Source organism: Miscanthus floridulus, chromosome 10 (genome assembly GCF_019320115.1).
Source record: "Miscanthus floridulus cultivar M001 chromosome 10, ASM1932011v1, whole genome shotgun sequence".
NCBI classification, from domain to species: Eukaryota; Viridiplantae; Streptophyta; class Magnoliopsida; order Poales; family Poaceae; genus Miscanthus; species Miscanthus floridulus.
In genome coordinates, this window is record NC_089589.1 from 124,148,433 (window position 1) to 124,220,521 (window position 72,089).

General features: G+C 43.3%; 3 protein-coding genes and 1 long non-coding RNA gene across 11 annotated transcripts; 2 read left to right on the top strand and 2 right to left on the bottom strand.

The window, feature by feature from the left end:
• The first annotated feature begins 14,193 nt into the window (after window positions 1-14,193).
• LOC136485586 (glutaredoxin-C10-like) lies at window positions 14,194-14,844 on the top strand. The gene has a single exon (XM_066482431.1). The coding sequence runs from the start codon at window positions 14,283-14,285 to the stop codon at window positions 14,631-14,633; it is 351 nt and encodes a 116-aa protein (XP_066338528.1). The 5' UTR covers window positions 14,194-14,282; the 3' UTR covers window positions 14,634-14,844.
• Window positions 14,845-21,415: 6,571 nt separating this feature from the next.
• On the top strand, window positions 21,416-22,056 carry LOC136485589 (glutaredoxin-C10-like). The gene has a single exon (XM_066482432.1). The coding sequence runs from the start codon at window positions 21,501-21,503 to the stop codon at window positions 21,837-21,839; it is 339 nt and encodes a 112-aa protein (XP_066338529.1). The 5' UTR covers window positions 21,416-21,500; the 3' UTR covers window positions 21,840-22,056.
• Window positions 22,057-33,974: 11,918 nt separating this feature from the next.
• Window positions 33,975-36,669, bottom strand: LOC136485590 (uncharacterized). Of its 8 annotated transcripts, none has more exons than XM_066482434.1 (5): window positions 36,549-36,669; window positions 36,278-36,444; window positions 35,536-35,773; window positions 34,896-35,437; window positions 33,975-34,792 (listed from the first exon to the last, which is right to left on the bottom strand). In XM_066482434.1, the coding sequence occupies exons 4-5, from the start codon at window positions 35,274-35,276 to the stop codon at window positions 34,022-34,024; spliced, it is 1,152 nt and encodes a 383-aa protein (XP_066338531.1). In that variant the 5' UTR covers window positions 35,277-35,437; window positions 35,536-35,773; window positions 36,278-36,444; window positions 36,549-36,669; the 3' UTR covers window positions 33,975-34,021. The 8 variants fall into 8 exon arrangements, with proteins under 8 accessions (XP_066338531.1, XP_066338535.1, XP_066338532.1 ...); XM_066482438.1 differs by having other exon boundaries at window positions 35,536-35,666; window positions 36,278-36,457; window positions 36,549-36,660; XM_066482435.1 differs by having other exon boundaries at window positions 34,896-35,329; window positions 36,278-36,457; window positions 36,549-36,660.
• Window positions 36,670-57,286: 20,617 nt separating this feature from the next.
• On the bottom strand, window positions 57,287-58,244 carry LOC136485591 (uncharacterized). The gene is made up of 3 exons (XR_010766493.1): window positions 58,133-58,244; window positions 57,862-58,041; window positions 57,287-57,357 (listed from the first exon to the last, which is right to left on the bottom strand). It is a non-coding gene; the product is annotated as an uncharacterized lncRNA (long non-coding RNA).
• Between the last annotated feature and the right edge of the window lie 13,845 nt (window positions 58,245-72,089).

Genomic DNA, 72,089 nt, shown 5'->3' on the forward strand with positions numbered 1-72,089 from the left:
TAATAAGTCATATGTTGGCGAGGAAGTGGATGTGGCATGATCAAATAGGCCTTTTGAGAGAATCACTTGAGGCTCATCATTTGTCGATGAAGTTGAGCATTCCTCAAGTGGGTTTTCTAATGAGAGGTTGCTCTCTTCACATTTGGAGTTGCCATACATTTCCTTGAGCATGGTCCAAATGATATGAGCATCACCAAGTGGTTTACCATCTCCAAATATGACAGCATCAAGTACATCTTCACTCAAAGCACTAAATAAGACATTAGCAGCTTGAGCATTGAGTTGTAAGCATTTCACTTCCTCTCTAGATAGGTAGATCAAATCATCATGAGGAGGTGAAATGCTCACATCTACAATCTGCTCTATTTGAGGACCCATGGTCCTAAAAACATCAAGCACACTAGCAGACCAAGATGTATAATTTGAGCCATCTAAAAGTAAAAGTTCTAGAGATACCTCCTCACTTGTCGACATCGTTCTCTCAAGGCGGTTAAGCCTGAAATTGAGAGCCAGGCTCTGATACCAATTGAAAGGACCTTGATGTCGCCTAGGAGGCCTAGAGGGGGGGGTGAATAGGCCTGTAAAAATTCAACTCAAAACTCTATTAGAATAGAGGGCGGCACTGCCGCTCTTTAAAAATAAAGCAGACAGCGTTGATATTTCATAGATAGTAACGTGACCCTCTCAGCTGCTCAATCCTGTAAATTAAACTCAAAACTCTGTTAGAATAGAGGGCGGCACTGCCGCTCTTCAAAAATAAAGCAGATAGTGTTGAGATTTCATAGATAGTAACCTAACCCTCTCAACTACTCAATCCTGCAACGGAAAGACAAAATCCAGTTCAAAGACTGGATACCATAGAATTCTCACACAAGAGAGGATCAAGCTACGAAACCCTAACAACAGCTAGCAAAGAGTTGAACCAGCAAGAACACAAAGTGAAGCACGCGAGACACAAATTTTATCTCGTGGTTTAGCTCGCCACCAAGGCTTGCCTAAGTCCATGTTGTTGAGGCATCCACAAAAGGATTGGTTCGCCACCAAGGCTTGCCTTGCCCTCGTTCTCAAATCAAGAGAATGAACTCTTGAAGTGAGGGGTAATTTCTTAGCTGCAGGATGAGGTTACAAACCTCCCAAGGCTGCCATATGAGTTGGCAAGCATAAGGGCAACACCTAGCCGGCTAGGAGCAAGCTCCAAGAGTAACAAACCCTAGAACCACCAGCCAAACGTGAACCAAATGCTCTTAGACTTTGGGAATCAGTGGACCTTCTCACCAATCAAGTTTTGCTACCTTTTCTCTCAAGTATTGATGATTGGAATCAAGGATTTGCTTGAGGGATGAAGGAGCAACAATGGAGGAGAGAGAGGTGAGCTTTGGTCTATTCAGTTTTGAACTGAACCGTTGGAGAAGAAGGCTCTCAGTTGTGGGCCGGCCCAAATGGGACTTATACCTCTTGGGTCCCAACGGTCGTTTATGGGCGGCACTGCCGCCCTAGCCAAAATAGGTAGAATCTAGAGATTTTTGGCTGGCTGCTTTGGCTGCGTAAGAGGATATAGATATATAGTTTTGAGCATCTAGTTGCACAGTTGACCAACTGTACTAGAATCCCACTTTATAGTACGACTTTTCCTAAACTCAAATTCAAAGCATAAAAGAATGTAAATGCCTTTGAGCTGGTTGCCACTTCATTTTGCAATTGAAAACTTCTATTATCAAATATGTTTTCCTCATTCTCATTATACCTTGATTATGTGACTTGAACCATTTCCATACATATGAGTTCACCTTTATGGCTTCAAGTCACTTCCACTAATGATTTGATCCTCAACACAATATGACTCCTCATAGCTTGATTAGTACCTCGACTCAATGCAAGTACTCTCTTCTTCACCTTAGCCATGGTACCTCGATCGCCAAGCCCTCGCTTGCCCTTCACCTTCGCTTAGTACCTCGAAGCTCTTTCCTTGCTATCTTCACCCTATCAAGCCATACTCAAGTCACATTATATTAAGCATCCATTGAAAAACATTTCTTCAATATTTTGATCCTTGCTTGAATATTTTCTAGATATAAATGTTGAGATCAATGAAGCTTTAGTTTGTCTCACATAGAGACATACATGGATCAACATCAATATGGTCAAGCTAATTCATGATTCCTTATTCCCTTCTCATTTTGGCTTGACATTCCAACTGATCTTTCATATATTCATCCATGTAAGCAAACCAATGTAGAGACTGACTTATATCCACTATACATTGTCATTTACCAAGTATGTTTGCTTTCACATGATGCTATGATATCCCACAACATAGAAGCCATTTCATTGATTCCATTTGCATTGTTGTCTTTTGCTTGAACTAGATTGCTTCCAAAAACTTCCAATACAACAATACACAGTTTGGCATTCACTTTAACATAATGTGGCATATCATCAAGTTTGCCTACTAGTTGAACCTTGTATATACTTGTTAATACACAACCCACAAGTATATGCAATAGACTCAATTTCCTGTTCAACACTTAGCAAACTTATTAGACCTTTAATTGTGTTGTCATTCAATTTACCAAAACCCACAAAAGGGCTAGATGCACTTACAGAGAGTGGATGCATCTGTCCCGAATAGGTAAGCGGTACATGCATGGCATCAGCCAGTTTATCACTGATGCCAAAGCCCATGCTGGGAATGGGAATCCTATCTTCTGTCCATGCAAAGATTGCAAGAATCAAAGGAACTTTCATCAAATTGAGTCTATACGATCGCACTTGATTACCAGGGGGGTCATGCTAAACTATACAATATGGACTATGCATGGCGAGGTTGGTGTGAATGTTCTGCAGGAAAACGATGGTGATGTGGACATGCATGACGTAGCCATCCATGATGCTAACGAGGAACCCGGTGTCAACATGGAACCTATGGCCACAGTTAATAATGTGTTTAGGAACACGCTAGCTAACGAAACTGTGGATAACGATGGCATTTCTCAGCTGCTACGTAATATAGAGACCAGATGTCTTAGTGAAAGACAGCTGAGAAAGCTAGAGCAAATGAGACAAGATGGCAAAACACCATTGTATAGGAATTGTCCAATGAGCAAACTGGAAGCCGATATCATGCTGTTAGAGTTCAAATCGACAAACAGATTGAGCGATAAAGGCTTCGATCAGTTGTTAGGTATAATAAGGAAAATGCTTCTAGAAAAAATGAGTTGCCAGAAAATACATACTTGCATTGGCCAAGCAAATGATCTGCCCCATCGGCCTTGAGGTTGAAAAAATCCATGCGTGTTCCAATGATTGCATATTGTACTATGGAGAAAAATACAAACACTTGGACAAGTGCCCCAAGTGTGAAGCTCCATGGTACAATGAAGGGCCGTCAGATGAGGGTACCAAGACCAGAGGAGGTCCCATAAAGGTCGTTTGGTATTTCCCTATAGCTCCCCGGGTGCATAGGCTATTTGCATGTGCAAAGTCAGCCAAGCTGTTACGTTGGCATGGCGAAGAGCGTAAGAAAGATACAATGATGAGGCACCCTGCCAATGGGCATGACTGGAGGACTATCAATACTATGTTCTATAAGGACATTGGTGGAGAGGTAAGGCACCTTTGGTTTGCTTTGAGCACAGATGGGATGAATCCTTTCGACCAGGTTAGAAGCAATCATAGCACCTGACCAGTGACGCTCTGTATATACAACCTTCCACCTTAGGTCTGTATGAAGCGGTCGTACATCCAGATACCACTACTGATCCAAGGGCCAAGACAACCTGGGAATGACATCGATGTGTTTTTGAAACTAGTGATTGATGAACTAGTGGAGATGTTTGAAAAGGGTGTGTCGGCTGTTTGGGACGAGAACAAAAAGGAACATGTCACGATCAAGGGAGTACTTATCGCTACAATCACTGACCTGCCAGGTCAAGGTGCTTTGTCCGAAGAGAAGATAAAAGGCTATACTGGATGTGTCGAGTGCTTGGACGACACTAATGCGGTAAATCTATCAAATAACTCAAAGATAGTCTATATGGGACACCGTAAGTTTCTACCTAAGGATCACCCTTACCACAGAAATAGAAAAGATTTCAATGTACTATTGAGAAACACTTAGCTCTAAAATATCGAGACGGACCTATGATACTTTGAGAACTCAACAAACTAGAGGTTGTCCTTGGGAAGGGGGATAATGAAATAGCAGCGCCTGATGGGAGCATTTGGAAGAAAAAATCAGTTTTCTGGAAACTACCTTACTGGCAATTTCTGAGTGTACGCCACTGTCTTGATCCCATGCACATCACTAAAAACATGTGCGCTAACACTCTTAACACCTTGATGGACACCAGGGGGACATCGAAGGATTCACTAGCCACACGCCTAGACATGCAACACTTGGGAATCAGAAAGGAGTTGCATCCCGTGGAGCTAGAGAATGGCCAGTTCAAACTTTCGGTTGCGTCATGGACATTGAAGAAGGAAGAAAAGCGTGTGCTTATTTCTTTCTTCAATGCACTCAAAGTCCCGATGGGCTACTGTGCGAACCCGAAGAGGCTGGTGAACATGAGAGAACTCAAGTTCAACTATGGCCCTATGAAAGCCCATGACTATCATGTCATTATGACTCAGCTGCTCCCTATTGCCCTACGTGGTATCCTCCCCGTAAAGGTCCATGCCCCAATCATAAAGCTTTGCTCATTCTTCAACGCGATCTCAAAAAAGGTCCTTGATGTGTCCACGCTAGAGCAGCTGCAGCGGGACATAGCCAAAACTCTAGTTAGGCTTGAGATGCATTTCCCGCCAACTTACTTTGATATCTCATTGCATCTGCTCATTCATCTTGTTGACCAAATTAGAGCCCTTGGTCCAATGTACCTACATCAGATGTTCCCTTTCAAAAGATTGATGAAAGTTTTCAGGAGGTATTTTAGGAACAGATTCGGGCCAGAAGAGGGCATGGTTGAAGGATGGTCAATGGAGGAGGCCACTGAGTTCTTCACATATTATCTGGACATCACAAGGGTCGGAGTTCCAGAATCTCGTTACGAGGGAAGACTACATGGCAAAGGAACGATCGGGGAGAAATCTATTACAGTAGACGACCCTATTTCTTTCAAACAGGCACAGTTCACTGTTCTCCAGCAAACCGAGGGTGTGATAGCATATATTGACGAGCATAGGCAATCGCTGCAAACTCTATATCCAAGCAGGTCACAGGATTGGCTGGATAAAAAACATAAGGAGGAATTTGTCAACTGGTTGCGACGTCGCTTGCTTGGAATAAAGTTGGGTAATCAACTAGATGCCTTAGCCAAGGGACCTTCGAGTACATATCTTAATTACCAAGGGTATGAGATCAATGGATTCACATTTCACACACAAAAGCAAGATGGAAAGAGCACATACCAAAATTGTGGTGTTCGTTTTGATGCTCACGACGAAAATGGCAATGTGCAGGCGACATACTATGGTTTCATAGAGAAGATATGGGAGCTAGCCTACGGTCCGTTGAAGACAGCTCTTTTTCGCTGCCAGTGGGTCCAGCTCGAGGAAATTAACACTGACAGCGAAGGGTTCACTACCATTGATCTCACTAAGACCACATACAGAGATGACCCCTTCGTCCTTGCAAGAGATGTTATGCAAGGGACAACTAGACAAAAGGAAGGCTAAAAGTAGTCCTAGAAGGGAAAAGGAAGATTGTCGGTGTCGATGGAGTGACAGACGAAGAAGACTATAGAGGCTATCAGGAAATGCCTCCATTTGGGGCGAACGTACCCCTACCTATCCTTCAAGAGGGTGACGAACCTGCTTACGTACGGCTTGAACACAATGAGGCCCTCATTGTTGATGCACCTAAAGATAGTTAGATTATTGTTAACAATATAATCATTATTCAGACATTGTTCACCAACTATGTAATCTAATTTATATTTTGTGCGCTTCTCTAAAATTAAATATTTGACTATGTAATCAAATATTGAGATGATGTTCAGAAACACTATTATTTGATAATTATAGACCATTAATTAATTATTATGGAATTAAATAATCAAGACACAAATATTTGTATTATTTTACAATAAATTATATGTATTTACATGCACTAAATGGATAAAAGAAAAAACATAACCTAAACTAACATAATCCTTAATGCTAGCGTAGCGGTTAAGGCCCTATAATCTGGACCTCGAATTAATTAACTCCTATTCAGAGGATAAAATAAAAAAGAAAAGGTATCTTGATGTACTCCCTATCATAGCGCAGCGGTAAAAGACAGCTACTGTGAAGCCCGTGCCCTTGGTTTGAATCCTAGGTGCGGCAAACTTTTTTTATATTTTTACAGAATAAAATGAACCTCAACTTAAACTATAAAAATGATAACAAAATGTTTCCTAACATAAATCCTCCTTTAACGCAGCGGTTAAGCCACTAATCCCTCTTTCTCGCTCCCTCGGTTCGAAACCCAGGCGGGACAAAAAAATTATTTTTTTTATCTAGAGCCTGCGGCAGTGGCTCTGATTTAAAAAAAAAGCTATCGGTTTGTCCGGCCTATTACTGTCGGTTTTTTCTTAAAAACAACAGTGATACATGGAATCATTGCCGGTTCTAAAAACCGGCACTAATGACCCCTGTCACTATAGGTTTTTTAACAAAACCGACAGTGGTACGGCAGTGTCTCTGATTTTAAAAAAAGATCCAAAATAGTGCCAAACTTTTACACAGGCTCTAATGTGCCCTAGGGATAAGAATTTTGTGGAGGTCGATGAAAAAATCTATTGGGTCCAAGATGTAATTCACCCTCTTTTATCTCATTCAGCACAGAGAAAAATATATTAATAATAAAATGATCACAAAAACCTCAAATCTGGTTTGAGGCCTTAATTTGGGTATACATGCTTGCCAAAAAAATTCAAGCCATTTTGACATAGGCGGAGTATACATGCTTCACAGAGATACATGAGCCCTTTCATCGAACCATGACTATACACATAGGTTTTCAATGTTTCTGTGGTTCATACGCATTCCGATGTCGTATTGGTGTCAAACTTTTTCTTAGGCTTGCACGTGCCACGTGTGAAGAAAACACCTAGTTTGGGATTTTCCGGAGATGGTTTGCTACTTTCGGAGGTTTAATTAAATTTCAACGCGACAACACCAATTAATTATAGGTTGAACTGAGTCTACCCACGAAAAGATCCAGAATGGTGCCAACCCTTTACACAGGCTCTAATGTGCCCTATGGGTAAGAATTTTGTGGAGGTCGATGAAAAAATCTATTGGGTCCAAGATGTAATTCACCCTCTTTTATCTCATTCAGCACAGAGAAAAATATATTAATAAAAAAATGATCAAAAAAACCTCAAATCTTGTTTGGGGCCTTAATTTGGGTATACATGCTTGCCAAAAAAATTTCAAGCCATTTCCACATAGGCGGAGTATACATGCTTCATAGAGGTACATGAGCCCTTTCATCAAACCATGACTATACACATAGGTTATCAAGGTTTCTATGGTTCATACGCATTCCGGTGTCGTATTGGTGTCAAACGTTTTCTTAGGCCTGCACGTGCCACGTGTGAAGAAAACACTTAGTTTGGGATTTTTCGGAGATGGTTTGCTACTTTTTGAGGTTTAATTGAATTTCCACGCGACGACACAGATTAATTATATGTTGAACTGAGTCTACCCTCAAAAAGATCTGGAATGGTGCCAAACTTTTACACGGGCTCTAATGTGCCATAGGGATAAGAATTTTGTGGTGGTCGATGAAAAAAATCTATTGGGTCCAAGATGAAATTCACCCTCTTTTGTCTCATTCAGCACACAGAAAAATATAATAAATAAAAAAAACTGATCAGAAAAACCTAAGATCTTATGTGGGGTCTTAATTTGGGTGTACGTGCTTGTCAAAAAAAATTCAAGCCATTTCGACATAGGAATACACATGCTTCTATTTATTCAGTATATAAAAGAAAATTGTTAATGTATATAAACATCACTATCGGTTTAAAAAAACCGGCAGTGATGAGACAAAACCGACAGTGATGCTGGTTATCACTGTCAGTTTATTTTGAAAACCGACAGTGATATATAAAAAAAATTGTGACAGCCCTCGGGTTTGAGCTCAGGTCTCGGGCAGCAGAGTTCCGAGACTTAACCGATGCGCTAGTATAGGAGGTGTGTCAAGGCAATTTTTTTGACCTATTAGAGCGCTTAATAAATTATAAAATTAAACCAATAAATTTGGCCCGCCTGGGACTCGAACACGGGTCTCGGGGGCTAAATTACGGGGTCTTAACCGTTCAGCCAGTAGGAGGAATTCGAAGAAAAGGGAAAAGATATCCTACTTAACCCATAACCGCTACACCGCAATCACTACCGGTTCAAAGAATGGCATGATAGTGATGTTGCTTCATTACTGTCGGTTTAGACTAACAATCGACAGTGATGAACCATTGGGATAACAAAAAGGCGTGGGGTGAAATTTCCTAAAGTCATTTAATAATTTATAAAATTGAACCAAAAAATTTGGGCTGCCTAGGACTTAAACACGGGTCTCGGGGGCTAAATTGCAGGGTCTTAACCATTGAGCCAGTCAGAGGTATTCGAAAGAAAGGGAAAAGATATCCTACTTAACCCCTAACTACTACACCCCCATCACTGTCGGTTCGAGAAATGGCCCGGCAGTGATGTTTCCTCATCACTGTCGGTTTAGAACTTACAACCGGCAGTGATGAACCCTTGGTATAAAAGCAAGGCGCGGGTTGAAATTTTCCAAAGTCATTTCAACCCTGCGCCAACCCCTCCCCCCGCGCCGCCAGAGCACCACCATGCGCCGACGGGCACCACCATTCCCCGCGCACCCATCCACCTCCCCCCGCACCGCCGTTCCTAGCCTAGCGCTCCTCTTCTTCGACGCCGACGCCCATGCACCACCCCACGTTGTCCACCGCCCCACGCCAGAGCACCACGCCGTCTATGCCCTCGTTCCTCGTCCATGACGCTGGTCGTGCCTCTCCTCCTCCAAGCATGCACTCCCACCGCCGAGGCCTTCAGGAGCGTGCGGACAGCTGCTTTCCCACCCCACACGGTGAGTGCATGGCTCACTGCCCGCTATGTGTTTGATGAAATGCCCCACGCTGAGTGCAAGGGCCCTGGTATTCTGTACTTGCTTGTGATGCTTGCGTACGCCTTTGCCTTCATGCATGGGCTAGAGGCTGTATGGAAGCTCCTATTTTTATGGAAAATGAATGCACGCTCTTGAGAAATACATTCAGGTAAGTTAACTCTTGCACATAATTGAAGATAGGTCACTAAAACCAAACTATAAGGACTGCACTAGATATTGTATCTACACCATGCTCGCTGCCTCTAGCAACTGTCAGTTCTGTCTGTGATGAGGAATTGAGGATAGCCATTACTTTGTGTTTTGCATTTATAGGGTCAGGTGGCAGCACCTAAAAAACCACAATTGTGCAATGTAGGAACATGTCTATTTTATTATTCTTCTTGGTTATAGCTGTTGCTGTCCACTATGATATGGGATTTTCTTTAAATTAATTCACCATGAAATGATATTGACTGTTGAGGCACATCGTATGTTTTTGTTCAAGGTCAACTATACCAAAAATCGGTAGGTGTGTAAATCCTACCTGTTTTGTGTGCTATATAACCATGGCTATCAAAATCATTCGGCTTGCATGATCCTCCATGGTTCCTATATAATTTTGGTATTGTGCATCAGTATATAGCATATAAAGGCTTGCAATTAGAATGAGCTTAACCAGATGTTGGTCCACTCCATGGTTCCTATATAATTTTGGTTCTGTGTTGAATGTTGGCATTTTAAACAATTGTTTTAACTTTTTAGATGAGAAAGTCTTTGTTACAACAACAACAACAAAGCCTTTAAGTCTCAAACAAGTTAGGGTAGGCTAGAGTTGAAACCCAGCAGAAGCTATCAAGGTCCAGACACGTGAATAGCTATTTTCTAAGAACTCCTATCTAAGGCTAAGTCTTTGGGTATATTTCATCCTTTCAAGTCTCCTTTTATTGCCTCTATCCAAGTCAACTTCGGTCTTTCTCTGCCTCTCTACACGTTACTATCCTAGCTTAGGATTCCACTACGCACCGGTGCCTCTGGAGGTCTTCGTTGGACATATCCAAACCATCTCAACCAGTGTTGGACAAGCTTTTTCATGCTAAAATCATGAAGAACAATTTAATTTGTTAGATGTTGCAAGTACCTCCTCTCACAATGTAGCTTGCTCCATGCCTCTTTATCTAGATAATATTTGTTCATTAGCTATATGTGAACTTAATATTCTGATACATCATGTTTGAATAACAACCTAATTTACTTAAATGTATAGGCAACCATGGTATGGCATGTAGTGCATGTTGGTCACGTGCCTAGGATTTATCGAACCTGGGAAGATTGCTATGCTCAAGTCAATCGCTACCCTGGTAATTTGCATAAAAAAGGCAACACAGAAGCTGAAGCTTTGAGGGCCTACTATAGTCATCTGGCCTACCTTGCAAACCATGACAACTGGCCTACTATGGTCCAATGAATGCAAACCATGGCCATCCGCTGGCACTGGAGATTGAAGAGAAGCCACCCGTTGGAGATGTGAAGATTAGGGGAATTGCTCCTTGGTCTTGGAAAAATGTCATACTTTTATTTATGGCTATGGTCATTGCTTTTCTTATTTGGAAGTTGATATATAGTAGGCTTAGTTTCGTAGAACAGTAGGTGGACTTTGTTGTACATGGTCAATCAAACAATGAATTTGTTCTAGGTGAACATATGCTATTATTTGACTTTGTTGTATGTGGACTTATTATTAGACTTTGCGTTAAACATATTATATATATATAATATGAACATATGCTATTAGTAGTTGTCCGCAGCCAAAACTAACCACGATCGTGTCAAAGCCATGACTCATCGTCGCCTGTTACCCCGTCATCGAAGAACAAATCGGCAACAAGAAGCCGCTGATATCGTTGGGACAGGAAAGCCGCATGATCCGACAAACGGTGACGGTGTCAATCAGGACGGTGAGAACGAGCAGCCATAGACCCCGTTCGGCCTGCTCGATCTAGGTCAAAATGACCAAGATGGCCAGGTAACTTTGGTATCATATGACTATGTAGCCACACATGCTAATCAATTAAAAAGGTCATAGCTTACTTGGTGTCTCCAGCAGGAGCCTCCACCAGCCGAGGAGCCAAAGGGTTCGGGTAGCAGGAAGGCCAGATCCAAGCGAGGTATGTCAAAGATTCCTGTTGGTAGGAATGCACACTAGCACATCACTGAGTTCGATGAATTCGGGGATCCACTCTCACCGCCTATAGCTTTGACCAAATACAAGACTATCCACGGGTTACTTGTAAGGGACTTCATCCCGATTAGGTACAGGAAGTGGAATGGGAAGGATAATGACCCATGGAGGGTTCCCGAAAGTGAGAAGGATTACATATGGGATATCAAGATCCCAGAGTATTGCACTTTTCCAACGGAGTATGACAAGGAGGTAGTCAAGAAAAAAGCAAAAGAAATCATGGGGACATGCTTCAAAAATTTCAAGGGGACATTGTACAAGAATTTTGTCCTCCAAAATAAAGAGCCAGATTTCGATGGTGGACAGTTTAGCAAGCAGAAGGACTTCTGGCAGGATTTTAAGGAATACAGGTTATCCGAGGAGTACTTCGAACTAAGCAGGAAGAATAAGGAGAACTCACAGAAAGCGATGAATCCTCATCATCTCGGCTCTCGTAGCTACGCCAAAAAGATGCCAGAATTTAAAGCAGAACTTAAAAAGATGGATCGCCTTGCTGAGGAAGGCGTTTAGGTTGAGACCACCCATTGGGAGCCAAGATCGGTATTATACTGTATGGGGAGGAATGTACGCCATGCCGAGGATGGGAGCTTTAGCTCCCCAAATCCACCCATGAGCGAACTCATCTAGAGGATCTCTTAGGTAACTAAAGAGGTGAGGCAAGGGACTCGCACTTCTAATAGAGAGAAAGACGTGCTCACCCAAGTACTCGGAACCAAGGAGCACCCTGGTCGCACTAGAGGACCCAGAGTTGTTCCTTGGTAACTAGCATTCCCCAAAGAATCTCACACTTACCGAAGCCGCTCGAGGGGTAGAGCGGATCAGGAGGCAGAGTGTTTGAGGCGACTATAAGAGATGGAAGACAGAATGGATGCACGGATTTAGGCAACTGTCGAGTCTAGCAAATTTTGTTGTCCAAGGGGTCAAGAGTACCACAACACCCTACTCCTACTGTCTTTAGCCCATAGTTTAGGGGTCGCAGCAGCTGCGGATTGACCCCGCTCGACGAAGAAGATGCGAATGTGCCTCATTTGGTGGACGGCATCACTGAATCCATCAATGTCAAGTTGTACATTCCTCAGGAATGGACAAAGGGCAAGGTGGCGCTCGGCCAGGCCTGGCCTGCGGGAGACGGGACCATTAATGGCCGCCCAATTCCACAGGGGTACGCTCGCATCACCATTGACAGAATACTTGATAAGAAGTATAACAAGATACACATTGAGTACCCCGCGGCGGAACACAGGCTGAAACTTGGTCATAACAAGGGCTCTCAAGTGGCCTGGCGCAAGCGCTTCATTAAGCTTGACCACCAATTATCCTCTGATGATGAGGACGACTGCGAGTCTTCTCCCACCCACGATGATCACTCACCATCTCCCAACAGAGATCACTCCCCTCCTCATCCCTTGCCATCACCCCCGAGAAGACACAGGTCTCCTTCTATTCCTCCTCGTCCGACTCCATCTTCGTCAGCCCCGAGAAAAGAGAAGACTCCTCCACCACCACCTCAGCCCAAAATAAGATCAAAGGCATCCTCGCAGTCGCAGAAAAGGTCCTTGGATTCGGTCGCTAATGCTCCCAAAGTGGACCAACAAAAAAAATGTCGTTCAGTGGCAGCATTACAAACTTGCTGGAAGGAAAATTTACAGCACACATTTCGAAGGAAGATTGTGTTAGTTTCTTCAATCTCTGTGCCTCACTGCCTCCGTGTTTGTTGAAGTCCGAATTCGAAAGGCAAACACAGAATCAGTACGCTACAATAAGAGCCGATGAAATACACAGTGAAGATTTAAGGAAGATACAGAAGTACGTCGAAGACAACCCCGAATTAACCATGGAAGAGACCGTGGACATCTATTATGATGTACAAGGGACGGCAACACCGGCAATGAAGTATGAAAGGGGCAATCTTTTGGTTAGCAATGACGAGTATAAAAATTTAACAACATATATGCGTCAGTTGCATGAATATTATATGGCTCAACCAACAGAGACGGAGGACTTTGGTTTTGAGGTTATTATCCGTTTGCCACATGTTTTTCATTATCCTGAAGAAGAGAAATTCGATGTCGAGTGGGAGTGCTTGTTCTAGCTATACCAGAAACGCTCTCTCAATTCACAAATGTTGACGTTGTGGACAATGTAAGTACCCTACACGTACGATATTATAATTAACTACTCTCTCGAGACACAAATTGTTAACTTTTGACTAATGCCCATGATTTTATGTAGGTGTATAGCAAAATTTTGCATACTAAAAAACAAATAGGATAACATAGGCTTCTTGGACCCCTTGCGAGTCAATGAGAAGACATGATTAGGCCTCCATGGATGTGACGTGGAAGACTTGAAAGAGATATTGATTGTTGTTTTCGATGAATTCAAGATAAATAACAAAACCCCCGTATATCCAGCTCTATCCTTATGAGCCATGCTTTTGAAAAGATCCTTATGGTTTTTCAGATTCGTGACATAATATTGCAAATTTTGTGTGTGGTCGACTCGTGAGTCATGAGGGGAGAGAGAGAGAGAGAGATTCCAATGTTCCCAGGGCCCTCATGCTTGAACACAGACATGGATTCTTATCCAAAACTATTTTTCATTTATATATAGAAGAACAAAATCTAGCTATATATGTTCCATTTGCACATATTATAATATAACACGTTCAGCAAATGCTATCAGTTAGTTGTCAAGAATAGAATCTTCTGTCTTCTATCTATAACATACGGAGTATAATCCAATGCAAGTAGGTACCACGTACCAACAATCCAACACCTTTTTCCAGCCTATAAAAGGCAAGCCGTCCCATGGCCAGTAGAAGCAAGAAACCACATCACCTTCGAAATCATCTCAGCACCCAAGGAGAGGGGGACTAGAAGCCTCTAGAACCTTCTGGTCCGGGCGCGGTAAACAAGCAGCAGATCGAGGATGGCAATGGACCACGTGGCGAGGCTGGCGTCGGAGCGCGCGGTGGTGGTGTTCACGTCGAGCAACTGCAGCATGGGCGACGTCGTGACGTCGCTGCTGAGCAGCCTGGGCGTGAACGCGGCGGTGCACGATCTGGACAGGGACCCCCGAGGCATGGAGATGGAGCGGGAGCTGGCCAGGAGGCTCGGCGCCGGCGCCGGCGCAGGGCGCGGCACCGCCGCCGGCACCCCTACCGTGCCGGCGGTGTTCGTGGGCGGCGACCTCGTCGGCGGGACCAACAGGGTCATGGCGCTGCACCTCTCCGGCGAGCTCGTGCCCATGCTCAGGAACGCCGGCGCGCTCTGGTTGTAGGAATTGATGAAAACGTCTATCGGCGGACTGCGCGCATGCAAGCATGGCTGGTGAGCTTTTTCCATCAGGTGTGTGTACATGTGAATAAAAAGGACGTACGGCAAGAACGAAAAAAATGGGAAAGGAATCGATGTAGAAGAGTGTGTGACGAATGCCAGGTTTTTTTTGTGCCCTGTGCTTGTAATGGAATAAATAAAAATGCCGCCTCCGTTTTCACTCAAAACTACTCCCACGTTTATTTTTTGTCTTGTGTTCTGAAGGAGGATTTGTTCGGGGCTTTTCACGAAAAGAGCAACTATAATGGTATCAAGGCTTGTGGTGTATCTCATGATTGAGCCGGCTCATAAGCAAGCACTCACATAGGAGGTGATCCTGTGGGATCTTTGAGCTCACGGAGGGAGGTGATCATGGGCACGCCTCAACAGCGACATAGGTGGCTGGCAAGCCACGCACTGATCCTCGAGGCAAAAATATTGTGTCATATTTGTTCCTATAGCTATTCACCCTACGTCCCTGTATCTAGTCATCAATCGGTTCTTACAGTCGCCTAGGGTGCCAAAGGGTTCGTCGTGGAGCTGTGCTGGTACACCATCAAGGTGAGGACCCAGCAATCATGTTTAGGGAAGAGATGGGGATTGGAGCATCACGGAAGGGGGCGAAGGAGACGAGACTGTTGACATTAGCGGTTCGGACCCCACTATAGCCAAGGGAAAATAGTCACTTTGGAAAGAAAAAAATATGACAACCACCTAGGTAATGACGGTGGAGAGAGATGAGGTAGCTGTGCTAACAGCAGTGGTATAGAAAGAATTAAAAAACTAAGGGCACCCACAATGTGCATAATTTGAGCCCGTTCGGCTGGCCGGAGCCGGCAGCTTTCTCCTCACAAACCTACCAATTAAAATAGTGTTTTTTCTCACAATAAATTAGTCGAAAACGATCAGCCGGCTTTAATCCAGCTCAGCCGAACGGACTGAAAAAAAAAAAGTAATCTTAGGCATTAAATGTTGCTACAGGAAACCAGACAGTAAACGACCTCAAGGCTATGGCGCAGCCACAAGGAAATAAAATACATTACTTTTCTGCTGTGGTACTGTTTACATCTCACGTGAACGCAGGTAGCTAGGACATCAAATAGTGGTTGGAGGTAGAATAATTTTTTTCTCGAGAAGCCGGACCCACCTAGCTTATTGCTCAAAAGGAAAAAGTCTACTCCACCCCCAACTATGGGGTGGTCTACATAACCCCATCAACTATGAAACGGTCTGATTTACTCTCTGAACTTTCCAAAACTGTCTATTTTACCCCTCAGTCGGTTTTCAGCGGCGGTTTGCTACAGTGTCAACCTGTGTTCAGCAAATTGTACAACTCGAGATTGTATCCTAAACTCTGACTAATTAACAAAGCTCTCTCTTCTTTGCAAAACAAAGGTGGCTGTTAGAACCCATCTCTACAAAGTCTACATCTTCACAATCTATGGCAATATTATAAAATCATTTGCCTAACAGTGATATGCAGTTATGGTTGTGCTGCATGGCACGAGCAAAATACATTGTTCTATTAGCCATCATTGAGACTGTTAGCTCGTTTGACCCAACTTTAGGGTTTATTCATTCGGTTAATCCTCAATCTAAGGCGATTGAGAAAATTTTACTTCCTACAAGTTGAAGTATCCCTTTAACCTCATTCAATCCCTTCCAATCCTCTCCAATGCAAGGGGATTCACCGAACACGTGTTTTTGGAGGATTGATGAATGACGAGACATTGATGCAGATGCCCTGCAGCACAAATGCGTCGTCAACAATATCTCTCTATACCAGATACACATCGATCCTAGCTAATCCAAGAAACCCGAGATTGCGATATACCAGAGCGCCTCGCCGTGGTCTGATCGTGGCGTCGCAGTTTTTTTCTTTTTTTATTAAAATCATCGTCGCATCTTGAGACACGGCGATATCCGGTGGCCGACCGAGAAGCGGACCGATTCCGATAAGGAGCAAAGAAAGCACAAGCAGCCTGCTCTGCAGGTCAGCAGTAAACGATCAATTGGATGATTTATGTTATGCGTGCATGTGTGCCACGAAACTACAACAGTAACTGACCCAATAGTCTTTTATTTCTTGCGAATCACAGCACGTTTGCACATCTCATATGACTTTCGAAAGACTGATTCAGCAGATGCCAAAATTGGTGATCGAGGAATAAATCCTGGAGTACACATCCAACGCCACGCACCCCTGTTATAAATCTAGACAATGCGAGCACTCATGTCAAGAAAAATACTTGAACCTTAGGTAAAAAATGCGAGCCCCTGCGTTGAGGCAGAAACTTGAACCCATGTAGGAAGTTCTGCCACAAAGAACCCAAGCAATTGAGCTCAATTCGCTACCTAATAGTATTTTTGGAACTAGGTGATTTTCATCGCACTAGAAACACTCACTCCTACCTCACGCCTATGAGTACAAACACTTACAAACATGTTGGACTCCAAACTCCTATGAACCATATTCCTGTGAGCATGTTCGAAACACTAAGCTGACAAATCTACAGTTTGACGAAGTCATCACTTTCGATAGACACGTCACACACTATTTACTAAAAGAAAAGTGCTCTTAAATCCTAAAAAATGTGAGCAATTATACCAAGTCGAGAACCTCAAGCCATGTGGGAAAGCCACAAGGCACCTAATCAACTAAACTACGAGCTTGGTTATTTAATACACCCAGCAACACATTAGACCTCATCTTCTCCACTACCCCAGATTTGGACATCACTACCATCCTCATCACTGCCGGATTTGTGACAACCGGCAGTGATGTACCTTCACTGTCGGTTATGAGCTTGAAAATAAAAAAATGATTGGGGCTGGGCTAAAAACGGCAGTGAAGGACCACATAACTGTCGTTTTGTGGCTTGAATCGGCAGTGTTTTGGTGGCCCCTCATCACTGTCGGTTTAAGCCAAGAGCCGACAGTGATTTGGATCTATCACTGTCGGTTCTAGCTAACAACCGACGGTGATAAGCCTACAGCACAAAAAGGCTACAGCCGTCCTCTTCTTCCTCCTCTCTTCCATCCCGAGAACAGAAGCGCGCGTTTGGGTCCTTCCCTTCATTGTTGCGTCTGCTCTTTACCATGAAGCTAGGGCTTGGATTTTGAAGAATATCTTGATTTTTTTGCTTTAAGGTTAGTAACAAACATCCACTCCTTTGATTTTGTTGCTTAATTAGCTTCGTTTTGATGGCTACATTGCTTGATTCTCATTCTAGTTCTTTCTTCATTCTAGAGAGCATTCTTCTAGTTGGACATTTGTGCAAGGCTCAAATTATGGTGAATCCATTATCCAAAAGGTTGGTGTCTATGAACACATTTAAATTCTTAGCTAATTATTCCATGGTGGTCAAGATCATCATTGTTAGTATGTGATGCTATAATTAGTTCTTAGAAGTAGAGTAGAATAGATGTTCTTCATTATTGTGCAATAATTATTTTTACTACGATTTTCAATTTATAGGGCCGGGGCTACCAATTTCCATTTTCCAATAATTAGTGTACAATAATGTTTTTCAAAAATGGTACTTTCGAGCTACAATTGTTGTTCATGAAGCTCAATTTCCTATTAATTCTTTGTAATTACTGTCCCAGTATTTTTTTGTGCAGAGATGGATCGAGAGTGAAAGGACCTTGATGTCGCCTAGGAGGCCTAGAGGGGGGTGAATAGGCCTATAAAAATTCAACTCAAAACTCTGTTAGAACAGAGGGCGGCACTATCGGCCTTATAGGGCGGCACTGCCGCTCTTCAAAAATAAAGCAGACAGCGTTTATATTTCACAGATAGTAACCTGACCCTCTCAGTTGCTCAATCCTGCAAATTCAACTCAAAACTCTCTTAGAACAGAGGGCGGCACTGCCAGCCTTATAGGGTGGCACTGCCGCTCTTCAAAAATAAAGCAGATAGTGTTGAGATTTCACAGATAGTAACCTGACCCTCTCAACTGCTCAATCCTACAACAGAAAGACAAAATCTAGTTCGAAGACTGGATACCACAGAAATCTCACACAAGAGAGGATCGAGCTACGAAACCCTAACAACAGTTAGCAAAGAGTTGAACCAGCAAGAACACAAAGTGAAGCACGCGAGACACAAAATTTATCCCGTGGTTCAGCTCGCCACCATGGCTTGCCTAAGTCCACGTTGTTGAGGCATCCACAAAAGGATTGGCTCGCCACCAAGGCTTGCCTTGCCCTCGTTCTCAAATCAAGAGAATGAACTCTTGAAGTGAGGGATAATTTCTTAGCTGCAGGATAAGGTTACAAACCTCCCAAGGCTGCCACACGAGTTGGCAAGCACAAGGGCGACGCCTAGCCAGCTAGGAGCAAGCTCCAAGAGTAACAAACCCTAGAACCGCCGGCCAAACGTGAACCAAATGCTCTTAGACTTTGGAAATCAGTGGACCTTCTCTCCAATCGAGTTTTGCTGCCTTTTCTCTCAAGTATTGATGATTGGAATCAAGGATTTGCTTGAAGGATGAAGGAGCAACAATGGAGGAGAGAGAGGTGAGCTTTGGTCTGTTCAGTTTCGAACTGAACCGTTGGAGAAGAAGGCTCTCAGTTGTGGGCCGACCCAAATGGTATTTATATCTCTTGGGTCCCAACGATCGTTTATGGGCGGCACTGCCGCCCTAGCCAAAACAGATAGAATCTGGAGATTTTTGGCTGGCTGCTTTGGCTGGGTAAGAGGATATAGATCTGTAGTTTTGAGCATCTAGTTGCACAGTTGACCAACTGTACTAGAATCCCTCTTTATAGTACGGCTTTTCCTAAACTCAAATTCAAAGCATAAAAGAATGTAAATGCCTTTGAGCTGGTTACCACTTCATTTGGCAATTGAAAACTTCTATTATCGAATATGTTTTCCTCATTCTCATTATACCTTGATTATGTGACTTGAACCATTTCCATACATATGAGTTCACCTTCATGGCTTCAAGTCACTTCCACTAATGATTTGATCCTTAACACAATATAACTCCTCATAGCTTGATTAGTACCTCGACTCAATGCAAGTACTCTCTTCTTCACCTTAGCCATGGTACCTCGGTCGCCAAGCCGTCGCTTGCCCTTCACCTTCGCTTAGTACTTCGAAGCCCTTTCCTTGCTATCTTCACCCTATCAAGCCATACTCAAGTCACATTATATTAAGCATCCATTGAAAAACATTTCTTCAATATTTTGATCCTTGCTTGAATATTTTCTAGATATGAATGTTGAGATCAATCAAGCTTTAGTTTGTCTCACATAGAGACATACATGGATCAACATCAATATGGTCAAGCTAATTCACGATTCTTTATTCCCTTCTTATTTTGGCTTGACATTCCAATTGATCTTTCATATATTCATCCACGTAAGCAAACCAATATAGAGACCGACTTATATCCACTTTACATTATCATTTACCAAGTATGTTTGCTTTCATATGATGCTATGATATCGCACAACATAGAAGCCATTTCATTGATTCCATTTGCATTGTTGTCTTTTGCTTGAACTAGATTGCTTCTAAAAACTTCTAATTCAACAATACACAGTTTGGCATTCATTTTAACATAATGTGGCATATCATCAAGTTTGCCTACTAGTTGAACCTTGTATATACTTGTTAATACACAACCCACAAGTATATGCAATAGACTCAATTTCCTGTTCAACACTTAGCAAACTTATTAGACCTTTAATTGTGTTGTCATTCAATTTACCAAAACCCACTAAAGGGCTAGATGCACTTACAATCTCCCCCTTTTTGGTAATTAATGACAACACAACTAAAGCTTACAAGAGATTAATAAACATTAAGATTTTGAATCCTATTATATAGTGAGCTCCTCCTAAATATGTGCATTGAAGGAATTCAAATTTTGGCCTCAAATGCCAAATGCACATATTTAAGATGAAGTGTGGGAACTCCCCTATATCTCAGCATCTATGGGGTGCAAGGTGTAACATGATAACCGTGATGCTCATGACAGTTCATGCACTCAAAGATTGCTGACCAGCAGAGGGCGGCACTGCCGCACCTGCCTGACCAGCACAGGAGAACACAAGCATCACTCAAGGCATGAATGCCACACACTAGCATAAATGGTCCTTATCAAGAGCATCAATTTAAACTATCCTTGCACACACCACAATATATATATATTTCTCTCAAAAAAAAGCATATATCACTAGTATCTTTAACCTGTGTACTTGGTCAGTATGTGAAAATGTAAGTGCAAGTGTTAATATTCTTTGAAGATTGTTTTGCGTATAAACTATGACCGAAGAAAATCCCCATATATCTATACAGCTCTATCCTTATGAGCCATGCTTTTGAAAAGATCCTTATGGTTTTTCAGATTCGTGATATAATATTGCAAATTTTGTCTGTGGTCGACTCGTGAGTCATGAGGGGAGAGAGAGAGAGAGATTCCAATGTTCCCAGGGCCCTCATGCTTGAACACAGACATGGATTCTTATCCAAAGCTATTTTTCATTTATATATAGAAGAACCAAATCTAGCTATATATGTTCCATTTGCACATATTATAATATAACACGTTCAGCAAATGCTATCAGTTAGTTGTCAAGAAAAGAATCTTCTTTCTTCTATCTATAACATACGGAGTATAATCCAATGCAAGTAGGTACCACGTACCAACAATCCAACACCTTTTTCCAGCCTATAAAAGCTAGGCAAGCCGTCCCATGGCCAGTAGAAGCAAGAAACCACATCACCTTCGAAATCATCTCAGCACCCAAGGAGAGGGGGACTAGAAGCCTCTAGAACCTTCCGGTCCGGGCGCGGTAAGCAAGCAGCAGATCGAGGATGGCAATGGACCACGTGGCGAGGATGGCGTCGGAGCGCGCGGTGGTGGTGTTCACGGCGAGCAACTGCAGCATGGGCGACGTCGTGACGTCGCTGCTGAGCAGCCTGGGCGTGAACGCGGCGGTGCACGATCTGGACAGGGACCCCCGAGGCATGGAGATAGAGCGGGAGCTGGCCAGGAGGCTCGGCGCCGGGCGCGGCACCGCCGCCGGCACCCCCACCGTGCCGGCGGTGTTCGTGGGCGGCGACCTCGTCGGCGGGACCAACAGGGTCATGGCGCTGCACCTCTCCGGCGAGCTCGTGCCCATGCTCAGGAACGCCGGCGCGCTCTGGTTGTAGGAATTGATGAAAACGTCTATCGGCGGACTGCGCGCATGCAAGCTTGGCTGGTGAGCTTTTACCATCAGGTGTGTGTACATGTGAATAAAAAGGACGTACGGTAAGAACGAAAAAAATGGGAAAGGAATCGATGTAGAAGAGTGTGTGACGAATGCCAGGTTTTTTTTGTGCCCTGTGCTTGTAATGGAATAAATAAAAATGCCGCCTCCGTTTTCACTCAAAACTACTCCCAAGCTTCTTTTTTTGTCTTGTGTTCTGAAGGAGGATTTGTTCGGGGCTTTTGTGCTCATCCCCGCGGGCAACGTAAAGAGCAACTATAATGGTATCGAGGCTTCTGGTGTACCTCATGATTGAGCCGGCTCATAAGCAAGCGCTCACATAGGAGATGATCTCGAGGGATCTTTGAGCTCACGGAGGGAGGTGATCATGGGCACGCCTCAACAGGGCATAGGTGGTACACCATCAAGGTGACATTAGCGGTTCGTCTTGGAGCTGTGCTGGTACACCATCAAGGTGAGGACCCAGCAATCATGTTTAGAGAAGAGATGGGGATTGGAGCATCACGGGAGGGGGCGAAGGAGACGAGACTGTTGACATTAGCGGTTCGGACCCAACTGTAGCCAAGGAAAAATAGTCACTTTAGAAAAAAAATATGACAACCACCTAGGTAATAATCACTACAGGAAATCGGGACTTTGCCCAGTGCTCAAATCTTTGCCGAGTGCCAAATATCGGGCACTCGGCAAAGGCCACCTTTGCCGAGTGCCGCACTCGGCGAAACTTAGCACTCGGCAAATAGGGCTTTGCCGAGTGTCTGGCACTCGGCAAAATAAGGCACTCGGCAAAGCCAAACTTTGCCCAGTGCCAGACACTCGGCAAAGTTGGGCACTCGGCAAAGAGGCGCCCGGGGATAACGGTACCCAACGCCGTCCTCTTTGCCGAGTGACTTCTGTTTGGCACTCGGCAAAATATTGGCTTTGCCGAGTGCCTAGGGCTAGCACTCGGCAAAATATTCACTTTGCCGAGTGCCAAACCTTGGCACTCGGCAAAATAATTTTTTTTTTGTTTTTTGCCACCAACTTTTTTTCTTAGATTTGTATTTGTACCATGAACAACATGTTCAAATTTGGCACAATTTCATTGTTGTTTGCTATATTTCTTCACTTTATTTCGTTTTCTTGCAATTTTCCGGAAAATGTAGGTTTGAACTGCAGGTGCATCGAATAATAGTTTTGATCCATTCAAAAAATGTTATTCTTGTTTGTTAGTGTCACTTTATGCTAAATCTAGGAACTGTCTCCAAATTTCGATTAACGTGCTCACGAAGCAACGCCGCGAACTTGCGTGCGAGTGGTTATTTAATTCTATAAAATTCAAACGAATCCCGAAAATCATGAAACTTGGCGAGATGTCGTGATATCACATGCATATGCGGTGGTAAAAATTTGAAAACGTTTGGAGGACGTCATCACGTATGGTGTTCACAAACCAGGACCAATGGGCAGCAATACCTAAGCTAGGGCGTTTTCCTCTGGTTCTCGATCCTTGTATCAACAAGGTTCAGTTCGATAGAGTGCTAATTGACGGCGGCAGTTCCATCGATATACTGTTCAAGAACAGTTTGCTAGTCCTGAAGATAACCCAGGCTGATCTCAAGCCATACGAGGCACAGTTCTGGGGTGTTCTCCCCAGACAGAGCTCCACACCTCTCGGGCAGATCACGCTACCTGTGCAATTTGGTACCCCAGACCACTTCTGCAACGACTACGTCAACTTCGTGGTCACTGACTTCGAAGGCACCTACCTTGCTATCCTTGACCGACCAGCGCTCACCAAGTTCATGGCCATACCTCACTACATGTATTTGGTGCTCAAGATGCCTACTGAGAAGGGGGTTCTAACTCTCAGGGGCAACATATACGTAGCTTACACCTGCGAGAATGACAGCTTCAAAATAGCAGAGGCTCACGACCTCTCTATTCGCATGGCCGAGACCATGCTTGACGCCAAGCAGACCCCAGCCGACCACCTGGAGATCCCAGAGCTCGAGGCCCCACACAAGAACATCAAGTCCAAAGAGCACAAAGAGATCCAGCTGGTCGACGGTGATCCCAGCAAAATGGCCCTTATTGGGGCCAACCTGGATCCTAAATAGGAAGACGCGCTCGTCAGGTTCTTGAGGAGCAACGTGAGCGTGTTCGCATGGAAACCCGCTGACATGCCCAGTGTACCTCGGAACTTGATCGTGCACTCCTTAAATGTCGATGGCAAGGCCAAACCCATCAAGCAGAAGCTACGACGGTTCGCTCGCGACAAAAAGGAGGCTATTAGGGTAGAAGTTACATGGCTTTTAGCAGCCGGATTTATTAAAGAAGTGTATCATCGAGAGTGGTTAGCCAACCCAGTTCTTGTACGCAAAAAGAATAAGGAATGGAGAATATGCGTTGATTACACTGATCTCAACAAACACTGCCCTAAAGACCCATTCAGCTTACCTCGCATAGACGAGGTTGTAGATTCAACTATCGGTTGCGAGCTGCTTTCCTTTCTCGATTGCTACTCTGGTTATCACCAGATCGCTCTAAAAAAGGACGACCAGATCAAGACATCCTTCATCATGCCCTTCGGCGCCTACTGCTACATGACCATGTCGTTCGGGCTCAAGAACGCTGGGGCTACCTACCAACGCGCCATACAAGCCTGCCTCAAAGACGAGATAAAAGACGACCTCATCGAGGCTTATGTTGACGATGTAGTTGTTAAAACCAAGGAAGCATCCACCCTTGTCGACAACCTAGAACATACCTTTGCAGCACTTAACACATTCCAATGGAGATTAAACCCAAAGAAGTGCATCTTTGGTGTTCCATCTGGTATACTGCTCGGCAACGTCGTCAGTCACGACGGCATACGCCCTAACCCAGAGAAAGTAAAAGCTGTCTTGTACATGAAGCCGCCCAAAAAGGTGAAGGATGTTCAGAAGCTTACCGGATGCATGGCCGCCCTCTGTCGTTTCATATCTAGATTAGGCGAAAAAGAACTACCATTTTTTCAGCTGCTCAAAGCATCCGAGAAGTTTGAGTGATCGAAGGAAGCAGATGCTGCCTTTACACAGCTAAAACAATTCCTTATAGCACCTTCGGTCCTCACTGCTCCCAGAGAAGATGAAACCCTCCTGCTTTACATTGCGGCAACTAATCGAGTGGTCTCCACTACAATGGTGGTCGAGCGCGACGAGCCCGACCATGTCTACAAGGTACAGCGACCAATTTATTTCATCAGTGAGGTGCTCAGTGAATCCAAGACCAGGTACCCATAGATTCAGAAACTGATCTACGCCATACTAATTACATCCCGAAAGTTGAAACACTACTTCGACAGATATCGTGTGGTGGTCATGACCGAGTACCCTCTGGGAGACATCATTCGCAACAAGGATGCAAACGGACGCATCATCAAATGGGCAATGGAGCTATGCCCTTTCTCCTTGGAATTTGCAAGCCATACTACAATCAAGTCTCAGGCACTTGTCGATTTCATCGTCGAGTGGACATACTTAAACACACCTGCCTCTCAGGGGCGCGCCGAGTATTGAAAGATGTACTTCGATGGCTCTCTCAACATCGATGGCGCAGGAGCAGGAGTCCTTTTCGTATCACCATCCAAGGAGCAGCTCTGATATGTCCTCAGGATTTATTTCCCGGCGTCTAATAACGCCGCCGAGTACGAAGCATGCCTACATGGTCTGCGCATTGCGGTCAAGCTCGGCGTCAAGCGTCTCTATGTCTACGAAGACTCGGCTCTGGTCATCAACCAACTCAACAAGGACTGGGATACGACCAGCGAAAAGATGGAAGCATACTGCAAAGCGATCAGAAAGCTGGAAGGCAAGTTCTATGGCATCGAGTACACACATGTGGTCCGGGACAAAAATCAAGCAGCAGATGCGCTGTCAAAGTTAGGATCATCCCGAGCCAAAGTCCCACATGGCGTATTTGTTCAAGACCTGCTCACGCCCTCTATCAAAGAAGAAGATCCCATGGTCGACAATCCTCCAGACCAGCTATTGGTGGCTACGGTTCCGGCGTCAAACACCACCAAACCACCTTCGACCACTAAGAAGCCTGACTGGAGAGTACCTTTCATCAAGTACCTGATAGATGGTAGCGGTTACACCGATCGGACAGAAAACGAACGCCTAATGCATCGTAGTAAGCAGTATCTGCTCGTCGATGGCAAATTGTGGCACAAGAACGCGAAGGAGGAAATCTTGATAAAGTGTATAACCCAGGAGGATGGTGAACATCTCCTAGACAAAATCCACTCTGGCTCCTACGGCAACCACGCGGCCTCGAGAACGCTGGTCGGTAAGGCTTTCCGAGCAGGGTTCTATTGGCCGTCAGCCGTAGCCGATGCAGAGAAGCTAGTCCGCCATTGTGAAGGTTGTTAGTTTTTCGCCAAGAGAATCCATGTACCAGCACACGAGATTCAGACTATACCAGCCTCTTGGCCCTTCGCATGCTTGGGACTGGATATGATCGGGCCTTTCAAACCGGCCCCTAGAAAATTTACATGCGTCTTTGTGCTGATCGACAAATTCTCCAAGTGGATAGAGTACATGCCCCTAGTCAAGGCATCTTCAGAAAAGGCTATCGCATTCCTCGACCAGGTCATCCATCGCTTCGGCATACCCAACAGTATCATCACTGATCTGGATAATCAATTCACCGAGAACGCTTTTTGGGACTTCTGCGATGAAAGGAGCATAGTAGTAAAATACGTCTCGGTGGCACACCCTAGAGCTAATGGATAGGTCGAGCGGGCAAATGGTATGATCTTGGACGCACTTAAGAAGAGGATGTACAGAGAGAATGACAAGGCTCCTGGAAGATGGCTCAAAGAGCTACCAGCCGTGGTCTGGGGTCTCAGAACCCAGCCCAGTCGCAATACCGGCGTATCACCATACTTTATGGTTTATGGCTCCGAGGCACTGCTCCCAGCAGATATAGCCTTCAGATCAGCACGAGTAGAGAACTTCGACGAAGACAAGGCCAATAAAGTGCGGGAGCTAGAAGTGAATAGTGCAGAAAAGAAGCGGCTCGATTCTTACGTACGTACAGCCAAATACCTTGCTGTTTTGCGCAGGTACTACAACAAGAACGTCAAGGAGCGGTTCTTCGTGGTAGGTGACCTGGTCCTGAAGAGGAAGACGAAAGCTACGGTTGCGAATGGCAATAGGGTTTAGTAAATAGTAACTGACCTATCATATATCGTATTTAACCCAAGAGTTATGCCGTTTCGTCTGTCGGGATTCTTGGGGGATGTGCGCACGCACCGCAGACGGTTGTTTTCACGTTTGCAGTATTACTCAGCCTCAAGATCTACGCCAATATATGTGCCTCTTCGTTGCTAGTGTGGGAGGGCCCACGCTGACGCACCTACTGATAGGTGCCACGCAACTTTTTGCTTGACAAGACAAAAAGGCAGTATGACGTGCTATACCCGTCTACTTTTTTGACCAGACGTGTCAGACTAGACTTGTCAGAACAAATAAATAAATAAATACATAAAATAATAGTAAAAGTGGCATATGGTTTTTTGCCACACTTTTTGTGCTTGGAGACTGTCCCGACCACCCTCGTGCTCGGGGATTGTCGAGACTATCCTTGTGCTCGGGGACTGTCCCGACCACCATCGTGCTCAGGGACTGTTCCGACCACTCTCGTGCTCAGGACTGTCTTGACCGCCCTCGCGCTCGGGGACTATCCCGACTACCTTTGTGCTCGGGGCTGTCCCGACTACGGTTATTCTCGAGGATTCGTCGTTTTCCCCATGCTGCGCTCAGGGACTGCCCCGACCACTCTCCGACCATTGCTCGGGGACCGCTCTCCTCGGCTACATGTGATTGGTACTCACATACAGTTGAGAGGCATTTATTTTTTTTAGACCTTGCTACAAGGCTGATACCTCGCCTTCCAGCAAGCTCGGGGACTACATCGGTATGATGCACCTGCCGGTGCAGCTCGTATCGCTTGTACGACGATTGGATTCTCAACTTAACTGGGAATTCTTTTTAGACCCTGGCACCACGTGCTTATGTCACCTACTACTAGGCTCGGGGACTAAGTGGGCACACTTCACCTTGCGGTGAATGTGCTTATTTTATCGACCCCTACACTCTGACTGTTGGCCATAACTACTACTGTACAAGGGTCACTTACATTTTTTTCAGAAATACAAGTGGGCACACTTGATCAGAAAAGAAATCTTTTTCTTTTTTCTTTAGAGCACCATGCATTCTTCGGACAACCGGAATCTTTGGCTATAATCGTGGTCTACTGCTCTCTGTGCTGACTAGAATACTGGTACATTCGCTTGGTCAATGTTTCAACCAGTTGGAGATGACATGAAGACAGACCGCATTAGTCGAAGAAGATCAAACGGCGTGTCGCAACATAATACATGGTGCTCGGGGACTAGTTGTGGGGGTATTAACCCCTATACCCTTACGGCTAGGTTTGGGCCGGCCCAGACCAGGGGGTCTGGCCCACTAGAAGACGACACACGGCCCAGCCGATCTGCTCAGAGTCCCACGCAAGGAATCAAGATAGACTTGAAGATCAAGCAAGATCCTGGTCGGTTAGAATAGGAATCCTTATCCGGCCACATATGGCAATTGTAACTGGTTAGGATTAGTTTCCAGATCTGTAACCCTGCCCCCCTCAAACTATATAAGGTGGGCAGGGGACCCCTCTCGAAAATCATCTCATTTACATACAGCAATACAATCAGACGCAGGACGTAGGCATTACACCTTCATGGCGGCCGAACCTGGATAAAACCTCGTGTCTGTCTTGCGTCACCATCTCGTTCGTAGCTTGCGCACATGTCTGCCGATAATCTACTACCTTGGGCATACCCCTAGGTAGACTGCCGACCATATTTCGTCGACAGGTTTGGTGTTTTAGTGTGTCAACCTATGTTCAGCAAATTGTACAACTCGAGGTTGTATCCTAAACTCTGACTAATTAACAAAGCTCTCTCTTCTTTGCAAAAAAAAAGGTGGCTGTTACAACCCATCTCTACAAAGTCTACATCTTCACAATCTATGGCAATATTAAAAAATCATTTGCCTAACAGTGATATACAGTTATGGTTGTGCTGCATGGCACGACCAAAATACATTGTTCTATTAGCCATCATTGAGACTGTTAGCTCGTTTGACCCAACTTTAGCGTTTATTCATTTGGTTAATCCTCAATCTAAGGGGATTGAGAAAATTTTACTTCCTACAAGTTAAAGTCTCCCTTTAACCTCATTCAATCCCTTCCAATCCTCACCAAGGGGATTCACCGAACACGTGTTTTTGGAGGGTTGACGAATGACGTCGACGAGACATTGATGCAGATGCCCTGCAGCACCCATGCGTCGTCAACAATATCTCTCTATACAAGATACACATCGATCCGAGCTAATCCAAGAAACCCGAGATTGCGATATACCAGAGCTCCTCGCCGTGGTCTCATCGTGCACTACTGGAAACGCGTGCTTTGCCGAGGGCCAAATCTCGGGCACTCGGCAAAGACACTCTTTACCGAGGGCCAGCCACAGGAGTCCTCGGCAAAGAACGGCCCTCGGCAAAAAGGCCTTTGCCGAGGGTCCGGCCCTCGGCAAAGATAGGCCCACGGCAAATAAAATCTCCCTCGGCAAATTAGGCCCGTTGGGTCACGGCGGCCATTCCCGTCAAGGCGTCTGATGAGGCAAGGTCCAACTCACCATCAAGGCAGCCGCAGCCTCCCCGGATACAAACAAGCATACATAAGTGATTTCTTTCATTTATTTTGATGCTCAATTCTGCTTGATATCTCACCATCTTCCCGTCTTTCTCGCAGGAGGCTGCGCACCCGGGCGAGGAGGTCTCGGAGTTCTCTGCGTGGGCTATGTCCCACATGGGCAGGGCGTCGTCCTCTGTCTCCTTCGACCCGGCTGGCCCGCCCCAGGTGTACTCCGACCCGAACGTATATACTAAAGTCCAAGAGTACACGTCCTCGGTAAGGGAGATCTATGGGGAAGATTACAATGTGCGCACTGAGCCCATTGATGTAGAGACGATCATGAGGCTCGGAGGAGGCAAGAAGCACGGGCGGTTGTGGATTGCAGACGGCGCCATCGACTCCACCACTGTTCCCTCCCTCGACGCTATCCGAGCACGGAGCATGAGCTCCAGTCAGCCCATACGCTCACGGCCTTCTCCAGCACTGCAGCAGGTCCAGGCACTCCAGGTAATTCCTGTTTTACTCGTCGTACGTTGATATTTACACACCTAAATTAGATTTGCATTACTGATACATTGGAGTGAAATATTGCAGGCCGAGCTGCAAGAAACAAAAAGGCAAAGTCAAGAGCAGAACGCGGAACTGACCACACAGCTGCAGGCCCAGCAGGTCGCGTTCGAGGCTGCGTAGAAGCAGATGGCGGAGATGATGGTGATCATGCAAAGTCTTGGGCAAGCATCGGGTGTACCTGTACAGTTTTCAGCTCCTCCTCCTACTCCTGCAGCTACTCCTGTAAGTATGAAAGTTCACTTTTCGCTTGTGTTTTGCATGTATGTCAGCCTTCGTGCCGTTGTGGATGTCGGCGTTCGTGCCGTTGTGGATGTCGGCGTTCGTGCTGTTGTTTCTTGCAGGTTTTGGAAACCTCCCCGTGCAAGGGAGGTGCTGCCGAAATTTTCAATTGAGTCTAATCTTTTTGTATTTCTAGATTACTAGATGCAATCTCTAAGTTCCAAAATTGTTTTTCCGGATTACTCACACATGCAATCTCTACTCCTTTGTGCAGCCTTCGTCCGCGGGTTCCAATCAATTTGGTAGTGCGTCACCGGGTGATCCCGCCTTTCCTTCACCACCGTCTCATAGGCTACCTTGATCAGGACTAGTGCTAGGTGATGTGGTTGGACTTTATTGTAATATTTGTGGTTTATGGTTCTGACTTGTGCTTGGATTTCATGAACTTGTCGTAATAAACATGTGAATGATGATGAACATGTGACTTGTCATTGTAATATATTATGATTTGTGGTTCACAATTATGGTTGTGATATATTGTGAGAAAATGGATTCTGTGTGATATATATATATGTGATGGTTGATATATATATATGTATATATATGAAATGCTTGTGTCGATGGAATGCAAAAAACAAAAAACAAAAAAAAATTCTACCTCTTTGCCAAGGGCAATGACCAAGTCCCTCGGCAAAGAAGGGTCCTTTGCCGAGGGCCGTCCCATTGCCCTCGGCAAAGATTTAAAAATAAATGAATTTCTGCAACATTTCTTTGCCGAGGGCCATGGTTGGAGGCCATCGGCAAAGACTTTTTTTAAAAAAAATAAAATTTCTTTACCGAGGGCCTGCGTGGAAGCCCTCGGCAAAGAGTTTTAAAAAAAAGAATTATTCTTTGCCGAGGGCCGTCCCATCGCCCTCGGCAAAGATTTTTTGGAAAAATTCTGCATATTTCTTTGCCGAGGGCCATGCTTGGAGGCCCTCGGCAAAGATTTTTTAAAAAAAAATTCTTTGCCGAGGGCCCCCGGAGACGGCCCTCGGCAAAGACTCTGTTCCAGGCGCCGGCGCCGTGACGGCTGCTTTTCTTTGCCGAGTGCCGCTGCAACCCTCGGCAAAGGCTTTGCCGAGTGCCCGATAAAGGGCCCTCGGCAAAGGCTTTGCCGAGTGCCGATAAAGGGCCCTCGGCAAAGACCCTCTTTGCCGACTCAAATTTCTCCGAGAACTCTTTGCCGAGGACGGCCCTCGGCAAAGCCTTTGCCGAGGGTTAATGGGCCTTTGTCGAGGGCCGTCTCCAGTTGTGGTGGCGTCGCAGTTTTTTTCTTTTTTTAATAAAATCATCGTCGCATCTTGAGACACGGCGATATCCGGTGGCCGACCGAGAAGCGGACCGATTCCGATAAAGAGCAAAGAAAGCACAAGCAGCCTGCTCTGCAGGTCGCAGTAAACGAGCAATTGGATGCTTTATGTTATGCGTGCATGTGTACCACGAAACTACAACAGTAACTGACCCAATAGTCTTTTATTTCCTGCGAATCACAGCACGTTTGCACATCTCATATGACTTTCGAAAGACTGATTCAGCAGATGCCAAAATTGGTGATCGAGGAATAAATCCTGGAGTACACATCCAACGCCACGCACCCCTGGTATAAATCTAGACAATGCAAGCACTCATGTCAAGAAAAATACTTGAACCTTAGGTAAAAAATGCGAGCCCCTGCGTTGAGGCAGAAACTTAAGCCCATGTAGGAAGTTCTGCCATAAAGAACCCAAACAATTGAGCTCAATTCGCTACCTAATAGTATTTTTGGAACTAGGTGATTTTCATCGCACTAGAAACACTCACTCCTACCTCATGCCTATGAGTACAAACACTTACAAACATGTTGGACTCCGTACTCCTATGAACCAAATCATATTCCTGTGAGCATCTTCGAAACACTAAGCTGACAGATCTCAAGTTTGACAAAGTCGTCATTTTCGATAGACACATCACACACTATTTACTAAAAGAAAAGTGCTCTTAAATCCTAAAAAATATGAGCAATTATACTAAGTCGAGAACCTCAAGCCATGTGGGAAAGCCACAAGGAACCTAATCAACTAAACTACGAGCCTGGTTATTTAATAAACCCAGCAACACATTAGACCTCATCTTCTCCATACATGAGTTATTCAATGACCGGCCATAGTGGGGTCTTGGCCAGAGGCAAGGTAGCCATGCCTTAGGTACACCAGTGTATCATAGAAACCAATATCAGCGTCTGCATGGAACTGACCTGTATGATAGGGACACTGTTGGTGTTTTTATTATTGGCAATGTTTATGGGTATTGTGCGGCAGAGAACAAGATGGTAGCTAACACATGAGACACAAAGCTTAGATAGCTTTGGACACTAATGAGGATGTAATACCCTATGTCCTATGTTTGTGGTTATATTGCTTTTGTTTGCCTTATGTGAGATTGATGATATTGAGACATCTAAGGTGTATGTCACCTAGTATAGGTGTAGGGAAGGGATACATATACCTTCCTTATATTCGCCATGTTTGCTTGGCTTATAAGCCGTACTTTTTCAGCTAACGAACATTATTTTTCTCTCACAACAAATCAGTCAACAGTACTTTCAGTCATGGCTTATCAGCCAAGCGAACAGGGCAATTGTCCGAAAGCAGGGTTATAGATTGGTTTTCCTTCCATTCTGTCTAGGATTTGTTTTCCTTCCATTCTAGCTAGGATTTGTTTTCTAGTCTTATTACAAAGAGGTCTCCCAAGATCTAGGGATGTGATGTTTATCTGTGTCTTGTGTATCATGTCTGTGGGATACCCTATATAGTATCTTCTAGACTCCATGTACAATTTGCCCCACCTTGTGTTCAGGGAATCACTTACGTCCTCCATGATGTTCTCAAAATAGCACTCTTTGTAGAGACCACATCTAGAACAAGGAGGCAAAAAAAGTCCACGAGTGGTACTTAAATTTGTGTGGTTGTATCATTCCAATATATTTGTACTCTCAAAAAATGCATTTTTACGCCCATAATCTATGTTTGGGTCTCATTACGGTCCAATCGGATGTTGATATGCACCTCGTGTTGATGTGGCCTTGTGGTAGGGTGTGATGGTCTTCTTGGCCGGTATGGATGTAGCAGAGGGAGGCTAGATGAAGACCTAACGTATTATAGTTAGATAAATATAAACTTTATGTGTCAATTTTACATCTCAACGAGTTCTAAAAGTTTCTAGTTAAGTTTTTCATTTGACATCATTCAATGGACCAAACATGGGTAAAGAGGCCATGTGCAAAGCAACACATCCCGAGTTGAATGGAAACAATTTTTTGAGACAAATAGCTCAAGTCCACCTCATGCCTCCAAAAATATATTTGTAGAGACGGTTGCCCACCCACAGTGGTGGAGCCAAGAATTTTTGAGAGCCTGGGCATGACAATACGCCGAGCTAACAGTGACAAGCAATGCACATGAATATATTATATAACATACATATAAAATTAGGAAACCATGATAGATTCAAATTAAAATATTAAAATGATTTTTCAATACACAAGTTCACGACTTAGATAATGAAACACAAAAGATAAACCTAAATGCTAATTGGTAACTACGGATGCCCACGGCCATGAGCATGGTTACGAGGCAGCTGCATCTTGCGACTCTTCAAGTTTTGAAACCGCCGAATAATAGTAGTTTCATCAAGTGAATTGAATAGTTCTCGCTCAATATAGCAGATCATGAAGTTGTTGAACCAATCATCAGCAATCCTATTGCGGGATTTAGACTTGATAGTCTTCATACATGAGAAAGCCCTTTCAACAGTTGCTGCTGACACCGGCACCAACAAGGCCAATTCAATGAGCTTGTAGACCAATGGAAAAAACAAATGTTTTTCAGTTTCAACCATTTTCTGGGACAAACTTTCAATATATTTGCAATTAGCAAAGGCAGCATGCCTCCTTACATGAAGAATATATGTCTCCAATTGTCCCCTTATGACTCCACGATCATGATTTGAGAAATCCTCAGCATAAATTTCAGCAAGCCGAGCACAACTGTTGACATCAAAACTAGAGAGAGAGTTCGTTGGATCAAGACAAGAAAAGCACATCAATAGCTCCATCGTCGGTTCAGTGAACCGATGATTCATCTCAGCACATATTTTATCAAGAACAACATAGAAAATCCCAACACGATAATGATGAAGATTAGTAATAGTAAATCCATCACGCCTTGAACAACCTCTCACTGGTATTTCCTCAGCCATATTTGGAATAGGAATACCATTCAAATCACAAAATTGTCTTGCCTCATCAAATAAGTTATCCCAGCCACTCTCTCTCATGGTGTTAAACTGAGCTTTGACATCATGGATAAGCTACAATTGAATTATATAAGTGCAGTCAAATTAATAGCAAAAGGAAATAGCTGAATAAGAAAAGCAACATTGTAAGAAAGGGAACAACTGAATAAGAACTAACCTCAAGAGCATTAACAATATTGAGACCTTTTGTTTGTAAGGCACGTGAGAGCTCATTTGTGATGCCAAGAACCTTTAACATAAGCACCATAATAAAAACAAATTCAAAGCACTCCATTTTCTGTATCAAGCCAGCTGCTTGATTTGGCACTCGTCCATCTTCATGAACTATTTGAAGAACCTTTATCACTGAGTCCCACATTTGGGACAAGCGAACCAAAGTAACATGATGTGAACCCCATCTAGTATCCTCAGGCCTAGCAAGGATAGTTTCTTGATTCAAGCCTCTTTCTGTAGATACCTTGCCAGTTTCAATACTCCATTTTCTGTAGATACCTCGCCAGTTTTCAATACGCTGCAGTCCATTAAATTCACCTCTCATATTAGAAGCCCCGTTATATCCTTGCCCATATCCGAGAAACTGATAGCTTGTTCCTATCAAGGACAGCAAGCAATGCTTCCTTCAATGCATCGGTTGTAGTCTCTTTGACATGTACAAGAGCAAGAAATCTTTCAACAACAATCCCTTTAGAATTCACATACCTGCAGTAGTACACCATTTAAAAAAAACACTAATAAAACTTAATATTGTACAGAATTAGACAACTTAATAGAACTGACACAATATACTAGTTACTAACCTTAAAATAACAGTCATTTGTTTTTTTACTGATATATCACGTGATTCGTCAATGAGAACAGAAAATGGCCTATTACCAATCTCTTCCATAATTGCTTCAGTTATTTCTTCTGCACAACACCTTGCAAGATCCTTTTGGATATCTGGGTTAGTCATCTTACAATTTAAGCCACCTCGATCATAGGCATTCCTAACTTCTTCATTGTCTTTTAGAAAATCAATCAACTCTCGAAGATTGCCTTTGTTCAAAGAGGAAGAAGATTCATCATGTCCACGAAAAGCTACGCCTTGCTTTAAGAGATATCTTGAACATTGTAAAGTAGAAGTTAAACGAGTTTGGTATAATTCCTCCGATTGTTTTCTAGCTCTTTTTAATACTCTCTGCACACTCTGTCTTTGATTTTTAAAGTCACCATATTTCTAAACACACTTGTTGTGAGCACTACCTACACCACCAACATGTTCAGGTAATGCTTTGTATGCATGTTTCCAATCTCCCCAACCAGTTTTGTTAAATACATCATAACCAGCATCTTTGGATTCACTATATTCTAACCAATTATATTTCTTATACCAACCCAAAGAAAAGCCCCTTGAACCTGGATCTTTCAATATATTTGTTGGTTGTGATGGACCTTTCAATATATATGCTCTCCTAACTTGGTCTTGAATTTCAGGTGCATACTCATATATTTGTTTTCTAAGAGCTGGATCACATACAATTTCATTAGGATCAAACTCACTGGTGAAATTGTCCATGGTTGGTTCTGGTTCCGGATGACCTGGAGCTTCATGTGGCTCTTCTATATTTGGATGTGTTTCAGGTTCATTACTTCCACCAGCATCAGCCTCGCCGGACTCCGACCACCGGCCACCGGCCACCGCCAGGCGCCAGCCATAGTTGCTCTCACTAGAAGCAGTAGCTTGGGGAGATCAAATCCATCAGCTTCGTTTGGGGTTGGGGATTGGAAAAGAGAAAGGACAGAGATACAATGAAGGAGGATTGGGGCTGACCTGGGATCCGATCGGGGTTGAGTTCGGCGCATAGAGCGTCGCTTCGGCCTCCCCGCCATGGAGTAATGGCGCCTCCTCGGTCTCCCATCCCGTCTCCGCACCGCGCCGCAACCTCGAGCGCTCGCAGCTCCGTGATGCCCGGGAGCCGAAGTCACGGCGGCGCCCCTCAGCGCTGGCCTTTTGCTCTATTCTGGGCCTTTGGGCCTAAAGGGTAAGTAACGGGGGAGCCTGGCCAACGGCCCAGGGTGGCCCACCCACCCATTTTCACATGCCTTTTGGTTAGAGCCTCAAGAAATCGACTTTTTAGTTATATGTAAAAAAAATGTTTCTACACTAGTGAGTTTAAGTTTTGGCATAGCCTCCTTGAAGAACCACTTGTCAGTTATATAAGCTAACAAGTCTAAGTCACACATGCATGCATGTTGACATGTTTAGGTGATAACACTTGCTTAGTACTACAGAAAAAGGTTTCCAGAATCTTAATCCACAGCAAGTAGTAGCTAGTCGGCACGTGCAAGAATCTTAATAATAATCCACAGCAAGTAGGTACGTGCAAATATTTCCCAGCAGCCTATAAAAGGCAAACCATGGCGGCATGCCCAGCACAACACAAGAAACCACATCATCATCAGCCAGCCATTTCCAAGCTAATAACGAAACCCAGAACCTTCCAGGCGTCACAGCAATCAGCAACCGGAAGCTGCCACTGCCAATGGACCGCGTGGCGAAGCTGGTGGTGTTCACGGCGAGCAACTGCAGCATGGGCGACGTCGTGACGTCGCTCCTGAGCAGCCTGGGCGTGAACGCCGACGACGATGCTTAGTGTTGGATTTTTCTGATCGATCTCGGACCGAGAAACAACTAAAACAAAAGTTGTTGGTTCCAAAAAGTTACGAAACTTGGTAGGTGATAACTTTTTTTATTTGAAATCATCTTGTCAAGCAAAACTACGTTTGAATTTCAAAAAAATTGAAATTTGAAATTTTTAAAGGACCTCGGATGGACAAACAGCAAAAACAAAAGTTGTAGATCTCAAAAAGTTGTGAAACTTTATAGTCGACAACTTTTTGATTTGAAATCATCTTGTCAAGAAGAACTACGTTTGAATTTCTCAAATTTAAAATTCAAATTTTGTAAACGACCTCAATGGAGAAACTACCAAAATGAAAGTTATAGGTCTCGAAAAGTTATGAAACTTTACAGTTGACAAATTTTTCATTTGAATTCGTTTAGGACCTCAAACAATCAATTTAAACTCGGTTTAGGATAATACGCGGGAACTAAAATCCATTAAAAATGCCGCGACTTGCGAAGGGGCTTAAAATTTGTAGGGGTGGCTGACCGGTGGGGGCCTCCCCGAGTTAAAAAAAATACTATTTTTTTGCTATTTTTTAATTTAGAATCGTGATTTCTGAAAAATGATTTGTAGGGGCGGCTGGCCAACCATCCCTATAAATCTATGATTTTGTAGCAACAGGATGGTAGAAGCGGCTGGCCAAACCGCCCCCTATAAACCTGTTTGAGTCGTCCATACAAATCTTTAGTATAGTAGTGCTACACAAGTCTAGTAGCAAGCCTAGAACAACTACTGAAGTACTCAATCAAACAAAGAGGCTAACATTAGTCGTCTAGCTAAACTAGCCATTTCTACCGACTATAACTACAGAAGAAAATAACAAGGATGTAAAAGCACAAGGAAATAGCAAGGATGAAAAATCATCAGCCTCACAAGCTTGATCGGAGCGTCCGCACAATCACCACGCGGTGCTCGATAATCTCAATCAACTCCGGCTAGATGGTAGCAATCACACCAAAAGTAACAAGATAAACAAAAAAGCCGTGCGTCATTCTCAACTAGTGCCACAAGATGCAGATCAACTATACAACATCTCAATCTCACCCAATGGATCTTTTATTCTAAATTCTTTGCAGTCTCCGCTGCAACGTGTGGGGTATCTTTTAGTACTAATGAAAGAGAACAATCGGTTGGCATGAATGCCATGTATAGCCAAAGCAAACACCAACCATATAATAGCCCAGTTGACAAAATGGAGAGACTTCAACTCCAGGTAGTGTGTTTCTAAGGGGTTTCAAGTTAAATTTTCTTTATTATTATATTTATTAATTTATGGTGTAATAATTTAATTACATTTCATTATTTAAATTATATACATAATAAAAATAAATAATTTTAGAATCATCCAAAGTGTGTTTCTGAGCGGTTTTAACTAATTTCTTGTCTCCCACTTTGTTTGCCGCCAATCCGACCCAAAATTCCGCTCCCACTGAGGATGGATTCGAATTGCAAAATATTCGAAATATCTGATATCCGTATTGGATTTTATTTAAATATGGACATTTGTATTCGTATTCATTTTTATATGGATGTCTAAATGCCAAAATGGATGTATTCATGTTCAAATTATAAATCCGGATTAGGATATCCGAATTCACGCTGGATGTGGAACCGGATACTATTCGTATCCGCAATGCTCAGTGAAATATTTTTTTTCGGTTCCAACGACGCCTGCCCACTCGTGCCATGGTGCCCCGCCGCTAAAAGCTCTAGTTTGATTTGGTGAATTGATGAAACCCTAGTGCTAACCTAGTTTATTAAAGTGATTATGAGATAGGTAGCACTACCCCAAGTGATGAAGCTAATAAAGATCATGGCATGATGATGGTGATGGCATTGTGATGATCAAATGCTTAGACTTGGAAAAGATGAAAGAAAAACAAAAAGCTCAAGGCAAAGGTGAAATTAATAGGAGCTTTTTGGTTTAGTGATTGAGACACTTAGAGAGTGTGATCACATTTAGGATTGATAGTCGTACTATTAAGAGGGGTGAAACTCGTATCGAAATGCGGTTATCAAAGTGCCACTAGATGCTCTAACTCATTGCATATGCATTTATGATCTAGTGGAGTGCTAACTCCCTTGAAAACATTTGTAAAAATATGCTAACATATGTGCACAAGGTGATACACTTGATGGTTGGCATATTTGATCAAGGGTGGTGAAGTTCGGGTCAAAATGAGAAGTTTCGTACTGACCGGACTCTGCCTTGGGTAGTGATCGGACTCTGACCCTGCGTTCGGTCAGTGGCGCGCAGTGAAGGCCGCCCTCGGTTCTTTGACGGGACGCTGAAGTGAAAAAGAGACCGAACGCGCAGGGGGTGCGTCCGGTCACCTAGTGACGAACGCTGACGCAAGCAACAGAGAGAGACTGTGTTGATCGAACGCTGACCTGGGTCCAGTCATATGCCACCGGACGCCGTGAAAATCCGTCTCTAGAACCTTACTGGAAACTACCGGATCCAGTGATGGTGCATCCCGTCACTTTGAACAGCGCGTCCGGTTGTGAATAAAACCTTAGTGGAATCGACTGGACTCCCGTGTTGGAGCGTCCGGTCACTTCAAGTAGCGCGTCCGGTCACAACTTAAGTGCACTAATGACCGTTGAGATCGGCGATCAGCATTTGAAGTCGGGGACACGTGTCGAATATCTAAGGACCGGACACTGGGGTCTTGCGTCCGGTCAAACCGACCGGTGCGTCCGATCACCCCGATTAATCAGGGAACAGAGAGTCAATGGCTCTATTCGTGGGGGCTCTCTATTTAAGCCCCATGGCCGGCTCAAGCTCACTCTCTTGGCTATTTGCATTGACATAACAACCTTTTGAGCTTAGCCAAAGCTCTCTCACTCATCTTCATCATTGATTCAACATCTTTGTGAGTTTAGAAGAGAATCTAAGTGCATTGCTTGAGTGATTGCATCTAGAGGCACTTGGTGTTCGTATTTCGCTGTGGGATTCACTTGTTACTCTTGGTGGTTGCCGCCACCTAGACGGTTTAAAGCAGCGAGGATCATCGAGCGGAGGTTGGTGATTGTCTCTGGCTCCGATTACGGTGATTGTGTGGGGTCTTGTGCCTTCCCCGGTGGAGCGCCGAAAGGTAACTCTAGTGGATTGCTCGTGTCATTGAGTTACCTCACTTGTGGGTAGGTTTTTGCGGTGTCCAATTGTGTGGACGAGGTTCGTGCAACACCTCTGAAAGGTCCTAATGGCTAGAGGGGGGTGAATAGCCTATTAAAAATTTTCTACAACAACACTTAACAAACCGGTTAGATAATTATGAGGCGAAGCAAGTGTTGTGCTAGCCTACTAAAATAGCAAGCCACCTACCATAATTCTAGTTTATATAGTTTCTTTCAACACAAAAGCTATGACACTATACTAAGTTAATGTGCTCTCAAAGACTAACTAAAGAGCCACACTAACCAAACTAACAAGCTCTCACAACTAGCTACACTAAAGAGCTTGACAACTAGTTTGCGGTAAAGTAAAGAGAGTGAGCAATTTGTTTATACCGCCGTGTCGAGGAAGGAGCCAATCAATCACAAGAATGAATACCAATGAAGATCAATCACCTCGGAATCAAATGATGAACACAATGATTTTTTACCGAGGTTTACTTGCTTGCCGGCAAGCTACACCTCGTTGTGGCGATTCACTCACTTGGAGGTTCACGCGCTAATTGGCATCACATGTCAAACCCTCGATAGGGTGCCGCACAACCAACACAAGATGAGGATCACATAAGCCACGAGCAATCCACTAGAGTACCTTTTGTCTCTCCGCCGGGGAAAGGTCAAGAACTACTCACAATCACCACGATCGGGGCCGGAGACAATCACCACTCTCCGCTCGACGATCCTCGCTGCTCCAAGCCGCCTAGGTGGCGGCAACCACCAAGAGTAACAAGCGAATCCCACAGCGAAACACGAACACCAAGTGCCTCTAAATGCAAACACTCAAGCAATGCACTTGGATTCTCTCCCAATCTCACAAAGATGTTGAATCTATGATGGAGATAAGTGTGAGGGCTTTGGCTAAGCTCACAAGGTTGCTATGTCAATGTAAATGGCCAAGAGAATGAGCTTGAGCCAGCCATAGGACTTAAATAGAAGCCACCATAAAATAGAGTCGTTGTACCTCTTCACTGGGTACAACATAGGATGACCGGACGCTCCGGTCATATTGATCGTACACTCGACCTTGTGATTTTCGGATCGTAACAGCTCTGATTCATGGCTGCGTGCCTTGTGCAGAGAAGCAGAGGCTCGTATGTGCGTGTGAGGCGGCAGGGCAGACTTGATTCGGGCTCCGGGGTCGCACGGTAAGGTGAGTTCCTGGTGATTTGCTCTGCTCTGCGTGCTATCAGTTTTTGGTGATCTGATCTGCACGTGTGCTAGTTCTTGTTTGAGCCTATGGAATTAAGGGGAGGACTCTGGGTGGGTGGGCAATCCTAATCCTTTCTTGGTAGTTGATCTAGTGGTATCCATCGTCCTCATAGACACCATGTGAGATCATTTTTTTCATAGTCCAGTGGCGGCGTGGTGACATATGTTTAGTAGATCAGACTGATGCGATAAAATGTAGCTTATAATGGTACGATAGCTCACATTTAACTCCCCATCTCTAATTTGTGTTGCAAAAAGATAAGTAAAATAGCTGCTGACACTAGTAAAAAAAGGCTTCTATTCCTGGCTGCCAACCCCCATTATTCTCGGTTACGCAGTTGGGAATAGGAGTTCAGGAATAAAGGGTTAGTAGCCGGAAATAGAAGTGTACCTTTAGTCCCGGTTGGTGATACCAACCGGGACTAAAAAGGTAGCCATGCCAGCGCCTGGGCCGGCCCCTTTATTCTCGGTTGGTATTACCAACCGAAACTAAAGGGTCTTTTTTTTTCTTTTCCTGCTTATTTCAATTGATGATTCTTTTTTGTTTTAATTTGGTTTTCGAATACGCATTATTCGCTGCAAAGTAATATACGTATACGCGCGCATACTGTAAAGTTTTCGCTCGATCAATGCACGCAAGCAATACAAGTAAAAGTAAACTAAAAAATAATATTACATTTCATCGTCACATGTAAAGTTTACATTAATTGTACATTTCATCATCACATGTTCTTTGGATCAATACGAAATTTGGCTTTCATCATCACATATTTGGGTCATAGTAAAACTCGCCGCCGGGAGTTAAGACCTGATCATTCAGAAATCCACCTATTGTCTCTTGGATTGCTTTGAGATGGTGTGTGTTCAGGGTTTTTTCCTTCAACCAACGAGTCTTCAATTTGAGATATGAGATAAAGAAAAAGTATATTAGTATATATATATATATATATATATATATATATATATATATATATATATATATATATATATATATGTATGTATGTATGTATGTATGTATGTATGTATGTATGTATGTATGTATGTATGTATGTATGTATGTATGTATGTATGTATGTATGTATGTATGTATGTATGTATCAAGAATAATAATAAATAAATTGTATCTATCATGAATATATATATATATATATATATATATATAAATATATGTATGGAGAATATATATATATATGTGTGTACACTTACCCTTTTTTCCTCTAGACTAGTTCTTTTTTAGCATACTCTCATGAACTTGCAAACATAGTATCCACAGAGATTGGTTTCCTGGGGCTACAGCAGAACCCACTTTACGAGAAAAAGATTTGTCATCATCCGAGCATAGGGAAATTGAACTAAGGTAGGTATATAGTACTTACTTTGTATAGCACTACTTTCAGGGGCACTTTGCGTTTCATATGGTGTTCCTAACAGACATTTTCCCAACAACTACCAAATAACATAAAAAAATATTTGGACCATTAATTTGCATGCAGAGAGACTGGAATAGTTTTGCTAGTGAGACTGCAATTACCTCTGAATAATATCTATCATCTCTTGGAACTCTTTTTGCTCTTTTCTCATCGAGTCCCAGATGCCTAGAAGACCTTTCTCCAGATCGAGTTCCATCAATATCCAGTGTTCACTGCCATGTCCATTAACACTCATTAATTAGCTCACAGGTACAGTGAACATATATATATGGATACACGATCATCGACATTATGAACACTTACCTGAAGTTGTAGGGGAAGAGTATACATTTCTTGTCACGTTGCTTCTCTAAGAACATCTTGATATTGGCCTCCGTTTCTGCTTTCCATGTTGGTTGGGGTTTAGGGTTTTTGAATACGATATGTGGATCAATGAAACCAATATCAGTACACCCTCTCTTTTTGCACTCTCCCATCTCAAACCTGCATCATATATATAGAGTGAGGATAATAAACACAGACATGTACATACGTAGTGACTTATTATTAATTAGTAGAAAGAATCACTTACAGACAATAGCAGCTGATGAGAGTCTTGTCGAGAGAGTTCTGGTGGACTAGTTGGTGTAATTCAGCTAACTCAATGTACATAACGTCATCACCACGGAATCAATGGTCGTCTTTGATTCTGATAGAAATATAGAACTCTTTCCTATGACACGCGTCGAGGTACAAGGTGTTTAGCTTGAACAATTGTGTACCCAGTTCATTGATGGTCTTAGGATTCCATAGACTCCTGCCATGCTCATATTTCTGTCATTCATCCGCTACCGGCGCACTTTCGAAGAGGAAATCGCCAAGGTCGATACCTCTCATAGCATAAAAGTTAGCAAGTTCCGCCATATCCACTTCTTTATCAGCAGGTATTTCCATCATATCCAGCATATCTATGTTTGAACCATATTCATTAGCAATAACTAGAGGAGGGACTGATTGCAATTCTTGTTCTCCGAGTTGTGCAACAGTTTTCCCTACTTTAGCAGCTTTCTTGATTATCTTGCTAAGAGTGCGGTCAAAGTCTGATGGTGGTGAGGGCTTATGAGCTTGCCGCCTCTTTTTCTGCTCAGCTTCCACCATCCACCTTAGTTTAGCTGGAGGTAGGTGGAAGTGCTTCTGCTCCTGCTACTTCCTCTTCCCTATGCCTGAGAAGAATGCTTCGACGGTTTTTTTAACCGCATCATGTAACTCCTCTTTACTCATTTCACCAGGCAATTTCTATGGAATTGGCCTTGGTTTCACGGGGGCCTTCTTGGTCGTCTTCGCCGGTGGGGCAGATGGCTTATTTGTTTGCAGCCGTCTTTCCTGGTTCATGGGAGGAGGTGGGGGAACAGGTGCTGGAGACCTTCGAGGCGGCATTGGGGAACGCCTTGGAGGCGGTGGTGGCGGCGATGGAGACCGTGTTGGAGATGGTGGGGGAACAGGCGTTGGAGACCTTCGAGGCGGCGTTGGGGAACGCCTTGGAGGTGGTGGTGGTGGCGGTGGAGACCGTCTTGGAGATGGTGGGGATGCAGCCGTGTCTTCTACCCCATCATAACCGCCGCTCGAAGCACTATGCTGGTCTGGTGATTGTACTATTGGACTTAGGTTGGGGGAGGCCCTGCTATGTGCGTACAGAAGACAATGAGTCAATTGTTATTTAAGAGGCAATATAAAATTAATAAAAAAATTGTTTCGTTCACTTTTATCCATACCTATTGTGCGACAACGGCTTCCCGGGAATATTGATGTAGCGCTTGCGCCATGCAATGAATGACTTCTCTACTTCTCCCATGGTCTTCTCCCCATCACCTACATGAATGTCAAGAGGCACATCGCTAAAACCTTCAATAGCTTTATCCACCGAGACGGTAGCATATCCAGCTGGTACTACTGCCCCATGGATTCTTGGTGTCTTGGTACAGTCGATAGGGTTTACAACACCAATAGCCACCTTCACTGTGCCATTATCTTTTGGAATGTGCAGCTCACGTGATGTAAAAGGTTCAGTGATGTCATTCACGGAGAAGCGCAGCTCTGCATCTTTTATGGCATCAGGCAACTCCGTAGAAGCACAACTGCTTCTCAACTGATCGGAGCTAATATTGATTCCCGGAGCTGTTGTAATCCCGTGGGCACTCAATTGTATTTACACTTGCCTTGCGACTTCCTCTTGCATTTTCGCTTGCATTTCTTTTTCTCACCTTTGTGATTCAAGCACCGCTTCCTGTGACTCAATAACATATTGCTGCAAGATGCGGATCCTCTCTGCCTCCTCATCCTTCCGTCTCTGGCGGCTTCTGTACGAATCGATCCATTCAGGGTAACCTTGCACCCACGGAATGGCCCCTTTGCCTCTAGTTCGTCCACAATGCTCAGCAGTCCTGATGGAATATGTCAGTTCATCTTTCTCTCTATTAGGCCAGAATAGTCCACTATCTCTAGCTTTTAGAATTTGAATCAACCTTTCTGTTGCTCTTTCGAGTTTTGTGCCATGGACGAGCTTCCCGGTGACTAGGTCCAATCCTCCCCCATGACCTAAAAACCAACGCTTTGTGCGTTCAGGCCACGGTGCTGATTCAGGTATGACCCCCTTGGCAATAAGGTCTGCTTCCATTTTTTGCCACTTGGGAATGGAAGTCGTGTAGCCACCTGATCCCATGTTATGGTGGTATTGCTTTTCTCTGGAATTCTCTTGGTTCCTTCTCGCCCGTTCTACACCCTCTTCTGATGTCTTGTACTGTACAAATTCCTCCCAGTAGGGCCTTGCCTTCGCGATTGGGCCTTTATCGTTCCAATTTGGAGTCTTGTTCTTCTTGACGTATGATTTGTATAGCTGCTTCTTCCAAGATTGGAATTGGGTGGCCATCTTCTTCATTGTCCAATGCCTAACTCATTTCGTCAACCTTTTGTGGGTGATGTCTTCATGATAATCATCTGTTTGGAGCGTGAAATGTGCAAGAACATCTTGCCAAATCAGCTCCTTGTCCTTATCAGAGACATAACTAATATGAGGAGCATTGTTATTTTTTTCCATTCATGGGCATTGATCGGGAGCTTGTCCCTTACAAGGTACCCACGTGGTACATGAATTTCTGTGCATATTGTCCTAGTGGTTCGCTTGTAGCCACGTTGAATTCTGAGATGATGTAGCGGCCTTCCAACGGCTTTTTGGCCCCTCGAACATTCTTTGTGTTCCCCATCGTCGTCGTTGATCTAGACGGCTATGTACGCATAGAAACACAAAAAGTATTATAAAACGAAGGTCGATCCAGTGGGCTACATGTATGCATAATAAATAAATGAGAGCTAGATATTGAGAAATATATACCTCGCCGGAATTATCTTCATGAACAACTTCCTCAACAATATGATCGAGATTCAAGTATTGACTCCCGTCGTCTTCCTGCTGGTCATTATCAACATCGGCACAATGTTCAGTGCCGGCGTTGATAATATCCATCATTTCCGCCTCCAGATCATCGTCTCTCGGGTCGGCCATAGAGAGCCTAAACAATTATAAAAACAATAATTATGCAATTAGGGTTTCATAGACATTTCATACACATTTCATAGATATATAATTTTTTTCATACTCCACAATAGATTTTTTCCTAAGTAAAAATTATACATGTCATATATATAATTTTAATGGATTACATATATATGGTGGTTTAGGGTTTAGCCATATAATTTCATACACATTTCATATATATATAAATATAAATTTATACATTTCATATATATATAACCCATTATTATAATTTCATACATATAAAATGAAATTTAATTAGTATTATACTTGTAAATTTATACATTTCATACATATAAAATGAAATTTAGTATTATATATAACATTATATATAACATAAATTTATACATTTCATACATATAATTTCATATACTTCCATATACATTTCATATATATAAAAAATAAAATTTATAAATAATTATATACTTATTGATGGTCGGGGGCGGTGGTGCCTGCGCGGGGCGGCCGGCCAGCATCGGTGGCCGGGGAGGCGAGCGCGGGCGTCACGTGGAGTGTGCCCGCGGGGGGCCACCGTCGGTGGGGAGGCCGGTGGCGCGTGGAGGCCGGCGTGGGCCGCGGTGAGAGGCGGCGCGCACGGGGCGTCGTGCATATGCTGGCGAGAGGCGGCGTGTGTACGTCGTGGAGTGCCCGCGGGGGGGCGTCGTCGGTGGGGAGGAGCGCGCCGACGTCATGGAGTGCCTGCGGGGGGGGCGCTGTCGGTGGGGAGGCCGGTGGCACGTGTAGGCCGGCGTGGGGGCCGCGGCGAGAGGCGGCGCACATGGGGCGTCGTCTCGGGGGCTCCTCCGGTGACGGGCGCGGTGTCGGGGGCTCCTCCGGCGAGGAGGTCGGCGTCGGGGTGGCCGGGATCCATGATCTGGTGATGGGGAGCCGAATCGGCGACGGTTGGCGGCGGCGTGGCTCGCTGATGACGATGAAGTCGAAGATGAGAAGTGAGAGGAGGAAGAGAAGGGAACTGGCGTATATAGGAGAGGGACCTTTAGTCCCGGCTCCTAACACTGCCCGGGACTAAAGGTCACCTTTAGTCCTGGCTCCAACCACCAGCCGGGACTAAAGGTCCTTTAGTCTTGGCTCCAACCACCAGTCGGGACTAAAGGTAATTTTTGGCGGGCCACCAAATGCAGCCCACCTTTTGTCCCGGGCCGTGATCGAAGCCGGGACTAAAGGGGGCTGGAAAATTCACTTCGCGATAGTTTTTTGGTTGGTTAGTGTATTATATATATTTCTTTTTATTTAAATGTTAAATTCTTATTATTTGCTTAGTAAATTAAATATTAGGCATAATATTTTTTAAAAAAAGTAATAAAATTTATTTTGATTTACTGCACACAAGAAAAATATGTAACCTAAACTATTGTCTTTTTAATTATAAATATTGAACATAATGCAACTAATAATCACTATTTTCGTTAATGCAAAAATATAGACTTTAATTAAAATCATTAAATCTATTGGTTTTTGACAGGAAATTTGTTTTCACATCATTTTAACGTAAATCTTTAAGTTCTTCATCAATAATTGTATAATTAATCAGTGAATTCGCGCGAAAATTCAATTAAAGTGCAAAAAGCATCAAACCAGCTCAGAAAAATCTCAAACTTGGCGGTGGCCTCACACATGGCATTTGCAGTCTTGAGAAAAAGTTTGAGACTAATCCGACACTAGAAAGCATATGGACCTAAGAATCCCAGAGAACCTAGGTGTATAGATATGGTTCGACGAAAGGTTCTATATACCTCTGTGAAGCACGTCGACTCCGCCTATGTCAAAATGGCTTGAAATTTTTTTGGCAGTCATTTACCCCCAAAATATGGACCCACACAAGATCTTAGGTTTTTCTGATAATTATTTTTATTATTACATTTTTCTTTGTGCCGCGTGAGATGAAATACGATGAATTATAGATTGAAAACACTAGAATTTTGCGTCGACCTCCACGAAGATTTGTCACCTAGGGCACAAGAGACCATTTGGCAAAGTTTGGCACCATTCTGGATCTTTTCGGGGGTAGACTCAGTTCAACGTATAATTAATCGGTGAATTCGCACAGAAATTCAATTAAAGTGCAAAAAGCACCAAACCAGCTCAGAAAAATCTCAAACTTGGCGGTGGCCCCACATAGGGCATTTGCATTCTTGAGAAAAAGTTTGAGACCAATCCAACACTGGAAAGCACATGGACCTCAGAATCCCAGAGAACCTAGGTGTATAGATAGGGTTCGACGAAAGGTTCTATATACCTCTGTGAAGCACATCGACTCCCTCTATGTCGAAATGGCTTAAAAAATTTTTGGCAGTCATTTACCCCCAAAATATGGGCACACACAAGATCTTAGGTTTTTCTGATAATTATTTTTATTATTACATTTTTCTTTGTGCCGCGTGAGACGAAATACGGTGAATTATAGATTGAAAACACTAGAATTTTGCGTCGACCTCCACAGAGATTTGTCACCTAGGGCACAAGAGACCATTTGGCAAAGTTTGGCACCATTTAGGATCTTTTCGGGGGTGGACTTAGTTCAACGTATAATTAATTAGTGAATTCGCGCAGAAATTCAACTAAAGTGCAAAAAGCACCAAACCAGCTCAGAAAAATCTCAAACTTGGCGGTGGCCTCACACAGGGCATTTTCAGTCTTGAGAAAAAGTTTGAGACCAATCTGGCACTGGAAAGCACATGGACCTCAGAATCCCAGAGAACCTAGGTGTATAGATAGGGTTTGACGAAAGGTTCTATATACCTCTGTGAAGCACGTCGACTCCGCCTATGTTGAAATGGTTTGAAATTTTTTTGGCAGTTATTTACCCCCAAAATATGGGCCCACACAAGATCTTAGGTTTTTCTGATAATTATTTTTATTATTACATTTTTCTTTGTGCCGCGTGAGACGAAATACGGTGAATTATAGATTGAAAACACTAGAATTTTGTGTCGAAATACGGTAAAATAAAACTTAAAAACTTATGTGTGAAAATTATAATTTTCCCCTAAAATCTAAAACTATTTTTTGAACAAAAGACTCTAAAAATCAAAGTATACTTAAGAAAAGAATATAAATGAAACTAATAAACTAAAACTATTTGTTTTTTTAATAACTACTGGCGGAAGCTTTATTTCCGGTTAGAGGTTAGAACCAGGAACAAAGAGCAATATTTATTCCCGTCTAAAGCCTCCAGCCGGGACTAAACATTTAGTCCCGGTTAGTGGCTCTAGCCGGGACTAAATGTCGATCTTTAGTTCCGGTTATAGCCTCTAACCGGAACTAAAGGTTTACCTGCCGAGCCAGCAGCGTTGGGCAGCGACCTTTACTCCCGGCTCGAGGGTATAGCCGGGATTAAATCTCCTTCACTCCCGGGTTCAAAAAATGCCGGGAGTAACTCCGAAAATGGTGCCGAGACAAAAGGTCTGTTTTCTACTAGTGTGATGCAAATCCTTTTGGGAGGTTTTTATTATTATCCAAGCATGGAGTTGTGCTTATTTAAAGAAATCGTATATATGCCTTGTCTGGTTTGCATTGATCTTAAAATAGTCTCAGATATGTGGTACACATGCAATTATAGTGCCTAGCGGGTGTGCAGTCCTTTTCACAGGTGCTAAAATGGTCAAGATATATGAATAACTTGTTTCATATGTTCAGAAGTTTTGGTTCAGAAATTGTTCAGAAAAATAATTTTGGCAGCACTCTGGTTCCAGTTTAGAAGTTTAAGCTGTTTCACATGTCAGATGATAGTCTTCTCTGTTATTTTTCTGTGCACGATAGCCATTACTTTCTTTAGCTGAACTATTTTGCACATATTCAGTACGTGGACGTGCACTACCAATGTTGTTCAACATCCCACATTAGTTTCGAATTGTGTGATGACAGATGAAAACTACCGGTCATTGTTTCTTGACTTGGCAGCCTCTGTCACTCGTTCTCACTTTAGCCCCTACCCTTGATTTGTAGTGTTATTCTCTCTGGTATACCTGCTAGATGATTGACTTTTTACATTACTGCCTTCCCAACCCCCACCCCAAATTATTTTTTATCTTAGAAAATGGGACTAATACAATAAAATGTTGCTTTGGTTCTCTTACATCTCTTAAAAGTATTGACTGGTCTTTCATTTGGACGCAGGAGCTCTACAGTAAAGGAAGTGTGTTGTCACCATGGTCCATTTCAAGAATAGGTACATGGTAGTGGAGGTCTTTATAGATGCAGGTAGAGGTGAACAGGATCCTGTAATCCTCACCCAATTTAATACAACAAAAGTTATATATAAGAGACAGCTACAACTAGATTTGTCAAATTCATTCTGTTTTCCTCATATATTTTCACCTTTTTGTAACCACATTTGTCCTTTAGAACTCAAAATATAGTTCTGTCAGTTATTTTCCTACTTAAAGTATTGCTACATGTCAATTTTGATGGTCAGCTTCATATATTAATGTGTAGCTCTTTTGCCCTACTGTAATACTAATTTGTAGTACTTGAGAAAAGGACCACTCTTTTTTTATGGCCGAACTGCCACGGTTGAGTTCATTATCATCACTACATTCACTTTTTCTAGGAAGCATAGCTGCACTGGAGTGTGATGAGGTGAAATTTGAACAATACAAGATGGCTGCTGGTGATAGTATCATGGCAGGGATCATCCCGTCGGTAGAGAACTGCTTTGAGAAAATTAGAACACTACAAAGCTAGAAAAAAAAATTCAATCTCGAAGTTGCATATTTTTCATTTGAAATAAAGAGCCTGCCAACAACTATGCAATCACAGAGACATGGTGAGCAACCAGTTGAACTAAGTATTCATTGATGACGTAGCTTTTCTAATGTGGATCACCCAACTAAATTGGAACATATTTAGGGAACTTGATGAAGATTGACCTGATATCTTAACTTAAATTTTTTTGGGTCCATGACATGTATCCACCGTAATTTATTTACTATATGGTGTTCTGGATAATATTAGTTATGGAATGCCTAACAATCAAGGTGTTGCAATATTGATTCAAAGCAAACAAAAAACAAATGCATGGTTTAGAAATTCGTAGATGAATAATAACAATATCATCTAGCAATTCCACAAAATTGCAACATGGGAATATTATGGAATGATTACAAAAAGGCATGCTATCGCGCGCCATCTTAGTCGTCTTGGCGAGATGCACGGTGGCTTGTAGTCATAGTGGGCGGGCGTGGCGTAGCACTGGGGTACGCCACTGGGGTGCGTGGCTGAGGGGGCACGTGGGGAGGCGTGCGGCTGAGGGAACACTAGGGTAGCGACATGTCTATGCCCCCCTCTGGGCACTTGTGGCATAATGATACGTTTTAGACTATCTCCAACAACATTATCCAAAATACAAGACCCATATCAAGTTTGAATAGCGTTGCAGGCAAATGGTTTAATACCTATTTTTAGTCTTCTCCAACAATAGGACCCAAAAGAGAACTCTTTCTACAAATGAGTCTTTAGGAGAGAGGATAATCATATTTGGATTGTGCCTCAGTTGCAACCCAAAATGAGTCTCGTATATATGTACCCTGTTGGAAACCGATACAGTACCATCCAAGACCCATTTTGAGTTTGGGTACCCATATGGGTCACCTGTTGGAGACAGTCTTAGCCTCTTGCAACGTGACCATGTATTGCATCGAATCATTGCTAAACTGATGCGATAAAAATCACATATTGCATCAAAGTTTATCACTATTAATACATTGCAATAGTACTTATTAAATGCACCCATATTCTAAACCGATGCAATACCACCTACATATTGCATCAAAAATAAATTGTAACGCAACTAAATTTATCCGATGCAATAATTTTTACCTATTGCATCTCTTGTTCGAAATCGATGCAATAGATCACACATATTGCATCGATATGAATTACTATCGCATCCAATTCCATCTCGATGCAATAAGGACCACATATTGCATCATATTTGCAAAATTAATGCAATAGCAGCCACCTATTGCATCAGATTTGCGTTTGATGCAAGGCGAAGCGATGCCATAGGATAAAAAATTAGTAGTGAATCTTGTCTTGGGACATGAATAGGAGTATAATGTTGGCTTCATCGACAGATTATACTAACGTGGGCACGACTACTTATATTATATAGTCTAAGGAGTTGCTGAGGGCCCTCTATTCATGTCTCTAAGGAGTTTCAACACGTTACAAGGTCTAAATGGCACAAAAGATGGTGATACAGACTTGTTTCGACAATTCCTTTTGACTCCGATCTAATTTTGACACGAAACCGGTGCCATTGGTTAGCTTATGAAATTATCTTTCTATCCATAGCTGGACTGTCGAAAATGGAGTCCGTATGCGACCTAGGTGTCTATTTTACTATAGGCTGCTCCTGGAGTCCGAGATAGACTTAACTTGACATTGATTGAGCCTCCAACTTCGCTTGCACGACCTTGCTTGCCTCGTAAGGTGGTGGTCAAGGGAGAGGATATCTTTGGGCATCCTTTGGCTGCTCTGAACACGTTTGGGGTGTGCTCTGACTTGGGCTAGAGTCTCAAGGGTGATTAACAAGCCCACACGATGTCGTAGCACCCGACAAAAACAACAGATTTGGAGGCCTTTCTGATGTGATATTGAGGTGGGATCAGGTCCATTTGAAAACTTATCAAACAAAGCTTTCCATAAAGTTTTATTGACCTCAACCGTACTCAAGAGAAGAATTTATGACCTTTCCAATGAAGTATTGTCGGGCTGTCGATGAATCAAATGTTGTGCTTTGAAGATCTTGTATCCCAAGATGGGTCTTGACTCTTTGAGCATGGTGCATCCACATCCCAACATCATCACTGCTGTTCCTAAGCACATTTTTTACCAATATTAGTTAGCAACTAATTCTTAGGTTTATCATTATGCAAACATTTTGGTGCGAGTTCACCTTATAATCAATGGTCGTATCGAAAGGTTGCATGTCCTCATCACATATCAGCCTGAGATTGTAGTTTGCATGCCTTCATGTATTTCTTTTAAGTAGCCGCTTATTCCTTAATTAGCATATATTAAGAATACATGGATAATTTAAACTGAATACTAATCTATCTTCAAAATCCTAAAACACATAGGGGAGGGAAGTACCAATTAGTGGACTAATAACTAGTTGTAGGTGATCAAACTGATCCAGTCTGTGAAGGGTGTTCGACTGAGGTCTTGTTTAGATGCCATTCAAATTCCAAGTTTTTTCACTCTCTCTCCATTACATCAATTTTTAGCCGCTTGCATGGAGTATTAAATGTAGGTAAAAAAATAACTAATTGCACAGTTTAGTTCGAAATCACGAGATGAATCTTTTGAGCCTAGTTGGTCCACGATTGGACAATATTTATCAAATAAGACGAAAGTATTACTATTCATCAGGTTGAAATTTTTTCACAATCTAAACGAGACCTGATTTTGGCTAATTCAATAGTGCAAAAAGAATAAGCCAAGCAGACCAAACTGATCCATGCTGGTTGTTGTCCACGGCCTTTGTGCTAATACTGACGTGACGTGCTGTTGGAGCGCCAGCTACGCATAGGCAAGCATAGTGGCTAGAGTATTTTGAACGCTGGCACAGAAGATCCTGTATGCGAGTATGATTATGGTACAGGCGTACAGCTCCTGACATTGTGAGCGGCCCGACGGGATTTAATGCGGCTGTCGGCTACTTGCTCGCTGCCATAGTGGCATGCTATGCTCGCAGATCTATCCTTTCATACATGAAACCAAGGTGTTGTTTAGTTTTAAAAAGTTTTTCCAAAAAATGCTATAGTAGTTATTACATTAAATTTTACGATACGTGCATAGAGCATTAAATGTAAACGAAAAAAACTAATTGCACAGTTTGATTGAAAATCGCGAGACGAACGTTTCGAGCCTAATTAGTCCATGATTGAATACTAATTGCCAAATAAAAACGAAAGTGCTACAAAAGCCAAATTCCTAAATTTCATCCAACTAAACAAGGCCCAAGTGAGATACTACCCGGTAACAATACAAAATTTATTATTGTATAATACCTAGTAGTAAACCATGGATAAGAAAGGGGGAAAAGACAAATGTTATTAGAAAATTACATATTCTTCTAAATACAAATTGTATGTATTCTAACAGTAACTCAAAACTACATATTTAAGCCACGTTCGCCCCGTTCGCTGGTCTGAAACTTGGCTGAAACTACTGTTCCGGCTGAATTGTTGTGAGAGAAAAATACTGTTCCGGCTGAAAAAAGAAGCTGGACAAGTCGAATATGGGATAAACCGAATAGGGCCGTTATCCTTAAATATAATGTATCTTATATTGAGTGTATCAAAAAGTAGTCTTGTGCGACATGGAGATACATGTTATTATTCTCTAAACCAGTGGCTGTTGTGACAATGTTAGTACCAATAAACAGTTTTGTGATATACTCCCTCGTCACTCCATCCTAAATATAAGATACATTAATAAATTCTCTTTCACATGTCTTTCAGCAAGATTTTGATTTGTACTAATTGACATGTATCTAAGAAAAAGAATTAGTGATCAAAATATCAAAAGACTTCTCGAAACTCAATATAATTTATAAACAGAATGAAAGAAATGGTCATTACGATGTAGGTCACCTAAACTTACATGCAAAATAGATATCGTAAAATATATTTTCGTAATCTACTTACTTTGTGTTAGTCACACTTAAGATATTTTGACTTACGATGATTCTCAGAGAGTAAGACTAGACTTATTTTAAAATAAAGGTAATATAAAATAAAAATAAAAATAAAATTAAAAAAATGAGATACTTCACATATACGGGGGCATATAAGGTGACATAAGGCTGTCTCCAACAATGAGTAGGCAAATACTACATCTTTGGGTCATACACAGTGAATGCATCCCCACCCAATTTTTACTCCTCTCCAACAGCGAACCAAAAACGAGAACGCAAATCTCGTCCCGCGGCCTCCCCTGCTCTTCCTCCTCCGCCTCGCTGTCCTCCGCTCACTCCTCACGCTGCCGTCCTCCGCCTCCGCCTCGCCGTCCTCTTCCTCGCGGCCTCCCTCCCGCTGTTCCTCCTCGCGCCGCCGTGGGCTCGCTCCCCGCGCCTCGCCGCAGGGAAGGCGCCGTCCCCTTCCGCCTCGCCCCGCCTGCGAGCTCCCCACCGCCCACGGAGCACAGCGCCGCCGCCCTGCGCCTCCCCACCGCGGCGCGAGATCCCGGCCAGCCCCGGCGTCGCAGACCGGCGAGCAGGGGCGGGCGCGGCGACTTGGAGGTGGCGGTGGCCGCCGATGGCTGGCGCGGTGACTTGGAGGTGGATCTGGACTCGGTCGAGCGCACGGGAGCCCCAGCGACCCTGCCCCGCGGCTGCTCACGGGCCTTCCCCCGCGGCCGGCGCACGTGAGAGGGTGGAGCGGGAGCGGGAGAAGGAGAGGGAGCAGCGCCTCGACAACGTGATGGAGCACCGGCGATTTGCGTCTTGGAGAGAGAAGGTGCAAAAATGAGTCCTGGTTCGGCTCGTACCCAAAATGGGTACCACGAATGCGTCGTCTGTTGAAGCATGCTAAACTACTGTGCACAACCTTTTTTTGCATTTGGGTTGCCCTTTGCATGAGCTGTTGAAGACAGCCTAACAGACTTTTCTCCTTGGAAATAGCTGAATAAGAACAGCAACTTGTAAGAAGACACTGATAAGAACAACCTCAAGAGCATTAACAATATTGAGACCTTTTGTTTGTAAGGCACGTGAGAGCTCATTTGTGATGCCAAGAACCTTTAACATAAGCACCATAATAAAAACAAATTCAAAGCACTCCATTTTCTGTATCAAGCCAGCTGCTTGATTTGGCACTCGTCCATCTTCATGAACTATTTGAAGAACCTTTATCACTGAGTCCCACATTTGGGACAAGCGAACCAAAGTAACATGATGTGAACCCCATCTAGTATCCTCAGGCCTAGCAAGGATAGTTTCTTGATTCAAGCCTCTTTCTGTAGATACCTTGCCAGTTTCAATACTCCATTTTCTGTAGATACCTCGCCAGTTTTCAATACGCTGCAGTCCATTAAATTCACCTCTCATATTAGAAGCCCCGTTATATCCTTGCCCATATCCGAGAAACTGATAGCTTGTTCCTATCAAGGACAGCAAGCAATGCTTCCTTCAATGCATCGGTTGTAGTCTCTTTGACATGTACAAGAGCAAGAAATCTTTCAACAACAATCCCTTTAGAATTCACAACCTGCAGTAGTACACCATTTAAAAAAAACACTAATAAAACTTAATATTGTACAGAATTAGACAACTTAATAGAACTGACACAATATACTAGTTACTAACCTTAAAATAACAGTCATTTGTTTTTTTACTGATATATCACGTGATTCGTCAATGAGAACAGAAATGGCCTATTACCAATCTCTTCCATAATTGCTTCAGTTATTTCTTCTGCACAACACCTTGCAAGATCCTTTGGATATCTGGGTTAGTCATCTTACAATTTAAGCCACCTCGATCATAGGCATTCCTAACTTCTTCATTGTCTTTTAGAAAATCAATCAACTCTCGAAGATTGCCTTTGTTCAAAGAGGAAGAAGATTCATCATGTCCACGAAAAGCTACGCCTTGCTTTAAGAGATATCTTGAACATTGTAAAGTAGAAGTTAAACGAGTTTGGTATAATTCCTCCGATTGTTTTCTAGCTCTTTTTAATACTCTCTGCACACTCTGTCTTTGATTTTTAAAGTCACCATATTTCTAAACACACTTGTTGTGAGCACTACCTACACCACCAACATGTTCAGGTAATGCTTTGTATGCATGTTTCCAATCTCCCCAACCAGTTTTGTTAAATACATCATAACCAGCATCTTTGGATTCACTATATTCTAACCAATTATATTTCTTATACCAACCCAAAGAAAAGCCCCTTGAACCTGGATCTTTCAATATATTTGTTGGTTGTGATGGACCTTTCAATATATATGCTCTCCTAACTTGGTCTTGAATTTCAGGTGCATACTCATATATTTGTTTTCTAAGAGCTGGATCACATACAATTTCATTAGGATCAAACTCACTGGTGAAATTGTCCATGGTTGGTTCTGGTTCCGGATGACCTGGAGCTTCATGTGGCTCTTCTATATTTGGATGTGTTTCAGGTTCATTACTTCCACCAGCATCAGCCTCGCCGGACTCCGACCACCGGCCACCGGCCACCGCCAGGCGCCAGCCATAGTTGCTCTCACTAGAAGCAGTAGCTTGGGGAGATCAAATCCATCAGCTTCGTTTGGGGTTGGGGATTGGAAAAGAGAAAGGACAGAGATACAATGAAGGAGGATTGGGGCTGACCTGGGATCCGATCGGGGTTGAGTTCGGCGCATAGAGCGTCGCTTCGGCCTCCCCGCCATGGAGTAATGGCGCCTCCTCGGTCTCCCATCCCGTCTCCGCACCGCGCCGCAACCTCGAGCGCTCGCAGCTCCGTGATGCCCGGGAGCCGAAGTCACGGCGGCGCCCCTCAGCGCTGGCCTTTTGCTCTATTCTGGGCCTTTGGGCCTAAAGGGTAAGTAACGGGGGAGCCTGGCCAACGGCCCAGGGTGGCCCACCCACCCATTTTCACATGCCTTTTGGTTAGAGCCTCAAGAAATCGACTTTTTAGTTATATGTAAAAAAAATGTTTCTACACTAGTGAGTTTAAGTTTTGGCATAGCCTCCTTGAAGAACCACTTGTCAGTTATATAAGCTAACAAGTCTAAGTCACACATGCATGCATGTTGACATGTTTAGGTGATAACACTTGCTTAGTACTACAGAAAAAGGTTTCCAGAATCTTAATCCACAGCAAGTAGTAGCTAGTCGGCACGTGCAAGAATCTTAATAATAATCCACAGCAAGTAGGTACGTGCAAATATTTCCCAGCAGCCTATAAAAGGCAAACCATGGCGGCATGCCCAGCACAACACAAGAAACCACATCATCATCAGCCAGCCATTTCCAAGCTAATAACGAAACCCAGAACCTTCCAGGCGTCACAGCAATCAGCAACCGGAAGCTGCCACTGCCAATGGACCGCGTGGCGAAGCTGGTGGTGTTCACGGCGAGCAACTGCAGCATGGGCGACGTCGTGACGTCGCTCCTGAGCAGCCTGGGCGTGAACGCCGACGACGATGCTTAGTGTTGGATTTTTCTGATCGATCTCGGACCGAGAAACAACTAAAACAAAGTTGTTGGTTCCAAAAAGTTACGAAACTTGGTAGGTGATAACTTTTTTTATTTGAAATCATCTTGTCAAGCAAAACTACGTTTGAATTTCAAAAAAATTGAAATTTGAAATTTTTAAAGGACCTCGGATGGACAAACAGCAAAAACAAAAGTTGTAGATCTCAAAAAGTTGTGAAACTTTATAGTCGACAACTTTTTGATTTGAAATCATCTTGTCAAGAAGAACTACGTTTGAATTTCTCAAATTTAAAATTCAAATTTTGTAAACGACCTCAATGGAGAAACTACCAAAATGAAAGTTATAGGTCTCGAAAAGTTATGAAACTTTACAGTTGACAAATTTTTCATTTGAATTCGTTTAGGACCTCAAACAATCAATTTAAACTCGGTTTAGGATAATACGCGGGAACTAAAATCCATTAAAAATGCCGCGACTTGCGAAGGGGCTTAAAATTTGTAGGGGTGGCTGACCGGTGGGGGCCTCCCCGAGTTAAAAAAAATACTATTTTTTTGCTATTTTTTAATTTAGGAATCGTGATTTCTGAAAAAATGATTTGTAGGGGCGGCTGGCCAACCATCCCTATAAATCTATGATTTGTGTAGCAACAGGATGGTAGAAGCGGCTGGCCAAACCGCCCCCTATAAACCTGTTTGAGTCGTCCATACAAATCTTTAGTATAGTAGTGCTACACAAGTCTAGTAGCAAGCCTAGACAACTACTGAAGTACTCAATCAAACAAAGAGGCTAACATAGTCGTCTAGCTAAACTAGCCATTTCTTCTAACCGACTATAACTACAGAAGAAAATAACAAGGATGTAAAGCACAAGGAAATAGCAGGATGAAAAATCAGCAGCCTCACAAGCTTGATCGGAGCGTCCGCACAATCACCAACTCGGTGCTCGATAATCTCAATCACTCCGGCTAGATGGTAGCAATCACACCAAAAGTAACAAGATAAACAAAAAAAGCCGTGCGTCATTCTCAACTAGTGCCACAAGATGCAGATCAACTATACAACATCTCAATCTCACCCAATGGATCTTTATTCTAAATTCTTTGCAGTCTCCCGCTGCAACGTGTGGGGTATCTTTTAGTACTAATGAAAGAAGAACAATCGGTTGGCATGAATGCCATGTATAGCCAAAGCAAACACCAACCATATAATAGCCCAGTTGACAAAATGGAGAGACTTCAACTCCAGGTAGTGTGTTTCTAAGGGGTTCAAGTTAAATTTTCTTTATTATTATATTTATTATTTATGGTGTAATAATTTAATTACATTTCCATTATTTAAATTATATACATAATAAAAATAAATAATTTTAGAATTCATCCAAAGTGTGTTTCTGAGACGGTTTTAACTATTTCTTGTCTCCCACTTTGTTGCCCGCCAATCCGACCCAAAATTCCGCTCCCCACTGAGGATGGATTCGAATTGCAAAATATTCGAAATATCTGATATCCGTATTGGATTTTATTTAAATATGGACATTTGTATTCGTATTCATTTTTATATGGATGTCTAAATGCCAAAATGGATGTATTCATGTTCAAATTATAAATCCGGATAGGATATCCGAATTCACGCTGGATGTGGAACCGGATACTATTCGTATCCGCAATGCTCAGTGAAATATTTTTTTTTCGGTTCCAACGACGCCTGCCCACTCGTGCCATGGTGCCCCCGCCGCTAAAAGCTCTAGTTTGATTTGGTGAATTGATGAAACCCTAGTGCTAACCTAGTTTATTAAAGTGATTATGAGATAGGTAGCACTACCCCAAGTGATGAAGCTAATAAAGATCATGGCATGATGATGGTGATGGCATTGTGATGATCAAATGCTTAGACTTGGAAAAGATGAAAGAAAAACAAAAAGCTCAAGGCAAAGGTGAAATTAATAGGAGCTTTTTGGTTTAGTGATTGAGACACTTAGAGAGTGTGATCACATTTAGGATTGATAGTCGTACTATTAAGAGGGGTGAAACTCGTATCGAAATGCGGTTATCAAAGTGCCACTAGATGCTCTAACTCATTGCATATGCATTTATGATCTAGTGGAGTGCTAACTCCCTTGAAAACATTTGTAAAAATATGCTAACATATGTGCACAAGGTGATACACTTGATGGTTGGCATATTTGATCAAGGGTGGTGAAGTTCGGGTCAAAATGAGAAGTTTCGTACTGACCGGACTCTGCCTTGGGTAGTGATCGGACTCTGACCCTGCGTTCGGTCAGTGGCGCGCAGTGAAGGCCGCCCTCGGTTCTTTGACGGGACGCTGAAGTGAAAAAAGAGACCGAACGCGCAGGGGGTGCGTCCGGTCACCTAGTGACGAACGCTGACGCAAGCAACAGAGAGAGACTGTGTTGATCGAACGCTGACCTGGGTCCAGTCATATGCCACCGGACGCCGTGAAAATCCGTCTCTAGAACCTTACTGGAAACTACCGGATCCAGTGATGGTGCATCCCGTCCACTTTGAACAGCGCGTCCGGTTGTGAATAAAACCTTAGTGGAATCGACTGGACTCCCGTGTTGGAGCGTCCGGTCACTTCAAGTAGCGCGTCCGGTCACAACTTAAGTGCACTAATGACCGTTGAGATCGGCGATCAGCATTTGAAGTCGGGGACACGTGTCGAATATCTAAGGACCCGGACACTGGGGTCTTGCGTCCGGTCAAACCGACCGTTGCGTCCGATCACCCCCGATTAATCAGGGAACAGAGAGTCAATGGCTCTATTCGTGGGGGCTCTCTATTTAAGCCCCATGGCCGGCTCAAGCTCACTCTCTTGGCTATTTGCATTGACATAACAACCTTTTGAGCTTAGCCAAAGCTCTCTCACTCATCTTCATCATTGATTCAACATCTTTGTGAGTTTAGAAGAGAATCTAAGTGCATTGCTTGAGTGATTGCATCTAGAGGCACTTGGTGTTCGTATTTCGCTGTGGGATTCACTTGTTACTCTTGGTGGTTGCCGCCACCTAGACGGTTTAAAGCAGCGAGGATCATCGAGCGGAGGTTGGTGATTGTCTCTGGCTCCGATTACGGTGATTGTGTGGGGTCTTGTGCCTTCCCCGGTGGAGCGCCGAAGGTAACTCTAGTGGATTGCTCGTGTCATTGAGTTACCTCACTTGTGGGTAGGTTTTTGCGGTGTCCAATTGTGTGGACGAGGTTCGTTGCAACACCTCTGAAAGGTCCTAATGGCTAGAGGGGGGTGAATAGCCTATTAAAAATTTTCTACAACAACACTTAACAAACCGGTTAGATAATTATGAGGCGAAGCAAGTGTTGTGCTAGCCTACTAAAATAGCAAGCCACCTACCATAATTCTAGTTTATATAGTTTCTTTCAACACAAAAGCTATGACACTATACTAAGTTAATGTGCTCTCAAAGACTAACTAAAGAGCCACACTAACCAAACTAACAAGCTCTCACAACTAGCTACACTAAAGAGCTTGACAACTAGTTTGCGGTAAAGTAAAGAGAGTGAGCAATTTGTTTATACCGCCGTGTCGAGGAAGGAGCCAATCAATCACAAGAATGAATACCAATGAAGATCAATCACCTCGGAATCAAATGATGAACACAATGATTTTTTACCGAGGTTTACTTGCTTGCCGGCAAGCTACACCTCGTTGTGGCGATTCACTCACTTGGAGGTTCACGCGCTAATTGGCATCACATGTCAAACCCTCGATAGGGTGCCGCACAACCAACACAAGATGAGGATCACATAAGCCACGAGCAATCCACTAGAGTACCTTTTGTCTCTCCGCCGGGGAAAGGTCAAGAACTACTCACAATCACCACGATCGGGGCCGGAGACAATCACCACTCTCCGCTCGACGATCCTCGCTGCTCCAAGCCGCCTAGGTGGCGGCAACCACCAAGAGTAACAAGCGAATCCCACAGCGAAACACGAACACCAAGTGCCTCTAAATGCAAACACTCAAGCAATGCACTTGGATTCTCTCCCAATCTCACAAAGATGTTGAATCTATGATGGAGATAAGTGTGAGGGCTTTGGCTAAGCTCACAAGGTTGCTATGTCAATGTAAATGGCCAAGAGAATGAGCTTGAGCCAGCCATAGGACTTAAATAGAAGCCACCATAAAATAGAGTCGTTGTACCTCTTCACTGGGTACAACATAGGATGACCGGACGCTCCGGTCATATTGATCGTACACTCGACCTTGTGATTTTCGGATCGTAACAGCTCTGATTCATGGCTGCGTGCCTTGTGCAGAGAAGCAGAGGCTCGTATGTGCGTGTGAGGCGGCAGGGCAGACTTGATTCGGGCTCCGGGGTCGCACGGTAAGGTGAGTTCCTGGTGATTTGCTCTGCTCTGCGTGCTATCAGTTTTTGGTGATCTGATCTGCACGTGTGCTAGTTCTTGTTTGAGCCTATGGAATTAAGGGGAGGACTCTGGGTGGGTGGGCAATCCTAATCCTTTCTTGGTAGTTGATCTAGTGGTATCCATCGTCCTCATAGACACCATGTGAGATCATTTTTTTCATAGTCCAGTGGCGGCGTGGTGACATATGTTTAGTAGATCAGACTGATGCGATAAAATGTAGCTTATAATGGTACGATAGCTCACATTTAACTCCCCATCTCTAATTTGTGTTGCAAAAAGATAAGTAAAATAGCTGCTGACACTAGTAAAAAAAGGCTTCTATTCCTGGCTGCCAACCCCCATTATTCTCGGTTACGCAGTTGGGAATAGGAGTTCAGGAATAAAGGGTTAGTAGCCGGAAATAGAAGTGTACCTTTAGTCCCGGTTGGTGATACCAACCGGGACTAAAAAGGTAGCCATGCCAGCGCCTGGGCCGGCCCCTTTATTCTCGGTTGGTATTACCAACCGAAACTAAAGGGTCTTTTTTTTTCTTTTCCTGCTTATTTCAATTGATGATTCTTTTTTGTTTTAATTTGGTTTTCGAATACGCATTATTCGCTGCAAAGTAATATACGTATACGCGCGCATACTGTAAAGTTTTCGCTCGATCAATGCACGCAAGCAATACAAGTAAAAGTAAACTAAAAAATAATATTACATTTCATCGTCACATGTAAAGTTTACATTAATTGTACATTTCATCATCACATGTTCTTTGGATCAATACGAAATTTGGCTTTCATCATCACATATTTGGGTCATAGTAAAACTCGCCGCCGGGAGTTAAGACCTGATCATTCAGAAATCCACCTATTGTCTCTTGGATTGCTTTGAGATGGTGTGTGTTCAGGGTTTTTTCCTTCAACCAACGAGTCTTCAATTTGAGATATGAGATAAAGAAAAAGTATATTAGTATATATATATATATATATATATATATATATATATATATATATATATATATATATATATATATGTATGTATGTATGTATGTATGTATGTATGTATGTATGTATGTATGTATGTATGTATGTATGTATGTATGTATGTATGTATGTATGTATGTATGTATGTATGTATCAAGAATAATAATAAATAAATTGTATCTATCATGAATATATATATATATATATATATATATATAAATATATGTATGGAGAATATATATATATGTGTGTACACTTACCCTTTTTTCCTCTAGACTAGTTCTTTTTTAGCATACTCTCATGAACTTGCAAACATAGTATCCACAGAGATTGGTTTCCTGGGGCTACAGCAGAACCCACTTTACGAGAAAAAGATTTGTCATCATCCGAGCATAGGGAAATTGAACTAAGGTAGGTATATAGTACTTACTTTGTATAGCACTACTTTCAGGGGCACTTTGCGTTTCATATGGTGTTCCTAACAGACATTTTCCCAACAACTACCAAATAACATAAAAAAATATTTGGACCATTAATTTGCATGCAGAGAGACTGGAATAGTTTTGCTAGTGAGACTGCAATTACCTCTGAATAATATCTATCATCTCTTGGAACTCTTTTTGCTCTTTTCTCATCGAGTCCCAGATGCCTAGAAGACCTTTCTCCAGATCGAGTTCCATCAATATCCAGTGTTCACTGCCATGTCCATTAACACTCATTAATTAGCTCACAGGTACAGTGAACATATATATATGGATACACGATCATCGACATTATGAACACTTACCTGAAGTTGTAGGGGAAGAGTATACATTTCTTGTCACGTTGCTTCTCTAAGAACATCTTGATATTGGCCTCCGTTTCTGCTTTCCATGTTGGTTGGGGTTTAGGGTTTTTGAATACGATATGTGGATCAATGAAACCAATATCAGTACACCCTCTCTTTTTGCACTCTCCCATCTCAAACCTGCATCATATATATAGAGTGAGGATAATAAACACAGACATGTACATACGTAGTGACTTATTATTAATTAGTAGAAAGAATCACTTACAGACAATAGCAGCTGATGAGAGTCTTGTCGAGAGAGTTCTGGTGGACTAGTTGGTGTAATTCAGCTAACTCAATGTACATAACGTCATCACCACGGAATCAATGGTCGTCTTTGATTCTGATAGAAATATAGAACTCTTTCCTATGACACGCGTCGAGGTACAAGGTGTTTAGCTTGAACAATTGTGTACCCAGTTCATTGATGGTCTTAGGATTCCATAGACTCCTGCCATGCTCATATTTCTGTCATTCATCCGCTACCGGCGCACTTTCGAAGAGGAAATCGCCAAGGTCGATACCTCTCATAGCATAAAAGTTAGCAAGTTCCGCCATATCCACTTCTTTATCAGCAGGTATTTCCATCATATCCAGCATATCTATGTTTGAACCATATTCATTAGCAATAACTAGAGGAGGGACTGATTGCAATTCTTGTTCTCCGAGTTGTGCAACAGTTTTCCCTACTTTAGCAGCTTTCTTGATTATCTTGCTAAGAGTGCGGTCAAAGTCTGATGGTGGTGAGGGCTTATGAGCTTGCCGCCTCTTTTTCTGCTCAGCTTCCACCATCCACCTTAGTTTAGCTGGAGGTAGGTGGAAGTGCTTCTGCTCCTGCTACTTCCTCTTCCCTATGCCTGAGAAGAATGCTTCGACGGTTTTTTTAACCGCATCATGTAACTCCTCTTTACTCATTTCACCAGGCAATTTCTATGGAATTGGCCTTGGTTTCACGGGGGCCTTCTTGGTCGTCTTCGCCGGTGGGGCAGATGGCTTATTTGTTTGCAGCCGTCTTTCCTGGTTCATGGGAGGAGGTGGGGGAACAGGTGCTGGAGACCTTCGAGGCGGCATTGGGGAACGCCTTGGAGGCGGTGGTGGCGGCGATGGAGACCGTGTTGGAGATGGTGGGGGAACAGGCGTTGGAGACCTTCGAGGCGGCGTTGGGGAACGCCTTGGAGGTGGTGGTGGTGGCGGTGGAGACCGTCTTGGAGATGGTGGGGATGCAGCCGTGTCTTCTACCCCATCATAACCGCCGCTCGAAGCACTATGCTGGTCTGGTGATTGTACTATTGGACTTAGGTTGGGGGAGGCCCTGCTATGTGCGTACAGAAGACAATGAGTCAATTGTTATTTAAGAGGCAATATAAAATTAATAAAAAAATTGTTTCGTTCACTTTTATCCATACCTATTGTGCGACAACGGCTTCCCGGGAATATTGATGTAGCGCTTGCGCCATGCAATGAATGACTTCTCTACTTCTCCCATGGTCTTCTCCCCATCACCTACATGAATGTCAAGAGGCACATCGCTAAAACCTTCAATAGCTTTATCCACCGAGACGGTAGCATATCCAGCTGGTACTACTGCCCCATGGATTCTTGGTGTCTTGGTACAGTCGATAGGGTTTACAACACCAATAGCCACCTTCACTGTGCCATTATCTTTTGGAATGTGCAGCTCACGTGATGTAAAAGGTTCAGTGATGTCATTCACGGAGAAGCGCAGCTCTGCATCTTTTATGGCATCAGGCAACTCCGTAGAAGCACAACTGCTTCTCAACTGATCGGAGCTAATATTGATTCCCGGAGCTGTTGTAATCCCGTGGGCACTCAATTGTATTTACACTTGCCTTGCGACTTCCTCTTGCATTTTCGCTTGCATTTCTTTTTCTCACCTTTGTGATTCAAGCACCGCTTCCTGTGACTCAATAACATATTGCTGCAAGATGCGGATCCTCTCTGCCTCCTCATCCTTCCGTCTCTGGCGGCTTCTGTACGAATCGATCCATTCAGGGTAACCTTGCACCCACGGAATGGCCCCTTTGCCTCTAGTTCGTCCACAATGCTCAGCAGTCCTGATGGAATATGTCAGTTCATCTTTCTCTCTATTAGGCCAGAATAGTCCACTATCTCTAGCTTTTAGAATTTGAATCAACCTTTCTGTTGCTCTTTCGAGTTTTGTGCCATGGACGAGCTTCCCGGTGACTAGGTCCAATCCTCCCCCATGACCTAAAAACCAACGCTTTGTGCGTTCAGGCCACGGTGCTGATTCAGGTATGACCCCCTTGGCAATAAGGTCTGCTTCCATTTTTTGCCACTTGGGAATGGAAGTCGTGTAGCCACCTGATCCCATGTTATGGTGGTATTGCTTTTCTCTGGAATTCTCTTGGTTCCTTCTCGCCCGTTCTACACCCTCTTCTGATGTCTTGTACTGTACAAATTCCTCCCAGTAGGGCCTTGCCTTCGCGATTGGGCCTTTATCGTTCCAATTTGGAGTCTTGTTCTTCTTGACGTATGATTTGTATAGCTGCTTCTTCCAAGATTGGAATTGGGTGGCCATCTTCTTCATTGTCCAATGCCTAACTCATTCGTCAACCTTTTGTGGGTGATGTCTTCATGATAATCATCTGTTTGGAGCGTGAAATGTGCAAGAACATCTTGCCAAATCAGCTCCTTGTCCTTATCAGAGACATAACTAATATGAGGAGCATTGTTATTTTTTTCCATTCATGGGCATTGATCGGGAGCTTGTCCCTTACAAGGTACCCACGTGGTACATGAATTTCTGTGCATATTGTCCTAGTGGTTCGCTTGTAGCCACGTTGAATTCTGAGATGATGTAGCGGCCTTCCAACGGCTTTTTGGCCCCTCGAACATTCTTTGTGTTCCCCATCGTCGTCGTTGATCTAGACGGCTATGTACGCATAGAAACACAAAAAGTATTATAAAACGAAGGTCGATCCAGTGGGCTACATGTATGCATAATAAATAAATGAGAGCTAGATATTGAGAAATATATACCTCGCCGGAATTATCTTCATGAACAACTTCCTCAACAATATGATCGAGATTCAAGTATTGACTCCCGTCGTCTTCCTGCTGGTCATTATCAACATCGGCACAATGTTCAGTGCCGGCGTTGATAATATCCATCATTTCCGCCTCCAGATCATCGTCTCTCGGGTCGGCCATAGAGAGCCTAAACAATTATAAAAACAATAATTATGCAATTAGGGTTTCATAGACATTTCATACACATTTCATAGATATATAATTTTTTTCATACTCCACAATAGATTTTTTCCTAAGTAAAAATTATACATGTCATATATATAATTTTAATGGATTACATATATATGGTGGTTTAGGGTTTAGCCATATAATTTCATACACATTTCATATATATATAAATATAAATTTATACATTTCATATATATATAACCCATTATTATAATTTCATACATATAAAATGAAATTTAATTAGTATTATACTTGTAAATTTATACATTTCATACATATAAAATGAAATTTAGTATTATATATAACATTATATATAACATAAATTTATACATTTCATACATATAATTTCATATACTTCCATATACATTTCATATATATAAAAAATAAAATTTATAAATAATTATATACTTATTGATGGTCGGGGGCGGTGGTGCCTGCGCGGGGCGGCCGGCCAGCATCGGTGGCCGGGGAGGCGAGCGCGGGCGTCACGTGGAGTGTGCCCGCGGGGGGGCCACCGTCGGTGGGGAGGCCGGTGGCGCGTGGAGGCCGGCGTGGGCCGCGGTGAGAGGCGGCGCGCACGGGGCGTCGTGCATATGCTGGCGAGAGGCGGCGTGTGTACGTCGTGGAGTGCCCGCGGGGGGGCGTCGTCGGTGGGGAGGAGCGCGCCGACGTCATGGAGTGCCTGCGGGGGGGGCGCTGTCGGTGGGGAGGCCGGTGGCACGTGTAGGCCGGCGTGGGGGCCGCGGCGAGAGGCGGCGCACATGGGGCGTCGTCTCGGGGGCTCCTCCGGTGACGGGCGCGGTGTCGGGGGCTCCTCCGGCGAGGAGGTCGGCGTCGGGGTGGCCGGGATCCATGATCTGGTGATGGGGAGCCGAATCGGCGACGGTTGGCGGCGGCGTGGCTCGCTGATGACGATGAAGTCGAAGATGAGAAGTGAGAGGAGGAAGAGAAGGGAACTGGCGTATATAGGAGAGGGACCTTTAGTCCCGGCTCCTAACACTGCCCGGGACTAAAGGTCACCTTTAGTCCTGGCTCCAACCACCAGCCGGGACTAAAGGTCCTTTAGTCTTGGCTCCAACCACCAGTCGGGACTAAAGGTAATTTTTGGCGGGCCACCAAATGCAGCCCACCTTTTGTCCCGGGCCGTGATCGAAGCCGGGACTAAAGGGGGCTGGAAAATTCACTTCGCGATAGTTTTTTGGTTGGTTAGTGTATTATATATATTTCTTTTTATTTAAATGTTAAATTCTTATTATTTGCTTAGTAAATTAAATATTAGGCATAATATTTTTTAAAAAAAGTAATAAAATTTATTTTGATTTACTGCACACAAGAAAAATATGTAACCTAAACTATTGTCTTTTTAATTATAAATATTGAACATAATGCAACTAATAATCACTATTTTCGTTAATGCAAAAATATAGACTTTAATTAAAATCATTAAATCTATTGGTTTTTGACAGGAAATTTGTTTTCACATCATTTTAACGTAAATCTTTAAGTTCTTCATCAATAATTGTATAATTAATCAGTGAATTCGCGCGAAAATTCAATTAAAGTGCAAAAAGCATCAAACCAGCTCAGAAAAATCTCAAACTTGGCGGTGGCCTCACACATGGCATTTGCAGTCTTGAGAAAAAGTTTGAGACTAATCCGACACTAGAAAGCATATGGACCTAAGAATCCCAGAGAACCTAGGTGTATAGATATGGTTCGACGAAAGGTTCTATATACCTCTGTGAAGCACGTCGACTCCGCCTATGTCAAAATGGCTTGAAATTTTTTTGGCAGTCATTTACCCCCAAAATATGGACCCACACAAGATCTTAGGTTTTTCTGATAATTATTTTTATTATTACATTTTTCTTTGTGCCGCGTGAGATGAAATACGATGAATTATAGATTGAAAACACTAGAATTTTGCGTCGACCTCCACGAAGATTTGTCACCTAGGGCACAAGAGACCATTTGGCAAAGTTTGGCACCATTCTGGATCTTTTCGGGGGTAGACTCAGTTCAACGTATAATTAATCGGTGAATTCGCACAGAAATTCAATTAAAGTGCAAAAAGCACCAAACCAGCTCAGAAAAATCTCAAACTTGGCGGTGGCCCCACATAGGGCATTTGCATTCTTGAGAAAAAGTTTGAGACCAATCCAACACTGGAAAGCACATGGACCTCAGAATCCCAGAGAACCTAGGTGTATAGATAGGGTTCGACGAAAGGTTCTATATACCTCTGTGAAGCACATCGACTCCCTCTATGTCGAAATGGCTTAAAAAATTTTTGGCAGTCATTTACCCCCAAAATATGGGCACACACAAGATCTTAGGTTTTTCTGATAATTATTTTTATTATTACATTTTTCTTTGTGCCGCGTGAGACGAAATACGGTGAATTATAGATTGAAAACACTAGAATTTTGCGTCGACCTCCACAGAGATTTGTCACCTAGGGCACAAGAGACCATTTGGCAAAGTTTGGCACCATTTAGGATCTTTTCGGGGGTGGACTTAGTTCAACGTATAATTAATTAGTGAATTCGCGCAGAAATTCAACTAAAGTGCAAAAAGCACCAAACCAGCTCAGAAAAATCTCAAACTTGGCGGTGGCCTCACACAGGGCATTTTCAGTCTTGAGAAAAAGTTTGAGACCAATCTGGCACTGGAAAGCACATGGACCTCAGAATCCCAGAGAACCTAGGTGTATAGATAGGGTTTGACGAAAGGTTCTATATACCTCTGTGAAGCACGTCGACTCCGCCTATGTTGAAATGGTTTGAAATTTTTTTGGCAGTTATTTACCCCCAAAATATGGGCCCACACAAGATCTTAGGTTTTTCTGATAATTATTTTTATTATTACATTTTTCTTTGTGCCGCGTGAGACGAAATACGGTGAATTATAGATTGAAAACACTAGAATTTTGTGTCGAAATACGGTAAAATAAAACTTAAAAACTTATGTGTGAAAATTATAATTTTCCCCTAAAATCTAAAACTATTTTTTGAACAAAAGACTCTAAAAATCAAAGTATACTTAAGAAAAGAATATAAATGAAACTAATAAACTAAAACTATTTGTTTTTTTAATAACTACTGGCGGAAGCTTTATTTCCGGTTAGAGGTTAGAACCAGGAACAAAGAGCAATATTTATTCCCGTCTAAAGCCTCCAGCCGGGACTAAACATTTAGTCCCGGTTAGTGGCTCTAGCCGGGACTAAATGTCGATCTTTAGTTCCGGTTATAGCCTCTAACCGGAACTAAAGGTTTACCTGCCGAGCCAGCAGCGTTGGGCAGCGACCTTTACTCCCGGCTCGAGGGTATAGCCGGGATTAAATCTCCTTCACTCCCGGGTTCAAAAAATGCCGGGAGTAACTCCGAAAATGGTGCCGAGACAAAAGGTCTGTTTTCTACTAGTGTGATGCAAATCCTTTTGGGAGGTTTTTATTATTATCCAAGCATGGAGTTGTGCTTATTTAAAGAAATCGTATATATGCCTTGTCTGGTTTGCATTGATCTTAAAATAGTCTCAGATATGTGGTACACATGCAATTATAGTGCCTAGCGGGTGTGCAGTCCTTTTCACAGGTGCTAAAATGGTCAAGATATATGAATAACTTGTTTCATATGTTCAGAAGTTTTGGTTCAGAAATTGTTCAGAAAAATAATTTTGGCAGCACTCTGGTT

Coding starts and splice junctions, on each gene's coding strand:
- LOC136485586 (XM_066482431.1), top strand. CDS start 14,283: ATGGCAATGGACCACGTGGCGAGGCTGGCGTCGGAGCGCGCGGTGGTG.
- LOC136485589 (XM_066482432.1), top strand. CDS start 21,501: ATGGCAATGGACCACGTGGCGAGGATGGCGTCGGAGCGCGCGGTGGTG.
- LOC136485590 (XM_066482434.1), bottom strand. CDS start 35,276: ATGAGAGGTGAATTTAATGGACTGCAGCGTATTGAAAACTGGCGAGGT. Junction 34,793..34,895: donor ATATTGTTAATGCTCTTGAG/GTTAGTTCTTAT, acceptor ATTCAATTGTAG/CTTATCCATGATGTCAAAGC.